Source organism: Nuphar pumila, chromosome 7 (genome assembly GCF_984573655.1).
Source record: "Nuphar pumila chromosome 7, dmNupPumi1.hap1.1, whole genome shotgun sequence".
Lineage (NCBI taxonomy): Eukaryota > Viridiplantae > Streptophyta > Magnoliopsida > Nymphaeales > Nymphaeaceae > Nuphar > Nuphar pumila.
In genome coordinates, this window is record NC_143255.1 from 106,539,367 (window position 1) to 106,611,455 (window position 72,089).

General features: G+C 37.3%; 1 protein-coding gene across 1 annotated transcript; it reads left to right on the forward strand.

Annotated features, from left to right (window-relative positions):
* Positions 1–24,253: 24,253 nt before the first annotated feature.
* LOC149832798 (Plasma-membrane choline transporter family protein) lies at positions 24,254–58,424 on the forward strand. The gene is made up of 3 exons (XM_090014717.1): positions 24,254–25,404; positions 57,497–57,842; positions 58,007–58,424. The coding sequence occupies exons 1-3, from the start codon at positions 24,383–24,385 to the stop codon at positions 58,265–58,267; spliced, it is 1,629 nt and encodes a 542-aa protein (XP_089870843.1). The 5' UTR covers positions 24,254–24,382; the 3' UTR covers positions 58,268–58,424.
* The last annotated feature ends 13,665 nt before the right edge of the window (positions 58,425–72,089 follow it).

The following is a 72,089-nucleotide window of genomic DNA, read 5'->3' on the forward strand; positions in this document are numbered from 1 at the left end:
CCTGAGCAGGATCCTAGAACCTAAAGACTTAGAGTGAAACCCAATGACCATTTATGCTCTCATCAAGCATCCATGGATGTCTCCTTATATATAGTAGATGAGTGGGGGTTACATGCATAGCACTCATGCTTATTGAATGTGCACTTTTCACATTCTCATAACAGCCCCCACTCTAATGACATTCCTTAGTGTGCTTGTGTCAAACCAAGACACATCCAGTTGGACCCAATCCAAAAGTCCAACAACCAATTCAAGTTAAAACGCAGATGATGATGATCATCATCATATTCTAAATCCATTTAGCTTGCCAGATCGACCTATATTTGATAAGTCACCATTGTTATGTATTGTATAAACAAGCAAGCTCGTATGGGTGACCCATGCCCAGAACCATGATGTATCCAATTCAAGTTAAACACAAAGATTAGATTATGATCTTATTCTAGATCCATTTAGCTTGCCAGATCAAGCTGCATTTGATAAGTTTTTTTTTTCTTTTGCTCCCATTTTAGGTGTTGCATCATTTCTATAGGGTTAGAGGTGTGGATGGATTGCATTCGGTCAGACCTCCGACCCAAATCTAACATACTTTGCTAAAACATCTTTAAATAAAAACTGACACTACAATGAATAAAGTCAATAGCGGCGACTCTTTAACGGTGTCAAAAAAAGTTGCCGCTATTGACTTAGCAGTAACGGTGACTTTAGATATCTCTGTGAATGCCTTTGCTGCACACAAATGTCGTCGCTAAAGATATGTCTATAACAATGCCTTTATATATCGTCATTATAGGTATGTTTATAATGGCAACATTATATGGCCATTAAATATGTCATCGTTATAAATACACCTGTAACGACGACTTTAGATATCACTGTTATAGGTTTGTTTATAATGGCAATATTATATGACCATTAATTATTATCGTTAAAAAACTTTTATGACAATATTTAACTAGCATATAATATTGCCACTATTGATATATAACGATGAGATAAAAAAGGTGGTCGTTATAGCCTTTCTCTACAACGGTGACATGTCTATCGTTCTTATAGCCTTTCTCTTTCTTTATAACAATAACATTTATGCCATCGTTATAGCCTAGTATTTTAAATGGGCCTAATAGACACTTTTTGTTTTTCCCTCTTCTTCTCTCTCTTTGTGATCTCTCTGCACTCTCGTCGGACCACCGCCTGCTGCCAGTGGAGTGCCTAGCTACTCCCTCCACCCTGCTCGTGTGACACCACCGTCACCGGAATGCCTGCTCCCTCCTCTCTTTGTGATGTCCCCCTGTTGGGCAGCCCTCCTTTCCTCCTCCGAATGCAAGTGCAAGGTATCTCTCTCCTTCCACCTTCTCTTCTCTTTCTTCTTCTTCTCTTTCTTCTTCTTTCTTGGGAATGAATTAGTAGGCATCCTTGATTTAATGTGTGTTATGGTATACACCCTATTTGACGTTTGCTAACAATGACTTCATTTAGCATTAAACAAAATAGGGTATGTTGTTGGCTCTGGCTGAATTAACGCGTACTGATTTTTTATTATGCTTAGCACATGATAAAATTGTAACTTATTTTAATGTTAACAAAATATATATTGTTGTTAGTGTGACGGTGTTATCGTGTTCCTTAGAGGGCATCGTATTTGATTGTTAAGTTTGTTCTTTGCCTTTTGATTTCTTTATTTGAAACCGACTGTTAAAAAGCATTAAAGCTATGTATTCTTTTCCTGTTTCGCGCATGATTGAGATCTGATTCACTTGATTCATTAGCTGCTGAGTAAATCTGGTTTTTAAGTGAACTTTTAACAGCTGATTAATTGTTTTAAATATGATATTTTGTTCGAACACACAAGGCGCAAATTTATGATTGAATCGTGTGATTCTAATTGAATCACACCCCATTGTGTGTCATATGCGGGACATCTGCCACGTGTTCGATGAAACATCCCAAAGAGGCCTTTTGGACTGGTTTCACCAGACTGTGCATGGGTTGAGTTATTTGCATTTTTGTTATTGATTTAGTCCCAAGAATAGCCTACTAAAGTCCCTTTTGAATAGTCATAAACTGCTAGAATCTGGTTGCGCGACACGTCTAAAGCTTTGATCTTTTAATAACAGTAATTTAAATTTAATTATCTTTATTTTCTTAAGTTGTTTCATTATCATTCTGTCACAAGAACACTCTTCTAGGAAGTCATCCTACACTTGCACTCTCAAAAATCAGATCCTGGCCCCAAGATTTGTTATTCATGTCTTGCACCCTTTTATGCTTCAAACGCTCTTAAAATCCCATAAAATCTTGCAAAATATTGTTCTTATTTGGCTTGGATCTTGATGCTCCAAAAAACTCAAAATGAGTGCTCAACACCAACACGAATTTAAAGCTTTCTAAGTATGCAGTGAGCTTCCTGTCCTTATTTTTCTTCTATTTTCTCATTAATTCTCTTAATTTTTTTAATTATTTTGATTTTCTAAATTCTTGTTTTATAGTACTTTACATCTTTTTGGGGTTTTATTATAGTTTTTGGTTACATAATCCAAGATCTTTTAAGTCTCTTTGAGAACTTTCATGAATTTATACTATATTTGTCTTGTAATTTTTGCTTGCTTTAGAAACTTTTAGATATTCTCTCATTTTCTTCAAATTCTTAGGATTTTGTGATTTTCTTTGCGATTTCTAAATATTTGGTTTCCAAAATTTGTAGGCTCACACTTTCTAAGTTTTTGGGCCTTCTTTAAGCCATTAAATTGGTATTCATCACATTCCTACTTTTGGGATTTTCAAGTTCCCTGTAGAATATGTTCAATAAAAGATATAGTAGTTGATGGCATGTCAATCATCATACTCTATTTGTGGTTGTTTTTGTTTTATTTTTAAATTCTTACTTTGTAAATGTTGACAGAAAGTCCTAATTGATTGGACTCATGGCTAGATCTAGAAATTGATATAAGTTCTATTAAACATTTACCTGTTGAAGAGTTGACAAAGTATCTAGGTTCACAAAGGAAGTGTAATGTAAGTGTCTTTGTGTTATTTTTTTTCTAGAAAACAAGTTCAAAAATATATATGATCCTTGTTTATATTTCATAATTGTGTGATATCTTAACTCCATGATCTTGTTATTATCGTTCATTTGATTTAATATTGTTCTTGTATGATAGTGAATATTTTTATATGATTCAACTTTTTATGGTGTAGTCTAAGTTAATACTGATTGCATGAAATTAACAAATGTCGACATATCATTCACGATGAGGAGATGTGCATTCTTCCTTCCCGTAGATTAGTTCACCACCCGCCAGCCAAGGTGAACACCTAGACGGGATCGACTTTAGATCATAGGTGGATGATATTTTAAGGGAGGAAGAAGAGACCTCCTACACACCACAGGCCACTGCAGCTCCAGAGTTATCCATGGCGGCCTCATATAAATATTAATCCAATATTTCTTTAGTATAATTAAAAATTTATTACTATCATTTTTATTAATATTTATTTTTTACAACAAATTAGCAACTGCATAATCTTCTCAACGCAAATATGGGAAGAACAAATGTATAGCCTACCAGAACCAAATCAAGCAACGAAAGGCTTCAGTAACTATCAAGCCTATTCAAAACAGATTTAAGTGGTACCACTAGGTTGAACCTTATGGGCCCTAATTTGGATTTGAATCCATGTTTTATTTGACCTTCATTCAAAACATAGATTGAATATGATCCATGCATGTTATAGATTTTTTTGTAATTGCTTGTTTCCATCAGTTTTTCAATACAAGATCCAGTATCACCATATAAAATCAGTTTCAAATTCAGGTTTACCCATAGTGACAAATATTCGTAATATTTCAAAAATATAACAGAGAAAGTAACCATATTTTGGTGACCATTTTAAATGGCCAAAATATCACACAATACTTTCAAAATATCATGATATTATCACATAAAAAAATATCATGATTTTGTTGTGATATTTAACGCAAATTAATAGGGAAAGACTGCAGCTTACAAATTTTTATAAATATGCATTTTTTTTGTTTATTTTATTTTACTGATATTTCACTAGAGAACAATGACACTGAAATTCTTCTATTTACATTTTTATAACTGATTCTACCTCATCTAGGGATGTCAATGGGTTCAGTTTTGTTTCAAGTACCGAATTTGACCTGAACCTAGATATACAGGTGTGGGTGTTTTAACGTTATGGATCGTGACAGAGTGGATGATAAGGATTATACCAAGGCGGAAAGATGAGTCGTGATCCCTTGAAACGTTCTCTCTCATGCACGCACAAGATAACGTCATGATGAAATGTAGCTGATATGAAGATTCTAATGACCACTATTTGAGGAAGGTATGAGAAGGATTACATCACATTGTCTTTATACTTGTTTTTTTTTTTCCTTGTAACTATTGTAAGGCTTGAAAAGCCTATATAATGCATGTAACTTGATACGTTGAAGACAAGTGAGAAACACTTAAAATTCTCTCTCAAAAAATTGTTATGTATCAGAGCATCAAATCTATACAGTATAATTAGTTCTTAATATCATGGTTTCTCCATCCAACCCTTCTCTGCTCGCTTACCCGTCCCCAACCACATTGAATGTTGACAAAGAATTTTGTCTCGATCAAACTGACCACACAAATTTCTTACGATGAAAAACTCAAATTCTCAGCCTGATCAAAAGTTTGATCAGGACCTCTTGGGGTTCATAACTAGAGAGACTCCTGCACCCCAACAGTATGTCGAGGAGACGTCGATGGATTCCAGCAACAAGACTGTTGAAAATCCAAAATTCAAAGCATGGAAGAAATCCAACAGCCTTCTTTGTGGGTGAATTACTGGTACCCTATTCGAAGACGTGCTTGGACTGGTTGTAGGTATTGAATCCGTGGCCCAAGTATGGTCGACGCTCAAAGAAGCATTCACATTGGACTCTCAAGAAAGAGAGTGCCATCTCTCTTTCAAAAGTTGCAGATGATTAGCAAAAGAAATTTGTCTGATCCATCTCTTTCAAAAGTGCTCGGACTGGAAGAAATATTATTCAATTCCATTGGACCAGTTCTCTTGTTTTGCTTAACATGGATCCTTTGAAGGTGTTTGGATTTGGGCTTAAGCTCAAATGATGCTTGGGATCCGAGTAATTGATTGTTTGTAGTCTCCATCATGCCCAAGGGTTGTGTAGAGGACGTAAACAGAAATCCTTCAAAGCCTTGGGGAATATCATGCATGCGTACGTGATGACTGCATGGGGCACGTCATGTAATGGGATGCCCAAGGAATAGACAAACTAGAATTGCTGACACCATTAGATTGAGGAAGACTTAAACAGATGTCAAGGATGTGCTACCAGTCTCAAATGAAGCCATGCTTGGATCAGAAACATTCTGGTGGCCCCAGGAATATGCGTTAGGCACCCATGGGACATGTGGTCGGGTGTTCTGGTGAGATTATGGACTCTGCAATGGATTAGGAGTGTCAACGGGTCGGGTTTGACTCGGACCTGACCCTTACCAAACCCTATATATAGGCTCTGGTAATAAATAAGAAGACCCCATTAGAATCCAGGTTGGACCCCAAGGGTCTGAGTAATACATAGATCCGGGTATGGTTTGTGAAATTTATACCAGACTTGAGCCCAACCTGAGTTCCGATTAAGATCCATAATTTTTCAATATAAAAATGATAACAAATATTATTTTACCGTATCTGGTTCATGTAATCCTTATATGTTTTGGGTATGGTTCCTCTTATGGTGAGTCACCCGAGTCCAGACCCAATACCATCATCTCAAATCTGGTTTGATTCGGGTTTCACCTGGGTACGAACCAATATGACCCATTGACACCGGATCCTGTATTGAAGGGTGATGATGATCAACCATATTGTTATCATCGCTTCGGCATCTTAATTTGTGAAACAACTTCATATCCTCATGTACTGCCAACATATCTATGTTAACATCTTGTTGCATGAAATCATATTCCAATATCTGAAATTGATTGTCAGTTGGGACCTCTGTTGGCGCTTTTTGTCTCCAAGCCTTCTTATTTATTGTTTTGTCCTTTTGAAGATCACATTGAGATATGTTGATCCTGTTTAGAGGCTTTCCTAAGACAGGCCTCATGTCAGTGGTATGTTGATCCACATACAAAACAATATGAAGGAGGGTTTGGCATCAAACCTCTATATGAGCTTAATTAAACAGGGATGGAAGGTCTTGCAAGAGGTTCCAGATCCCTGGGTTCGTTTAATTCAGAGAAAGTATCTCCAATATATATACTTCTATTTGGTTTTCAAAGACTGTCTCCAGAAGTTCTCATGGATGGAAGAGTCTATCTCATGGATTACATAGTGTGCGGGAAGGGATCAAATGGTGATTGGGAAATGGTCATCGATTCTCATTCTGGTTAGATCCTTGGGCTGGTCCTAGCCCACTGATCGAGCAATTAAATAGGTCGGTCTCTAAATCCTTGATTCAATTCCTTCAACCCTTGTGTGTTGTTGATGTCTTGTCCCATGACCCTGGACATCCCCAGAATGTATTTCAGTCTCTTATCAATGCCGAGTTCCAATCATCCTCCTTGCTGCTCCAAAAATGATATTCATGATTCCATCACCTTGGGTGATTCTCCTTCATGTTCAACCAGGATAGCTTGGCAGGTATGTCATTCTAAATTCTCCAAGCCTTCTCACTTGTCTTTCATTTGGTGCAAGGTCCACTTTCCTAGGGCCACCATCACCCTTTTTCTTATGGATGGCAGTGCACCTTAGGGAAACGGCCCCCGCCTCGCACCGTTTGGACCAGGGATGGAGGACATGAAACGGGGATGGAGGTTAAAATCAAAATCCATACGGGGATTTAAGCGGGGATGGACTTAGGCTTTCTCCTGCCCCGCCTCGTCCAGCCTTGCTCCATCCCCAATCCTTCTTGCAATTGACAATGAGAAAATGGGGCCTGTCCCGCCTCACCCAGTTTAGACCGGGGATGGAAGACATGAAATGGGGCTGGAGGCGAGAATGAAGGTTAAAATCAAAACCCGTGCAGGGATGGAGGGCAGGATTTTGAGACGGGGCAGGGGTAGAGACCTTGTCCCCCGCCCAAGTCCACGGCCATCCCTACTTTTTCTATCGGAAGGATGCCTCCTTTCCCAAGACCGAATGCAAAGACTGGGGTTCTATCTGGCCTCGCATTGTTGTTTTTGAGAAAATGCCGAAGAGACAGCGGTTCATCTCTTCCTTTCATGTCTGGCTGCACTCAAAGTGTGGAAACAGGTAAGCCAAGGTTTTGATCTGTGGTGCGTCCGTTCCCCATAGATCAATACTCTCTTCCCTGCAACGGTGGAGACGTTGCCGGCACCCATCAAAGCTCCTACATCGGGCCTGGATAGTAGCTTTTTAGATGGTTACTTTGGAACATCCGAAACAAAGCTCTCTTTGATAACTCTATCATCATGGCGGCCCAGATCCAAAAAGTGTGCTATTTGGCTATTCGACAACATGTTCTTCATATATGCAAGGATTCTAAACATCCGATAGTCATGCGATGGCGGAATAGAGGTCTTTGGAACCCTCCTCCCTTGAACTGGATCAAACTGGTCATATATCTAGCATATTCAAGAATCGGTGGCAGGTAGGGTATGTGATTCGTGATCATCACGCAGCGGGATGGTTACCAGATAATCGGGATGGATGAACATTGGACTCCAAGTTCTTGTAGAGGATACTGGACCCACATTAATTTAGTTGCAGTGTTAGCAACGGCCCAATACTTTGCTTTCATACTGGAGCAAGCCACAATGGGTAGCTTTTTGGAGCTCCAAGATAGTAAGTTGGGCTAAGATATATGGCATATCCCCCTGTGGACTTCCTATCATCCGGGCAACTAGCCCCAATCAACATCTGAATAGGCATAGAGAGAAAGATCACGAGAAGATCGAATAAGCAAGCCATAATCAATAGTCTTTTACATAAAAGAGGATACCCTTGACAACATTTCAATGATCCATACTTGGTCGAGTCATAAATTGGCAAACTTTATTGACTACATAAGATAAGTCTGGACGTGAGAGGGTGAGATATTGGAGAGCACTGACTATGATGCTCTTGTAGAGAGTCAGATCGTGAAAGGTAGGTCTAAGTCTAGTAGAGAGAGCAACAAAAGCATATAACAACGTAGAGCATGGTTTGGCACTCACCTGTAAAGGTCCACAATGTATTTGGGAAATTTATGTTTTATGAGTCCTTTTCACGTAAGTATCAAAACTACATTGGGTTAATACATTCCTATATAAAAACCCCCAACTATGTTGAGGCAAAGGAACATCTTGAATTGGTAGAAGCTATGAGAATAGAATTAGATGCCTTAGAAAAGACAAATACTTGGATTGTCCAAAATATTTCATCAGGAAACAAACATATAGGTTACCGATGGGTATATAATTAAGGTTAAAATCAAGAGTGATAGAACTCTTGAAAAGTACAAGACCAGATTAGTTATCAAAGGATATTCTTAAAAATATGAAATAAATTCTGAGAAAACCTTTGCAGCAATATGGCTACAGTTAGGACCTTAGTAGCCATTGTCTCTATGAAGAGATGATCTATATATCAAATGGATGTTAAGAATATATTTCTTAATAGAAACTTGGCTGAAAAAGTTCATATGGAAGCACCATCTAGTATAATTATTCATAAAATAAAGGTTTTTCGTTTAGATAAGGTCTTGTATGACCTTAAACAAGCACCAAAGGCTTCGTATGATAGGTTTAGTCAAGTTATGCTTGATGTTAGATTTCAATCTTGTTTGACTGACATAATTTTGTTTATTAAGATTTTTTATGCAGGTATTATTCTTCATCTCCTCTACATAGATGACATGATCATCACAGGAAGTGACAAATAAGGACTTGAACAAGTTAAAAAGCTTCTCAAAACACATTTTGAAATGACTGATTTGAGGTTTTTAAAATATTTTCTTAGTATAGAAGTTGTTTATTTCTCTATAGGCTATTTACTGACTCGGTCTAAATTTTCTCTTGATATTGTCGCCAGGTCAGGTATCTCAGATGATAAAAAGGTTGACACTCTCTAAGTTGTAAATATCAAAATGAAACTTGATGATGGACAACCACTTGACAATCCATCATCGTAGTGACAACTTATCGGGGCACTATATTATCTCTCAATTACAAGACTTGACATAGCGCATGCAGTCCACACAGCAAGCCAGTTTTAGCAGGCTCTCACCTCTATTTACATGGTAGCAGTTTTACGTATTATTATATATATTAAAACTTTTATTTTGAGGACTTTTCTTATCTGCTTCTTTATCATTAGATTTAACTATTTATATTGATGTTAACTGGAGAAGTGATCCAAATAACCGACCCTCAACCACTGGTTTTTGTGTATTTTTAGGTGACTCATTGATCTCGTAGAGAAGTAAGAAGCAACAAAAAATCTCTCTCTTCAACTGAAGTGAAATATCGAGTCATGGCTACAACCACTATGGAGGTGGACTGGCTAAGGAGATTGCTAGCTCACTACAAGAAAAATGTTAATTAGCGACGGAAATAATCCATCACAAATTTATGATGGATTAGATAGAGAAAACTAGTTGTCCCTAAAATTGGAATTAGTTGCAGAATTAGCAACGGAAAAATTTTGTCTCAACATCCATCGCAAATTAGCGATGGATTAGCGACGAAAAATTTTTGTCTTAAACTTTGTTGCAACTTCGCGACGGATGAGTGGCAGAATTTTTCTGTCGCTACTCCATAGCTAATTTGTGGCGGCGTTTGAGACAGAATGTTTCTGTCGCTAATTTTTTATATAAAATGGCTCACTAGGGTGCAAAATTCTCTCATCCCCCTACTCTCTCTCTCTCTCCCCTCTTTCGTCAATCGCCCCGCGCTGCTCGCCTTCTCCGCCCCCGCTCTTCTGTGACCCACCATCCGACAACTCCCTCCGAAGACCTCACCAGCCACCTCTCGTTCTCCTCCCTCGCTCGTTCCCCCTCTATCGCCCCTTTCCCTCGGGTGAGCCCTCTCTTCTGCTTGTCATATTCTGGACACCCAACACAGGCAACCCCCACTCTGCGTCCAACCCTCTCAGGTGATCTCTTCCCCCCTCTTTGTTGTCTTCTTCTTCATCTTTTTTCTTCTCCTTCTCTAATCGTTTGCGGCAGAGAGGAGGGGGTCGTTGCTGGGTCTGGATCAGGCAAGCCCACCCCGTCGCTTTCTCCCTCTTCTCGTTTGACAAGTGAGGGGCCTGGCCCCCTCCCTGTTTTCCCTCTCCTTTGGCACAGACCGGAGGGCATTAGCCCTCTGGCCTCCATTTCTCCCCCCCCCCCCCCCCCCCCCCTCATCATCGTTTGGCAGGGTCAGACTCGGGTTGGGCTTGGCCAGGTTGCTGAGTTCACCCCAACTCCGGGCCTCCTCGCTTGCTATGGGTCAGGCTCAGGCAAGCTTACCCCCTCGCTTTCTCCCTCTTCTTGTTTGATAGGGGAGGGGCTCAACCCCCTCTATGTTTTCCCTCTCTTTTGGCACCACCTCCCTTTCCCCCACCCCAGCTTCGGGCTCTTTCGCTTGCTCTGGTTTAGGCTCAGGCAAGCCCACCCCCCTCACTTTCTCCCTCTTCTTGTTTGAGAGGGGAGGGGCTCGGCCCCCTCCCTGTTTTCCCTCTTTTTGCATCGACTAGAGGGCATTGGCCCTCTGGCCTCCCTTTTCTTCCCCCCCCCCCCCCTCGTTTGGTAGGGTCAGGCTCAGGTTAAGCTCAGTTTGGTTGTCGAATCCATCCCAGCCCTTGGATTTGGTACATGTTTTAGAATGTTATTCATGTTGTATGATAGGAATCTAAATATTAGAAATTGCATTATATTGCCTATATAAATGTGCTTTGCTGGTGCGTAGTTGAGCTAATTGCGTGATGCTTAATGCTAAGCATCGCATGTGGCTTAAAATGTCATTTAAAAAGAAACAAAAAAATGCAAATGCAAAAGCATGCAATTCGGGTAAATACTCGTGGTGAGTAAGTGATGCAAGCGTATCACATGTTATTTACTTTCTTGGATGCAACATTTTTCTGCTCATACACTCACTTAGTTATGGATATCTAAGACTGTTTTGTTGGAGTTTGGAGATCATGTTGAGCATGATTTGAATGTATGGGAATAGCAGTGCTCTTATTTTTGTAGTTCGGATTTCGTGCTAGTAATGGTTGTAATTAGCAAGATATTGGACTGTGTTTGTTGCAAGTATATGTTTGACATTGTTGTGATATGGATGATTGAATGTATTGCAATGTGCATGAAGTTATTTTCGATTTGATTATGCATTCTATGTGAAATTGTATCATGAAAATATGCTTAAAATGAATGTATCGTGTTTATGAATATGATTTCATCTTTCTAAATATCCTTGTGATGTGTAAATATAATGTGATGGTGTTATACACAAAAATATTGAATTATCAATGCATGCATAATACTTCATAGAATTGCATTTTATATTAAACATGTTTGTGGTAGAGAGGGGAAGAAAATTTATACATTAACTGAAACAAAAAAATTTGCTCACCAACAATCACCAAACAAAAATTTCTAACAGATTTGTAAACCACAACAAAGTGGTAACCAACTCAACACAAGCAACAAGCAAAATAAAGACTTTATGACCTACAATATACAAATTATAGCAAACCAACAAGGAGAAATCAGTCATTTCATTCTCATTAACTTGGAAAAATGGAACCTACTTTGTAATTTTATCTGAATGTGTGGAAAACTATTTTTGCTTAACAATAGTTTTTTTGGAGGTGAATGACATCATATATATATATATGTATGTATGTATGTATATATGTATGTATGTATGTATGTATGTATGTATGTATGTATGTATATATATATATATGTGTGTGTGTGTGTGTGAGAGAGAGAGAGAGAGGATATATATATCAAATCATTATATCCAACATCAATGCATGATAAATTAGATGTTTTCTTCATCATAGCATTATTATGATTCTCTTTTAACTGGTTAAGATAATATTTGTAATATCATAGGATAAAATGGCTGCAAACCATGAATAGATGTACTGTACGATAGTTGATATTGAGGTGTCGCTTAAATATATGGATGGTATTGACAGTTTTATTGAATTTGCAACGGCAAGTGTCAATACAGTAGATCCCACCGGTCGGATCAGGTGCCCCTACACGATGTGTAAAAACAATCAATTTGTAGAACCTCATGGCGTTAGACATCACCTATACAAGAAGAGTTTTGTTAGTGGTTATCAGAATTGGATGCTTCATAGTGAAGAATTTTAGAACAATTTTGACGTACGGGTGAATGTGGTGCACGATAATTCATATGTGAATTTGATATTTGATGTTGCAGGACTAGAAATGGGTTCTGTTATGGGTCCTAGTGATGTACCAACTGGGATAGAGGAAGAAGCAACAAACGATGCAGGTAGTAAATTTTATGACTTACTTAGAGATGTTGATGAGCCACTGTTGAATGGTTGCAAGAATCACACTATCTTGTCTATATTTCTTCAACTACTGAATTTGAAGTCAGAGTATAATTTGAGTCAGTCATGTTTTAACCGTCTGTGCTCTATTGTGAAGAGTATGTTGCCCAAAGATGCGAAATTGCCATAAAATTTCTACTGTGCGAAGGTTATGGTCAACGCTCTAGGTATAGGGTATCAAAAAATAGATGCTTATCCAAATCACTGTATGTTGTATTTCAAAGATCAAGAAAATAGCAGATTATGTCCATCATATGGGCATCCTTGGTTCAAGCCAAAGACAAGGGGCAATGCTAGCACAAGGTTAAAAAAGTATCATACAAGTCACTCTGCTGCTTCCCTCTCACCCCTAGATTGCAATGACTGTATATGTCTTCAAGGACAGCTAAACACATGAGATGGCATGCAAATAAAGTTCGACATGATGAAGACAAGATCACACATCCTGTTGATGCAGAAGCTTGGAAGCACCTTGATCGTACTCATCAGACCTTCGCAATGAAAGTGAGAAATGTTAGGCTCGATTTATGTATAGATAGATTTAATCCATTTCAGGGTAGATCAACCCCATACTCGTGTTGGCCGGTATTTGTCACCCTATACAACCTTCCTCTAAGCTTGTGTATGAAGCGTCAAAATCTTTTCTTGTCTCTATTGATCCCTGGTTCGACGTCTCTGGGCAAAAATCTTGATGTATATTTAAAGTCATTGATTGATGAACTGAAAATATTGTGGGATGACGGTATTCTCATGTACGATACCCAAAAAAATAAAACTTCAATATGAAGGTTGTTGTTCTATGGATAATTAGTGACTTTCCTGCATATGGGTTGAAGAGCCATGATTGTCATGTCATCATGCAACGGTTGATTCTCCTAGCATTCCATGATATGTTAAACAAACCTATATAGGGGGTATTGTCCGAGTTGAGTTGATTTTTTAGAATATTATGTGCATCGAAAGTTTTAATAACTGTGGTAAAGAATTTTGAGGATTCTGTTGTCACTACTATTTGCCAGCTAGAGAAGATATTTCAGTCAATATTTTTTGACGTTATGGAACATGTGATCATACACTTGCCATATGAATTTAGGGTTGGTGGTCCTGTGCAATATTGGTGGATGTACACATTTGAAAGATATATATTTTTTTCTATTTTTCTCTCTAATGCTATTAAGAATTTATTGTATTATAAGATATATATTGCTGACAGATGCATGTTTGACCTCAAAAAAAAGGTTTAGAATAAAGCAAAAGTGGAGGGTTCAATTTGTGAGGCATACACTTTAGAAGAGATTTCAAATTTCTCATCTATGTACTTTGAGCCTCACATTCCAACACGTTACACTTGCCCACCTCGTAATGATGATGGAGAACAAGTTATTGTAACTAACAAACTATCGATATTTAAACCACTTGAGAATGCCTTTGGCAGTTGTCGGTCAAGACTCTTGGAAGATCGAGAGCACAACGCAACACAAATCTATATCCTTTTAATTGCTCAGAGATCGACCCCTACATCGAGTAAGTATACATAATATGTTACATTAAGTTCTATGCATACATGGTTCGGTAATATAATTATTTGTTAAGTGTAGATAATTTGATCTGGAGTTGCGAAGAGAACTTTCACATCTCATTGATTCAGAAGTACAAAAAGAACGTGAAAATAAGTTTGGGGCATATATGGTTGAAAGAGTTGGTAAGGACAATAACATGTATTCTTTCCGTGTAAACAATAATATGTTACTTAATTAGTCGTGTTTACAGTCACTGTTTATGCTTGTAGGTCTGCCATGGTGATGTTAATGACCAAGGAATATGTAATTTATAAAATTGTCTGACCAAAGTTATGCAATGTTACAACAGGTACATCGTAAATGGTTATCGATTCCATACAAAAGACTATGGTGTAAACAAGTCAATGATGAATAGTGGCGTGTGTCTCAAGGGTAGCAGTTAAGATAAAAATGAACTTGACTACTACGGTGTTATTGAAGAAATAATGGAATTGACTTATTTAGGCATAAATAACATGATAACTTTATTCAAGTGTCATTGGTTTGATTCTATAGCAACAAGAGTCGACAAAGCCTCAGCATTGTGGAGGTGAATCATAAATCAAGGTTTGGAACATATGAACCATTCATATTTGCATCACAAGCTTAACAAGTTTACTATACTTCATATCTGAATACAAGAAAGTCAGATAGAAATGAATGGTGAGCGGTTTGCAAGGTGAAGTCTAAACTATATCCCGAGTATGATTAGTTATAGGAAGGCAAGATTGTTGAAGAGGGTGATTACTATCAATCAAATGATATATATGACTTTTCTTATAGTCACGATGTCACACATGGTCTACATATCACATCTCTATTGTCCGATGGCACACGTATGAAAGAATATGATCCAAATGATATACCAAGTGGATGGCCGACCAATGAAGAAGAAGACTAAGAGGAGAAGGAGGAGGAAGAAGAAGAAGAATATGAAAGTCAAACAAGTGATGAGGAGGCATACTAGAGCTAGTGAAATATATCTTGTAATACATACCGTAACACTTTCTCATATGCATCATCTATTTTAACATTATATCTTGCATATCATGTTATATTTCATGCATACTTAGCATGTACATGCACAGTTCATGCATAGTTATAAAATAAATTCATGTAGGACCTTTAAATCTTTACATTTCATGCATATGTCATGTCCATGCTAAGATCAAGAGTTATGTAACTGATCCAAATAACATTTTTATTTGTTAGAATATAATTCATGGAGGTTACAGTGGTCGAGCACCCAGTGGTCGAGGACCAAGTGGAGGTCGTGAGGCAACATTAGGTAGATGTATTTGTGTTATATTTAAATATAGGCATTCATTATGTTTTTGCTTATATGTTGATATAAAAATTGTTACTTGTTAATCGTCTTTATAGGTTCCCAGCTCAGTGATAGCCAGTCTCAGCCTTCATCTTCACATAATACTTCGATAGGTATATCATTTAAATAATTGTATACTTGATTAGTTTAAATATACATTATGTAAATTTCTAACTCATTATTCTATAGATGATGTTTCGCCTGCACATGACCCACCTACACCAACTACTCATATACATCACGAGACAACGTCGGATGCTGGGTCTTCTCAATCTGACACACGATGACTCATTCAAATAGTATATATCGATAGTCGACCGTAAGTATTTCATTGTCACTTATTCAATACTTATCTTATAAATAGTGTATATCGATAGTCGATTGTTAATGTGTACCAATTCATATGCAGTGCTAGATTCGAGCCACAAGAAGTGATTCAATCAATCAGGAAGTCACTAGTTCAACATCTTTCAAGATCGATCACTCAATGAAAAGAGTACCTGAAGGAGGTGTTGGATAGATTATGCTCTTCATTCATGGTATATAATCATTTACCATAGCTAAGAGTACTCGAAGGAGGTGGTTCTAGGACTTTTGGAGCCACCAGAAGAAAATGGTAACTCATCATTATATATATTGTCAAATTTATAAGTATTTATGCATACTTTTTAATTAATTTTTTTATCATTTAACCTTGCAGAAAGCCAAAAAAGGAGGCCCTATGCCTTACAAGGATGTGTTTGTTAAAACACATAAACGTAAGAGCATGAGAGAGTTTGTATCAAAGAAGGCGAGAGTGACAACAATATGTATTTATTGTATTAATAAACATTGTAATATATAAGTTATCATGAATTACATTATCATAAACATTGTAATTCTTAATTATTAATTCATACTATAATAATTACTTTGTAGGAGTCATACGAGCAACAGATGGTAGAGCGATATAGTGATGACTCCACTCTGCATCCGCCTTTTGATCCTACAGCATGTGTGACTGCAACCGGTGAACCCAAAAAAGGTCGTGTGTTCAGGTTTGGGAGTAATATGAACACAACATCAGTCATTGTCTGCTATAGTCAGGGCTCTTAGAGTTCTCCTGCCAGCATCAACTCTCAGCGTTCGATTGACCCTGCTATTTCTTGAGATGGTGTCTGTCAGATTCTTCAGGGCATAATGCGTGACATTTTACATGAAGTCATTTCCAACCTTGTTCATAATGAGCTATACAACTTTTTTCGGGACAGGAGAACTTCGTATGCCTTCAACATGAATTCTGATGCCCGTCAGGTACGTATAACGTTTATTTCAATACATATCTATAGTTTTATGTCATTAGTTTCATGTCGTTAAATTTCAATACGTATATGCATGATTGAATATATATATATGCATGATTGAATATATATATATATATGCATGATTGAATCACTATAACATTTTATTGATAGCATTAGAACACATGTATGCATGATTGAATCACTATAAAAAAAATTGACAACCTTAGAACACATATATGCATGATTAAATCACTATGATTTTTTTTTACAACCTTAGACCACATATATGTATGATTAAATCACTATAAATTTTATTTGACAACCTTAGAACACATATATGCATGATTGAATCACTACAAAAAGTTTTTGACAGCATTAGAACATATATATGAATGATTGAATCACTATAAAAAAAATTGATAACCTTAGAACACATATATGCATGATTGAATCACTATGAAATTTTTTTGACAACCTCAGACCACATATATGTATGATTGAATCACTATAAATCTTATTTGATAACTTTAGAACACATATATGCATGATTGAATCACTATAAATTTTTTTGACACCTTTAGAACACATATATGCATGATTGAATCGTTATACAATTTTTATGACAGCCTTAGAACACATATATGCATGATTGAATCACTATGAATTTTTTTTGACAACCTTAGAACACATATATGCATGATTGAATCACTATGAATTTTTTTTTACAACCTTAGACCACATATATATATATATATACGATTGAATCACTATAAATTTTATTTGACAACCTTAGAACATATATATGCATGATTGAATCACTATAAATTTTTTTGACACCTTTAAAACACATATATGCACGATTGAATCACTATATAATTTTTATGACAGTCTTAGAACATGTATATGCATGATTGAAACACTATGAATTTTATTTGACAACCTTAGAACACATATATGCATGATTGAATCACTATGAATTTTTTTTGACAACCTTAGAACACATATATGCATGATTGAATCACTATAAATTTTTTTGACACCTTTTGAACACATATGCATGATTGAATCACTATAAAAATTTTATGACACCCTTAGAACACATATATGCATGATTGAATCACTATGATTTTTTTTTACAACCTTAGAACACATATATGCATGATTGAATCACTATGTAATTTTTTTGACAACCTTACAACACATATATGCATGATCGAATCACTATGAAATTTATTTGATAGCCTTAAAAAATATATATGCATGCTTGAATCACTATAAAAAAAATTTGACAACCTTAGAGCACATATTTGCATGATTGAATCACTATGAATTTTTTTTGTTTGCCTTAAAACAAATATATAAATAATTGAATCAGTATAAAATTTTTTGACAGACTTAGAACACATATATGCATGATTGAATAACTATAATTTTTTTTTGACAACCTTGGAATACATATATACATGATTGAATCACTATGAATTTTTTTTTACTGTCTTATAACACATATATGCATGATTAAATCACTATGAAAGTTTTTTGACAACCTTAGAACATATATAAGCATGATTTCATCACTATAAATTTTTTTTGACAACCATTGCTAGTCTATGTGTCATTCAGCCATGTTACTTTGATTGCCTTAGATTAGGTGCATTGCATATAATTTATTTCATTATATTTTGTTTATCAATACTAACATTTTGGTTCTCTTGTAGGATGCTGAAGATGATCAGCGTAGAGGAGCTGATGGAGGCATAGATAGAGGGGCAGGTCAAGACAATGAAGAGGATGATTCTTCGAATCTTGGTGAGGATTAGCTTCATGTGATGAATTTGTTTCACGTACTTGTTGTTTCAAATGAAACTCTTTGTATATGTTCACGTGTAACTAATTAGAACTTGAGAAGGATTATATTGGGTTGTTAAATTTGTTTCACTTATAACTTGTGTTAAATTTGTTTCACCTACTTTGTATATGTATTTTTTATGTGTACTTTGTTTTTTATACACAGGTTATATAAATTGTATAACGAGAGATTTTTTCTGGATATTTATATTTCAAATAAAATTGTTATTATTTTTTTTGTGTGTGATGGATATTATCCATCGCTAATATTCAGCGATGGATTTTTTAAAGAAATTTAGTCGCAAAATGACGACAGTATTTGGCGATAAATAATATCTGTCACCAATTTAGTGACGGATTAGGGAGAGATATTTATCTGTCTCAAAAATTGAATCAGTCGATGTTTTGCGATGGAATGTAATCCATCACTAAATAGGCGACGGATATTAGAAACGGATACGTATTCGTCGTTAAATTTTAATGATGGATTAGCAACATATATGTATATGTCGCAAAACCAAATCAGTACTTATTTAGCGACGGATCATGACATTCGTTAATCCATCGCGAATTAGAGACGAAAGTATCGACAAATCAGTTCTGTCACTAATTAGCAACCCAAAAATTATGACGAATGCTATCCATCGCTAAATCATCGCCAATCTGTCTTAGTTCAGCAATGGATTAACATCGGATAGCGTCCATCGCTAATCCGCAGAATTCTTGTAATGGCTGACATGGACGTTCAAATTAAAGGAGCATCACGACTGTGTTGTGACAACAAGAGTTTCATCTACATTGACCTTCCACGAATGAACCAAATACATTGAGATGAACTATCACTATGTATGAGATGAATATCTACATGGCACTATCGATCTTCCTTATGTTACTTTAGAATATCAATTAGTGGATTTCTTCACCAAACCTCTTGTTGCTCCTAGATTTTACTTTTTCTTGGACAAACTTTCAGTTATCCAACCGTAAGTTTGAGAGAGAGTATTATATATATATATATAAAAGTTAGTAACTAGTTAGTTTAGTTATGATTATTTTTAGTTTTTTGTTTCAAATAGGACTAGTCAACAACTGCTGACTAGTTAACATCATAGAGTCGATGGACCCCCAACAACTCTCTCTTGAGTCTCATCCCTTATGTATAAATATGGGGCAAAACCTAAATAAATTTGATCATTAAGAGACTAATCCAATATGAATCCAATGATCACAATTATTGATCTAAAGAACATATAAAATCAAAGATCTATTAGATTCTTATATCAATAAAGAGAAATCTGACTAGAGATACCTCATATGCTAATGTGTCAGCACTCTTTGTGCATGAGACATGAGGAGAGGTTTCAGTTAGCTTATTAATGGAGCCTTCCCACTCTCCAAGACACAAATCTCCATCTCTTTCCGGATGAAATGGCTCATATACCGTTTTAGAATAAGAACCAAAGAAGAAGAGAGAGAAGGGAGGCAAGATGGGGAAACTCAATTCAATTCTACAAAGAATGTTACAACCCTTATAAAGGGGCAACCTCACTTACTAACCACACTTTAAGAATAAGACATAAAAGACCATAAGACTTTTTTACTTTTACATCATATACAAAAATACCCTTTATAAATAAATAAATAAATATACAAGAGGGGCAGCATGGGTACTACCGTACTAGTAATGCATTGTACACTTCTTAACACTTTTCATATGTCCATAACCCTTGCTTATAGTTTTGATAAATTAGTTATTATAAGTAATTGAATTTAGTGTTCTATAGTTGTTTTGAATGTTTAAAACTTAACCTTCTCCTAAATTAGGTATTAGAAAGTAAATCTCCTTAGCCAAATTAGAGACTACTGCTTTCATATATTCTAAAATGACTAACTTTTTTTTTATAAATCACAAAGGTTTATTATCATTAAATATGTCTTAACCTCCTCCTTTTAAACTAAATTTTATAGATTGTTTAGGAAGGGCAGAAGGATTAGCCCCCAAAGGCTATAAGTATAGCCATTGGGAGCTCCCAAAGACTATATGGGGCTCCCTTGGCCCCTTTTGAGATGTATATAAAAAGGAACATCTTATCCCTATTTTGGCTAATGTTTTTTTCTAAGCATTCTACATCAATAAAAGATTATTATTTTTATGTTTTTGTGTTATTTTGTATGTATTTTTTAGTGTCTTTTATGCTCTTATGCTCTTATGCAAGGTTGTAAGTATTGTATTATAACCCATATCAGTCGGGCTCAACATAAGATGTGTATTGTATTGTATCATAAAAAATCATAAATTTTAGAAAAAAATAAAAAATAGCAAAAACTCTAAAAAATCATCACACAAAATAATGATAAAATGCAATCATAAAATTATATATAAAACATTTATGTCTCTATGAGCTACATAAGACATCATCAACCATCAACTATCTCACAACAATGCAAAATATTAATATTTTACAATTAAGAACATGTCACAAGATTTAACTTAACTCACATCCTTGAGTGAAAAAAATGGTAAAAATACACTTTTACTTGATGAAATCATAAAAGCTCCCTCCCTTGTGTACACATCAACCCCCAAATCACTCTAAGGGCTCCTAGGGTGCGTGGATACCTCTCTAATGGCCTCTATACAAATGAGGGAGTCGGCCTTCAAGAGGTGTTTGAAATCCCAAAACATGAAATTATTTTTTGGCACTTTTTAAAGTGCGTCAACACTGTATAGTATAATATGGTATGATACATGCCTGTATCGTATAATATGCACAATATACACTATAAATGTGTATCTTATTAATTTTCTAAAAAGTAACAATATGTATCGTACGATACACTATGATATAAACAACATTGAGGAAAAGCTTTCAAGAGGGCTACACAAGTTTCATAAAGCCCAAAAATAGGCTGGGGTGCCTAATGGGTGGGTCACACCTTCACAAATAGGAGAGGTATCCCCCAGGTGGGTCCCACTTGGTTCTTTAATGCCGAACATGTGGTGCCCCAAGCATGGGTCCCATAAGCTTTATTAAATGGAGCTTGAATCTGGATCTACAGATAATGGACTTACATTAAGTGCTTGGACCTCTAAGCTTCAACCATCAATGTGTGTGAGGAAAAACTATATGAAGGAATTCCAGGATTTGAGGAGATCATGAGGATCTCTCAAGATAATCAGTTTTCTCTATATCTATGATATATTTGTTAGTGATGTGTATAACAGCAGACGCCCATTGTGAAGGAGATTAGGTAAGTTGCTTCTTTGACTGCTTTTGTCTTCTGGGTTCTTTGATTCTTGCTGCACTCGTATTCAGGATAGCTTTTGGTATTTAGATCATTTTAGTGTGGATCAGTATATCCATAGCTCTAACACCACTTACTAACCAGGAGTGTCCTTTTCAACAACCTTCCATACAAATGGTTTCATAATGGTTTGCATATCCTGCTCACATAAAACAGAAATGTGGAAAAGGCCATCTCTACCGGAGTGAAATTTGGCCATAATTTGTAAAGGTGGTCATAGATAAACAGCAACTCCATCCGATTATGGATGTCACCACCTACCAGCCAACAGAGTGCATGAAAGAGGCTTCAACATCTCTTTATTTGGAGAACCATAACCAATACCCACTGTGTCCAATGGTTCCAACTGAAGGCCTGCGTTGGATATGAATTGATTCATCAACCAATCCATATCTGAAAATGACCGTTTTTCAGTCCTTGCTTCTAATAGTAACTGTCGTTATTTTCCATTCATGGTAAGGTGTTCAGGAGTACGGTTTTCCATCCTTTGTTCACTGATGGGAACTCGCCTTTATGCTGCATTTCCAAAAATCAACCCACACGGGTTGTTTGGGTGACCAAAACCATGTTAAAATCACAAAATTGATGAAAAAAAAAACAGAAAAAAGAAAAAAATAAAACCAGCCATTTTCTGGTGACCCATCGACTAGACAAAGGCAGAGATGGTGCCGCCCTTCTCAAGGAGCACCGGGCGGCATCATCCCGGCCATTTTTCGGTCGGTGGGTGCCTGGAAAATGACCATAATATCACTAAAAATAATTAAAAATAAAAAAAGAAGCCGACCAACCACAGGTTAGAAAATGACCGAGCCGGTGCCACACTTCCTCAACGACACCGGAAAATGGCTGAATCACCATCATAAACAAAATAAATAAAGAACTCACCATTTTTCGGCCAGTGGTGGCCAGAAAATGACCGGCATCATTCAAAATATATATAAAAAAAAAACAAAAAATCCGGCCATTTTTGGGCCGGACCAGTACTGCCCCTGGCGGGCGGTACCAACCCAACCATTTTCCGGTTGGTATCTCACCGGAAAATTGCCTGCCAAAGTTGAGATGGGAAGGGGTAAGAGGAAGACGTTGAGGAGGAGGAAATTGAGCCCTTTTTCGGGGGAGGGGGATCAGTTTTTCCACGTAACCAGGTTTTAGCAAAACCTGGTTTTAGTGTCACCCAAACGATGCCAAAACCTAGTTTATGCCCAAAAACCAAATTTGCGTTTTGAGCATCATCCGAATTGTACCTAAAAAGGTGAAAAGATCAGATGCAATATGATTGCACAAATATTTGTGCATTATGCACCTGATCACCCTCCGTATTGAGGATAGGGCCTGTCAGTTGTAAGGCCCAAGGTCTGATGGAGGGCAATTAGGTGCTTAATGCACAAATTTTGTGCCTTGCACCGGATCAGGACTCCCTAAAAACCTAACTTGATTTGGATGATTTTAATATAGGCGTACTCCTACAAACTCATGTGAGAATTGGTGGTTCCCTCTCAACTCCACTAGAACAAAATTTTTACAAAAATGTATATATATATATATCAACATTTTTATAACACGAGCTTCACTATCAAAGGCAATTCTCATGTCAAAGAAGTTCATGTACATATCAATAAAAAGCAAGCCTTTCATTTTATTTGTTTCTCATAAAACTTAAAACGCTACAAGAAAATGTATAATTTCATGCTTATTAAAGCGATCTTCTAAGTTTTTAAGAAGTATTCGGCAACTAATTCTTTTCAACAAAGCTCACGGGGAGCTCCATTGAGCGACTTGTAAACATCACCAAATTAGAGTTCGGAACCCTCAGGTGGGCTTACCTTGATGCAAGCAGTGTAACAAATATCGAGAGATTTATGAATAACTCATGAAAATATCATGAGAAATTACTGGAAAGTTTTAAATGGTAATTTCTCATGATATTTTAATAAAAATATAAATATTGCATTTTAAACAAGATATTTATGTTGTTATCAACCATTAATCTAAAAGTCATGTATTTTTATTTTTAAATATTTTATATTTGTATTTATTTTAAAATTTTATTTTTTATTTCCGATATTTTACCAAGAAATGTGAGTTTTTTTCAAAAAAAATCATATTTTCACTAGTTTTTTGCTGCCGATATTTTGGAGTTTTTAACTTTTGTCACTATACTTGCAAGATGGAAGCTGGAAGTACTCTCTAGCGAGCAAGAAGATATAAAATATTAAAAAATTTACACCAATGAGCTGGCGAGTATGGTAGTTTTTTTTATTATAAAAAAACAAAAAAAATAAGTTTTTTTATAGGCAAAAACAAGAACCATAGTTATCCCTTCACAAGAGAGAGAGAGAGAGACGTTCCATCGTCCTTTAGCAGGTCAGACCAACAACCCGTCATCGTCACTCTTACCAAGTGTCAAGTGTCAACGAGCACACCCCCAAACTCACCCAACTCTTCTACTCCACCTCCCCTCTTCTCTCTCTCCTCCCAATTTTCCTCCTCCTCCTCCTCCTCTACCGCTAGCTATGGCTACTGGCGCGGACGATCCATCCCAGCTCCTTCTCCACAAGACACCTCCATTGGCATCACAATCCACACCGCACACAGAAGATCAGATCCATTCTTCATCCAACGACTGCCCACCTATCGTCTTCAACTACGGGCCGAGGTACTTCCGCGACCTCCCCTTCCTCTTCATCTTCTTCGTCTTCGTCCTCTGCACCTTCGCTTTCGGCATTTTCTGCATTGCTCACCACAATTCCAACTATGGTAACGTCGGATCCTTCGTTTTCGACAAGAATACGTCTTCTTGTGTCGCCTCGTCGGCCCTTCTTGATGGAAGAGGATCATGGTCGTGGCTGAATGCTACCAACATGGAGGCCAGGCCGTTCGTGAAGGATTTGGTGTGGACCCTCGTGATCACCTTGGTGTTGAGCGTGCCATTCCTCTTCGTTCTCCTTTGGTTGCTGAAGAATTACGCGAAGCAGATCGTTTACGCCTCGCTTCCGCTCTTCGTGCTGATCCCCGTGGTCTTCGACGTCTTCTGGTTCGTCGCCTGCACAGTCAGCGAGAGTTGTAGGGAGTCGTTCCCGCTGGCTTACCGGCTCCTCTTGCTCCTGTTCATTTTCTTGGTGATTGGGGTAATCGTGTGGATAATTGTCGCGAATTGGCACAGAATCGAGCTGACTGTGAGGATCGTGGGGACTTCTGCGCGTGCTCTGCAGAACAACCTGGGGCTTCTCGTGGTTCTGCCGAGCTTGACGGTCGCCCTGCTCGTTTACTTCACGCCCATAGTCGTGTTTCTGGTTTTCTCTCGGTTTAATGGCAAGATTGAGCCTCGATTGAGTGGTAGCTCCGATGAGTACTCGTGCGTCTGGAAGCAGGATCGGTGGGTGCCTGCGTATTTTGCATTGGCCATCCTTACCATGCTGTGGTCTACGACGGTGATGATCGAAGCTCAGGTGTATATAATTAGCGGGACTGTTGCACAATGGTACTTCGCCAAGGATCGTTCAATGATGCGCCGTAGGATAAGGAGTTCATTCAGGTGTGGTTCAGTGATTCCCTGTTCTATGCAAACTCTCTCTGTTTCTTTCTTCTTTTCCTTTCCTGGGTGTTATTAGGATGTGTGGGTATTCAATTTCCAATTTCCCATTATGAATCACGCATGCTATCTTCTGCATCAGATTTTTAACTTCCAATTGCAAAATTAGACTCTTTTTCTATTTTTGGTTTCTCTACCTGGTTTGCAGGAATGTGATTATGTGGTTTTCCTTGACTTTTCAGCTCTCTTGATTCCAAAACATGGAAATGTTGAATCTGACCCTTCATATGGACTGGTTGCTTTTCCTTGTGTATAGAAAAGTTTTATTTTCTCGTTTGGTGATTAGTTGCATGAGGTGGGTAGAAATAGGTTTTCGACTTTGGCGTGGATGGATGCTTTTCAGCTGATAAGTGGGGACAACCACATGCAGTACTGTTAGAAGAAAGCATGCGAAATTCTTTGGTATGGCCCTTTGGGAAGGTCTCATGTTATGCGTGCCCGTAGACATGGTTGTTATGGTTTCTAGCCACTGCTAATCAAGACATAAGCAAACCATGCATCGGATATCGTATGTTGATATAGTTTCCATCAGCAGTGTTGTTGCCATGGTGGATCTGTTGCAATTGGATGCCATGAGCATAACTATTATGACACGTTCGCTTGGCCCAGAATGATTCTCATTTGTCCCACTCCTCACATGAAAGCAAACGTGAGAAGATGGAGCAGTGACATTTGGAATCATATTTGGGGCAATTTTACTCACATCTCATGTGATTCCAAATCACATTGTCCACCCTGTGATTTGGAATCATATGATTTCGAATCACATGAGATTGAATCACAAGTGATTTCAGATCACATGAGATGCAAGCAAACAGGTCCTTAATGTTTTAGAGGTGCTACTGTCCTATAAGGTTTGACTAGCCATACTCTTCTTCGGGTTTTTTTAGTTGGGCAATTCGTCATTTTCTAGCCATTCTAATTCTTAATTGCCTTAGTTGGGGTGCCAGTACACCCCAAAGGAGGATGATTGGATTCTTGAAAGGAAAGAAATCCCCAAGGCAAGATTTATTATGTTTCAGAAGGCCCACCTTTCAATCCCTTTTTGGAGAACAGTCAATGAGGGGTTGTCTATGTGCTAGTAGTCAAATGTCTGCTCTTGCTTTTGGGACACGTAGTTTGTGACTCCCATGGTGAGGATTTCTTCTAGTATCCTGCTTGTAACTTGTATGCTTGTCAAGGCATACCTGTGGTATTGCCCGAGACAGTCCCATTATTCCTTCATCAATGTTATCCAACACCTAGAAAAATGCATTTGTTATGTACATCAAGCTGAAATAAAATAAGATGTGCACAATCACAATGCCAACAATGGGCTATACAAGTGCACAACCACAATATGGTCTCTAATGGACCGAATACAATCTCATAAAAGAGATATAAAAACACAAACTTCACAAGAACACAATGTAAAAATGAATGTTCTTTATATTCTCAACAAATATGCTTAAAAGCATACATAAGCATCTTACAAGGAGCTCTATTTATAGAGCTCTATATGCAGCCAAAAAGGAGGAAAAGGGAGTAACTCCAACAGTCAGAAATATGACCATTGGGAGCATTCCAATGATTAGTTGGATTGCTTCCCAACAGTCCAAAACTGATTACATTTGAAAATAAAAATGAAATAAAAAAATTAAAGGACAATACAGTCCCTATTGGACTGTATTTATTACATCATTAAAATAACCAAAATACCCTTGATATACGTATATTGTATAAATATACATATATCAAGTATATATATATGTGTATATATATATATATATGTGTGTATATATATATATATATATATATATTGGTTGTCATAGAATCGTAGGCGCTAGGCGGAGCTTAGGCGGTGAGCCCTTAAAAAGTCCTAGGCAGACTAGGCGGTACTCTAAATAAAAAAATTAAAAAAAAACATACAAAATATGTAAACAAAGTAACAAACTACTAAAATTAATAAAAAACATATATACAACCTAAAATCAATCAACAATAAGCAATAGACAAATAATAATATGTCGTCGAACACTGTAAAGCAATTATATTACATAACCTGCTCAAACAAATTAAGAATAAATTAACAATTGAATAAACAAACCATACAACTAACAATATAAACAAACAATATTCAAAAAATAAAATCATGTATACAAAAAAATTAACATGTCAACAACAATAGACATAATACAAGCAATAGGCAAATAAGAAGAAGAAATGAATAATTAAATAAACAAACCATGATGCAACTGATAACCTACTCAACAAAATTAAGAATAAATGAGCAATTGAATAACCAAACCATACAACTAACAATGTGAATAAAGTTGTAACCTGCTCAATGCAATTGATAACTTTCTCAACCGGCTCAATGCAAATAAATAAGAAACCATGCATTCAGATATTCAACAAGTCTACACACACATAAGTTCATAACTAACTTAATTATATGTGTATTCAAGTCCATCATAGTCAAAGAAGTAAAGAACCCCAATAAGTTTATAATAAGTTTACAATCACAAATTGAATTTAATTCTTAGATGATTAATTTGAAAGTCCATCATCATCTAAATCATATTCATCGATATATTGATCTTCTTCTTCAGTTTTATCTGCAGAGCTAGCTTCTTTCTCTTCTTACACCCTCACCACCTTTCTTTTGTGAAACATTTTCATTCTTAGGTCTTTAGTAGCACACATTTTTTTCCCCGCCCTATGCCTCGGTATTCCAGATGCCTTATCAACAAGATTCCATGTAAGTGATGTGTCATCTTTGAAGACTGCCTCATCTTCACTTGGTCATAAATCCTTGTCATCGACTTCTCTTAAGACGATGGGATTGAGATCTTCTTTATTCATTCACACCTCATACCTTCGCTTCAATCTTAGATTATATTGCATAAAAACCAAATTGTTTAACTTTTTGTGCAAAAGTCAATTTCTTTTCTTAGTATGAATCTATAAAAAAATATACAAAGTTAAATATATATAAACTGACAAATATTATTTAGTAATTAGTAGTAAGTAATATTTTATCGCTTCAAAAGTACTCTAGTTACGTTCACAACTGGATGCACTGCATGAGGCCTAAGACTCGAACAACAAAGGTTTGAAGCTGGGGACAACCAATGGAAAAAGAAATCCATCAATCTACTAAAAAAAATCAAATTAGATGTAATTAAAGTATATACAACAACAACAACAACTACGCCTTCATCCCAAAACAATTGGGGTCAGCGATATGAACCAAAAAAGAAATTCATTTTGGGTCTTCCACATGAATCCTTTTCCTCCAATCATTTCTATCCAACGCCATGTCCTCGGTGAGGTTCAAAGCATTCATATCCTTTCCTATCATCTCCATCCAAGTCTTCCTAGGCCTACCCCTACCTCTTTTAACTAATATATTTTCCCATTTCTCCAACCTTCTAACTGGAGCATCATTAGGCCTTCGCCGAATATGTCCAAACCACCGTAAACGATTCTCTCGCATCTTATTCTCAATGGGTGCAACACCTACCTTCTTACGTATCTCTTCGTTCCGAATCTTATCTTTTATTGTATTTCCACACATCCATCTAAGCATCCGCATCTCAGCTACACTCATTTTTTGAATATGATGTCTCTTGGCAGCCCAACATTCCGTACCATATAGTAAAGCGGGTCTAATAGTCGTCCTATAAAACTTTCCCTTCAACCGCAATGGCATTCTACGATCGCACAGCACTCCAGTAGCACTTTTCCATTTCATCCACCCAACCTTTATCCTATGATTTACATCTCCATCAATTTCTCCATACTTTTGAATGATGGATCCCAAATATTTGAAATAATCATTCACCGGTATATCTTGCTCACCAAGCTTCACTACACTCCCATCACTACTTCGTTGCTTACTAAACCGACATTCCATATATTCAGTCTTACTCATACTCAACTTAAAACCTCTAGCTTCCAATGTCTGTCTCCATAATTCTAACTTAGCATTAACCCCAGCTCTAGACTCATCAATCAAAACAATATCATCAGCAAACAACATACACCACGGTACATTTTCTTGAATTGATCTCGTAAGCTCATCCATCACTATCGCAAATAGGAAAGGGCTTAAAGCAGATCCTTGATGTAACCCAACCGTTATCGGAAAATTGGTTGTCACCCCTCCACAAGTGCGGACATTGGTTACTACTCCTTCATACATATCTTTAATTATACTAATGTACTTGAGAGAAACACCTTTCTTCATCATTGTCCACCAGAGAACGTCCCTAGGTACTCTATCGTATGCCTTCTCTAAATCAATAAAAACCATATGCAAATCTTTGTTCCTCTCTCTATATCTTTCAATAAGTTGTCTAAGAAGATGTATAGCTTCCATAGTTGATCTTCCAGGCATAAAACCAAATTGATTCTCCGATATCATGACAACCTTCCTCAACCTAGACTCAATCACCCTCTCCCAAAGTTTCATAGTATGACTCATGAGTTTTATACCACGATAGTTTGTGCAATCTTGTATATCACCCTTATTCTTATATAAAGGCACCAAAGTACTCTTCCTCCACTCATTAGGCATCTTATTTGTTCGCCAAATCAAGTTAAAAAGATTTGTCAACCATTCTAAACCTTTCTCTTCCAAGCATTTCCAAGCCTCGATAGGTATACCATCTGGGCCAACTGCCCTTCTTGATTTCATTTTCTTCAAAGCCTCTGCAATTTCTTTCTTTTGAATCTTGCGCATGAAGTCACGATTTATCTCATGAAAAGGAATGGAGAAGTCTCCAAGATCTTGAGCATGACTATCATTAAATAGCTTATCAAAATAATCTTTCCATCTCTCCTTAATCTCCTCATCTTTGACTAAAACCCTTTGCGTTTCATCTTTGATAGGCTATATAAGTAGATGTAATTATAAGTTATAAAAATAATGTAAAGCAAGTTATATGAATTTTAATCATCTTACCTGACGCTTGCACTTTCCTCTTCTTGTTTACTAACTCCATCCCAAAATACTCACTAGCAGCTTTATATCTTATGAGTTGGTCTACTAGTACATCTCAATCCGCTTCGCTTCGAACAAGACGGTCGATGCAATCATATAAGTCATTTTTTATCTCCGCATTGGACTCGATATTTTCGTACTCATAATATATGGATGGGTTCAAATATAAGCCTGTTGCATGCATAGGTTTGTGCAATTGATATCTCTATCTTTTATCGATTATCTCCCAAACTGAGTCATATCTTTATTCATCATCATGCAAATTTATTTATTAAGTAAAATAATTTAAAATAATCATTATAAAAGCTGAGTTAAAATTTAAAATAAAATTTACAATCGGTAGAATACAAAAAAATTAACTTATACCTTGATTTATTCCTTTGCACGGTCTATTTTCTCATAGATGTAACCCATAGCAAGCTTTTCATTGCTATCAACTAATTGAAGCACGTCAATCAAAAGGATCATTGTTTTCATAGCACGACTCACTCCCTTCTAAAATTTTGAACTCAAAATCATGCTTTCACATCTTTTACCAATTGATGTTTTTGAGAAATTACTTTTTGCCCAATCTCTAATAAACATGGACCTTAGGCCTTTTTTGCAATTATATATGCTTTTTAGAGTAAAAAATCTAGTTGCAAATCTCATCACTGCAGGCCTATGTAAGTCCCTTTGTGTGTATGCTTGTATGTTTGTATATAATACTACTAATTGCCTTGCTTTTCAAAAAAATGTTCTTAACTCTTTCAATTCTCCTATATCTTCTAATATCCGATATATACAATGTGAAGCACAAGAAGTCCAAAATAAATGTTTTCTCTTATGCATCAACAACTTACTCGCTTTGACGTAGTGGGAGGCATTATCGGTAACAACTTGAACCACATTATCTTTCCCAACTTCTTCAACAATATCATTTAACAATGCAAAAAGTAAATTTGCATCTTTTACTTCATTTGATGCATCAACCGATTTCAAAAATATTGTTTCCAAAGAAAAATTAACCAAAAAATTAATGAGTGTATGTACTTTTGTATCAGTCCATCCATCTGACATTATATTGCATCCATATTTGGACGAATGCATTTTGTATTGGTCCAAGAACTCCTCTGTTTTCTTCATTTCTTTATTCAAAAGTGGCTCTCGCAGCTTTTGATATGATGGAGACTTCTTCCTTGGTCCAAATTATATAGTTTCAATCCTACTGTAAAATGAAGGCAACTTCGCCGTATTAAAAGGTATTTCATCGTCCTAAAATCACCTACTAATATACTCACACACTGTTTTCCTTTCTTCCTTTTTGAAGTGATTCTCTAACGTAGTTTGTTTGTTTGCTTGCCTTTCTTTCTCTGTTGGATTACTTTGAAAGTACATATTTATAGGCCCTTTTGCCTGAGGTGGTCTCAAGCCGAATGTACTACTCGGTTGTCCCTCCATCTGCAAAACTGCAGCATGTCCGTCGCTAGAATTGGAAGCTGAGAACATGCTTTCACTTCTTTCATATATATTAAATGTCTCTTTCTTATTTTTTTCATCTCTTCTTCTTCGATTCCTCCATGTACTTAGAAATTACTTGCTTCATTTCTACTGTTGTTTTATCACAAGCCTTCACATTTCTTCTAATCCCAAGTAGATGATGCTTTATTCTGTATATGCTTCCTTTATAAGTTATTTCATATTTGAGGCATGTCTCAAAATTCGGATCTTGTTTATCCTTAATATAAGCCCACTCCCATGCTAGATCACCTGATTTCCGCTTGAAGTTCTGCATATTTTTCAAATTTGGAAATGTCGAACTTGGAGTGGACCCGCTAGCACTTTCTAAAGAAGCCCCTTCCATTGTTGTTCTAAAAAATGATAATGATCTAAAAAAACCATGTAAATTCCTTAAATTAAAAGGAGTAAGTAACAAATAACACAATCTCATATATTAATATATATCATATATGTGAAAAACAAATACATAAACTATACAATATATGCATACACTTATAATATGTTAATATATCAACTGTACATAAATCATAAACAGTTAAACACTAAACAGTCAACAAAAAATATAACTCAAAAAAACAGTCGAATAGAGCACACACTAAACGTAAATGCAAATAATATCTTTTTTTATAAACAGTAAACTCTAAATTTATAAGCAACATCAGAATCAAAATAAGACAACAGTAAATTCATAAGCAGCATCAGAATCAAAATAAGACAACAAAAATTTAATATATATCATATATGTGAAAAACAAACACATACACTATACAAGATATATTATATATGCATAAATACATACACTTATAATATGTTAATATATACAAAATTAACATCATTTTTATAAACAGTAAACAGGAAAATAGAGCACACACTAAACAGTAAACGCTAATAATATCATTTTTTATAAACAGTAAATGCAAATAAGAGGCACTTTCTAAGCAATACAGCATTATGATGAATCGATGATGCTAAAAATGCAAAAGTTCACACAGCATTATGATGATGCTAAATATAAACAGTAAACACAGACACAAAACAAACCCAATCTTAATCAGTCCCAAAACTATGACAAGCACTCACATGACATTGAGATAGCATGAATTACAAGCCAAAATAATTCAGCATCAACAAATAAGCCAAATCACCCAAGAAATCAACTAAAATAATTCAGCATGACGAGAGATAGAGAGACTGATTTTCGAAAGCCAATGAGAGAGCTGAGAGACATAATGAGAGAGAGAGAGAGACCGAGTGAGCGTGAGAGAGAGAGAGAGATGAGAGACAGACCGAGTGAGAGTGAGAGAGAGTACTTGTACTGTAGAGGAGAGAGAAACGAACAACTGCTGCTCCACCTTCTTCTTCCCTAGTGAGAGAGAGGAGACACAAGAGAGGGGTTAAAAAGGGGGGAAAGTGACCTTTTCCCCTTTTATATGTTGATTTAAGTCAACGAAGAAAAAAACCAAAAAGCGGACCAGCCTTGATTTAAGCCTAGACGATCTCAGTCTAGGTGGTAATATAGGGCCCCACCGCCCAAACCTGGTCTCTCCGGTGGTGGGGCTGCGCCCTATGTCACATAGGTGCGGGTGCGCATGCAGATACGGGTGCGGATGTGACGATGCGGCACTTTAAAAACAACTTGGGTGCGGGGAATATATATATATATATTAACAGTTTTAAGTTAACACTACAACAACAACAACAACTACGCCTTCATCCCAAAACAATTGGGGTCGGCGATATGAACCAAAAAAGAAAATCATTCTGGGTCTTCCACATGAATCCTTCTCCTCCAATCATTATCAATTCATCATGCATAAATTTATGCAATAAATCAAATTAACAATCTACAATTGCGATTTCTCATTAATAAAAAATAACACCACACTGGTGCATATATATATATATATATATATATATATATATATATATATATATATATATATATATATATATATATATATATAACTAAACTTGGTTAGGGTTATCTGAATCTACTTTGGACATAAATGGACCTTAGTGTGATTGACTTCACCTAACACAAAGGAAGTCGTGTCCAAGTGTCGCACCCGCACACCCTGTTAGAAGAGTCTGTGTTACATGGGTTATGCCTATGCACCTAGGCATTGCCTTTGACAACTTGTTAAAATCTTCTCTAGAACCTGCGTTGAGAGAAAGAGAAAAGAATAGAGGAAGGGGAGTTGCGGCTGTCACGATTTCAATCAATGAAATCGTGACCTAAACAATGTATTAATATGTGAGTGTACATTATGGGTCCAGGTCTGGTATAATATCCAGATCCGGAATGAAATAAAGTTATACAAACTGTACATTAAAAAAAGAAACAAGGAACTCGGGTCTGATGTGATAATCAGACCCTAAACACATTTTTTCACCCCCCCCCCTCAAGTTGATCATGGTTTTGAACCATGAACAACTTGCCTTTAAGCGTCCAAAAGCGATCTTTTGTCAAGCCCTTTGTAAAAATGTCTGCAACTTGTCTTTCAGTATTGACAAACTCAGGCTCAATTTTTTTTTTCAACTTTTTGTCTTACAAAATGTTGGTCGATCTCAGTATGCTTAGCGCGACTGTGATATACTGGATTGAATGACATATTGAGAGCACTTTGATTGTCACACAGCAAGGTAGACAGAGAGATCGTTTCTCCCACTTCGGTTAGTAAATGCCTGACCCAGGTGACTTCGGCAGTAGCGGCAGCCATGGATCTATACTCAGCTTCAGTGCTTGATCTAGCAACAGCCTTTTGCTTTCTACTACTCCAAGAGACTAAATTTCTTTCAATAAAGACACAATATCCTGACGTAGACCTTCGTTCATCAGGATCTCTTGCCCAGTTTGCATCACAATATACAGTAAGTTCATGCACGTCCTTGCCAGACGACTGTGGAGAATATATCAACCCATCTCCAATGGTCCCTTTCAGATATCTGAGTATCCTCTTAACCGCCTCCATATGTCTGGTACGTGGTGCATGCATAAATTGAGACACTTGATTAACTGAATAAACAATATCAGGTCGAGTAAATGTGAGATACTGCAACATCCCTATTAGGCTGCGGTACCTGGTGGAATCCTCGCACAGGTCTCCATCTTGAGTACTTAATTTTTGGTGGAGCACACTTGGAGTGGCTAAAGGTTTGCAGTCTTTCATACTTTCCCTGCTAAGAACATCTATCGTATACTTGTGCTGAGTGAGAGTCAAGCCATGAGCCTGGCTATCGACTTCTACACCAAGGAAATAGTGCAAGGCCCCGAGATCTTTCATCTTGAACCTTTGACCTAATAGGTTTTTCACTTCCTTGATGTGACCTTCAGAGTTTCCTGTGATAACTATATCATCAACATAAATTAATAATAGAGTGATCACATTCTGACTTCTAAAAATGAATAATGAGTGATCCAATAGATAGCGTGAAAACCCATGCTTTTAAATCTCAAGAGAGAAGTCAAACCAAGAACGAGAGGCTTGTTTTAGGCCATAGATAGCTCTTTTTAGCCTGCACACATGTGTTTTGCAATTTTGCTCTTGATATCTAGGGGGTTGTTCCATGTAGACTTCCTCCTTCAAATCCCCATGCAAAAATGCATTCTTTACATCAAGTTGACTCAACTTTCATTCATGTTCAACGGCCAAGGAAAGAATAATTTGAATTGTTCTCATTCTCACTATTGGGCTGAAGGTTTCATTATAGTCTTGCCCTGCTTCTTTAGTAAACCCTTTTGCCACCAGTCTTGCCTTGTATCGTTTAATGGTTCCATCTGGTTTATACTTTATTTTGTAGACCCATTTTCATCCAACAACATTTTTGTCAGGTGGTCTGGGAACGATTTCCCAGGTTTCACATTCATGTAAGGCTTGCATTTCATCATTCATGGCTTCTACCCATTTGGTAGAAGTGGTTGCCTGATAGTACATGATAGGTTCATCTTCTTTATTCAGGGCAATTAAGAAGAGTTGAAAATCCAAAGAGAAATTGTTATAGCTAACCCACCTATCAATAGGGTGTCGTACGCGATTGGATCTTCTGACCTCAAGAGTATGAGAGGAAGTAGGTGCAGCTGCTAAGATGTGATTTGAAAGATCTTGCGTTGTCGTTCTCTGTCTAGTATAGCAAATGCCCTTGTATCTGCCCGGTATGGATGGTATTTCTTTCCCATTCTGTGATCCCGATGTGCTAATAGTCTCAGAGGTTTCTTCTTCCTGTTGTCCACAATCTGAAGAACCGACTTCATTGGAACTAGCAAAAAGTTCGGAATTCAGCCAAGGACAATAAACTTCGGTGATGGTAGGGGACATATTCGTTGTGCCAGCTTTGTGATCAAAATTTATTCATCAAAGATAACATTTCTTGAGATTCTGATACGCCTGTTGGCGGGATCATAATACCTATATCCTTTTTAGTCGTCTGCATATCCCACAAATCTACACTTCTGAGCCTTGTCCTGAAACTTGTTTCTCAGGGACTGATCAATGTGCACATAACAAATACATCCGAAGGCACGCAAATCATAATAACTAGGATGAGCTCCAAAAAGATAGTAATAAGGAGACTTGTTTTCCAGGACAACCATGGGCAGTCTATTTATCACATGTACGGCAGAATGAAAGGATTATGTCCACATATTGGTGGGAAGGTTACTGTCATAGAGCATACTCATAGCACTTTCAACGATATGCCTATGTTTTCGCTCAGCAATCCCATTTTGTTGAGGGGTGTGTGGACAGAACACCCTTTTCCTATCCCATTATTTTGAAGAAAAGAAATAAAGTCACTAGATGAGAACTCCCCACCTCCATCACATTGGAAGAATTGGATTGACTCAGAGAATTGATTTTTTACTAAGGAAAGAAAATTTTGAAGCAAAAGAAAAACTTCCGACTTATTTTTTATGAAATATATCCAGGTGTATCAAGAATAGCTATCAACAAAGATTCGGTAGTATATGCTTCCAGATCCAGAGGTAACTAGGGCAGGTCCCCATACATCAGAACATATTACCTCAAAAGGTTTTGAAACTCTCTTATTAATAGAATGAAAAGGCAATACATGACTTTTGCATAAAAGACAACTGGAACACTTCTGATTTTTCTCATCCACATTGAGACTTTCTTTTGGAATGAGATTATTAGAAACAAGTTTCTCAATAAAATGACTCCCATAATGTCCTAATCGACTATGCCATAAGAAAGGCTTATTACATTCAGAAATACTAAAAACATTTACAGAAGAGGAGAAACACGGCTCTACTGAAGACTTTGAATCCAAGTGAGCAGGGCAGACGGAATGACATAGAGCTTCTTCAAAAACATACATATTGCCTTGTCTCTTTCCTTCAGCGAATGTTTCTCTCGTGCGAAGGTCCTTGACCTGCACAAAGAAGGGAATGAATTCGACTGAAGCATAATTATCATCAACAAGTTTAGAAATAGAGACAATATTTTTCTTAATGTTGGGAGCACGTAGGACATCAGAAAGTTCAAGAGTAGAATGTGACATGGAAATGACAATTTTTCCAATATGTGAAATAGGATGGTGGGATCCATCTCCAGTGATAATTTTACTTTTGCCAAAATAAGGAATAAGATTAGAAAGTTTACCTGCATCACCAGTCACGTGAGTTGTTGCCCTTGAGTCAACGAACCAAGTGCCTTGATCATTCTGCTTTAATTTCAATTCTGACAAGGCGGATATCAACAGATCTTTAATCTCTCCACTGTTACTAATACTGGTAGACTTTCTTTTGGGTTCTGCCTGTGGAGCCTTTCTTTTATTTTCTGGATTGTGCCAACAATTCGCTTTGATATGCCCCCTTTTGTTACAAAGGAAGCAAGTGGGGATGGATCTTTGTCCCTAAGCATGAATCAACATATTTGGAGTGGGGAGCAATCCACGTCCTACGTGTCCACTTCGCCCTTGTCCTCCTCGTCCTCGACCGTAAGTCACCCCTGTGGCAAAAACTTTTTGGGAATTTGTATGAACATAAGTTTCTTTAGAAAAATCTTTCAGAGCCATTTCATACTGAATTAATTTAGCTTGTAACTCATCAAAGGTAGGAAGGGCAGGCAGACACAATAGTGAAGTGACAATCATATTTTAGTCGGATCCCAATCCACTCAGAGTTTGTTGCACCATATCACTATCACTCACCGCACATCCTATAACTGCAAGTTGGTCTGTGATGGTCTTCATCTTGTTTAGATATTCCATGATGGTCATGGAATCTTTTCTCAGCAACTGAATTTTTCTCTTGAGAAAAGCCATCCTCGCCTGTGAAACTTGTGAATATGTCTAAACCAATCTCTCCCAAAGTTGCAGGGTTGTACAATTGTCGGGCATTGCAATAAGGACCTCTTGAGACAAGGTAGAAGTGATGTATGCAACCACTGACTGATCTTTCCTTTCCTAGTTGAGGTACTCTACATTTTTTACATACACAATTGAACTTGTCCCTTTGTCATCTTTTTCTTTTCTCGTAACAAATTCTAGCGGGACTGGAGTGGTTCCATCCAGGTGACCTAAGAGACCTTGGCTCCTTATAAAAGGGATGATTTGTCTCTTCCAAATCAAGAAGTTTGAGGTGGTTAACTTTTCAGAAACAAGTTGATTGAGAAAACTCGAAGAAAGATTCGATGGAGAAAAATGAAGATCCATGAAGAAAGGAATTTTAACAGGGGTATTCACGAAGTGCTTAGTCTACTGCCAGAGAGATTTGTTGATCGCCTCTTTTTTTTTTGGCTGAGTAACCTTCAAAGATTGGCGACCAGAGGCTGTCAGAAAAAAAAACAGATCTAAGTTTTCCCTTCCACCTTTTTATAAGGTTTGATATTTAAGCAATGGGATTTCTCACATGAATAGAGTTTTTTTTTTCGGCTACTGTATTTTCAATGTGAATACCACCTGTGGCAGCGAGAGAGGACACTTAAAAAAAATGGGAATTGAATCAAATAATAAAAAAAAATGTCACACAGTAGGTCTGGACAACAAAGGAAATTTAATATGTCAGATCTGACGTAACTTCACGGTTAGATCTGGATATCCAGACCAAGTGAAAAAAAAAAGAGATATGCAGGGGAAAATGCGCAGAGGACACAGATTTGGTGCACCAGATCTGAAGAAAAAACAGATGAAGAAGAGATTGGGTTGTGGATCAACCTTAGCGTTTCACGTGAAACAGGAGGTTCATGTGAAATGAGTTTTCCCTCTCTTTTTTGATGCACAGGATTTTCGTGAACCAAGATTCACGTGAACTCCTCACACGTGAACTTAGGGATTCACGTGAGGCGTGAATCCACCAAAAGGGAACTAGAGATGGAGATGGAGGAAGAAGAAAACTGAAGAAGAGAAGAAGATAAGAGATGAAGGAATCCTCAAACCTTTGATCTGTCACGCCTTTTGGAAGCCTCTTCAACCCCTAGATGGATCTTGGCTCTGATACCATGTTAAAATCTTGTCTAGAACTTGCGTTGAGAGAAAGAGAAAAGAATAGAGGAAGGGGAGTTGCGGCTGTCACGATTTCAATCAATGAAATTGTGACCTAAACAATGTATTAATATGTGAGTGTACAGTATGGGTCCAGGTCAGGTATAATATCCAGATCCGGAATGAAATAAAGTTATACAAACTGTACATTAAAAAAAGGAACAAGGAACTCGGGTCTGTGAACTCGGGTCTGATGTGATAATCAGACCCTAAACACACTTTTTTCACAACTAAGATATATATATATATATATTTTAAGACTTCACCTCAAACTTACGATGAGATCACCAAAAGTTTGTTAAGGAGAAACAAAAATCGTGGTAGAGGAAGAGCTTTGATAAATAAGTCCGCAATCTGAAACTCGAATTGAACATATGGTAAAGTAATTGTCTCTTTTAAGTATCTTTCTCGAACATAATGACAATCAATCTCGATATGCTTTGTTCTTTCATGAAATGTGTGATTGTTAGCTATATATATGGCACTTTTGTTATTGCAACATAACTTTGAAGGTTCTGAAACATCAACACCCATATCTGAAAGTAAGGATTTCATCCACACGACCTCGGTTGTTGTTGTAGTCATCCTATATTCAGCTTTTGTAGAAGATAAAGACACTTTCTGCTATTTTTTGCATCTCTTAGAAATGAAAGAATCATATATAAACACACACAAAACCTCTGGTTCAGTGTTGGTTATTGAGATCTCCTCTCCAATCAAAATCAGTACAAGTAATGAGATTTAAAGATGATGAAGAGGACAAGAATAACCCTTTAGATAGTCTTCTTGATGTATCAAATTATTCTTAACACGACACTCAAGTGAACTGATGTAGGCGTATGCTGAAACTGACTTGCAGTATGTAGTGCATGCCCAATATCTGGTCTAGTAATAGATAAGTACATTAGTGATCTAACATAACCTTGTTAAAAATCAATTTAAAATGAATATTAAGATCTTCTGCTCCAACTCGGGGGAGAGTTTCTTTCAAATGATTTTCAATCATATCTAAAAACCCATTGTATTTTGCACCAAAAATCTTGTCCGAAGACCCTCTAGCAAAATGAAATTTTCGAAAAAAAACATCATCATATTAGTAAAACTACTAGGACTCTAGTTATTTCAAAATAAGTTCCAAATAAGTTTTGGGTCGAAGCCGCCCTCATCGTGGTTTACTTAATAAATATAATGCCTTCTCAAATTTTAGAAAACAAATCTCCAATTGAAAAACTCTTTAAGATTTCACCAGATTTAAAAAGATTAAGGGTTTGGATGTAAATGTTTTGTGCTTCTTGAAAAATACAACTAACTCTCTCCTGAAACCATTGAATATGTTTTCCTTGGTTATGCCAAAAATAAAAAAGGTTATCGATGCTATGATTCTAAAAATGATAAATTTTATATATCTAAAAATATAACATTCATTGAAAAAGAAAAAGGATTTGATCTTGAAAAACCTAAGGAAGAATCCGAGTATGCCTTCTTGTTTGACTTATTGCCCAAGTCTAACATTGAAAATGATGATGAAAATAGTGATAATGTTGAGTCAAATGATGAACCAAGTGAACAAAGAGAACCAACTCATAACCGTATACAATACTTTAGACGAGATAATTGGGAGTATTCATGTATTTTTTGAGAAGTATAGCCAACTAATGTAGAAAAATCTAGTGTTAGAAGATCTGAACGAATATCTAAACCAACAAATAGGTTTGTCTCCTATGAATCCTTCTCCTCAAACTATAGGGCATGTCTTCTAGCAATCCACACGTATCATGAACCATCCAATTTTGGATTTAAATCTTGTTATACTGACATTGCTTTTTTTGTAAGAGCTACAAGTATTTCGCTTATCATTTTGCTCTTATATGTTGATGATATGATTATCACTAAGAATTATCATAAGAAAATTGAATAAATTAAAATTATGCTTAAGAAAGCTTTTGATATGACTGACCTTGGTTTTTTGATATATTTTTTAGGTATAGAAATAGCATATTCGTGAAGAGGATATATTTTATCTCAAATAAAGTTTGTAGTTGATATTATTAAAAAACTTTGAATTTGAGTCTAAGGAAGTAGATCCAAGTGTGTCTACTAAAATCATCTATGAATGTAACATAGTATGAATAAACCACCTTTTGATATAACGGGAGCATGACCCCATACATCCGAATGCACTAATTCAAAATTTTCATTAGTCAAGGAAGTTATAGATCCAAAAGGTATCATTTGCATTTTTTCAAGTATACAATCTTCACATACAAATTCTTTTTCCTTACGAAATTTTTCAAAAAATAGAAAAGGGGATTGTTTGGATATACTTGGATGTCTTAATCTTTTATGCCAAATATCCAAATTAATTTGTTGGATATAGTTACAAAAAGAATCTTTAGGTAGACATAAAGAATTCATATAGTAAAGGTCTCCTCTTTTATGGCCTTGCTCAATCAGCTTCCCTAACTGGAGATCCTGTACCCAACAAGCCTTAGACGAGAAGAATACTTTACACCCATAATTAGGAATTTAAGAAACCGAAAAAAAGTTTAAATCAAGTTTTAAAATAACCCTAGCATTTAGAACAAAGAAATTTTTTGAATCATTATTAAGATTTCCTATACTTTTAACATTTAAAAAAGTATCATCGGCGGTTGACATACATGAAAAATATGAATTATTGCAATAGGATAGTAGGGACTCATTATGAGTCATATGAAAAGAAGCTCCCAAATCCAAAATCCAAGAAGACTTACCCAGAGGAGAAGAAGAGACAGTGACACCGGATGTAGAGGGGGTGGCTTTTAGTATTTGTGCAACGACTTTTGCAATTTAGGCAATTGTTAAATCATTGAAGTTGCTCCCTTTCTTTGATTCTTGAGGCTCTTCACTTACCGCTGCCAGCTTTTTGAGTTTTGGACAATTCGGTCTTATGTGTCTTGGTTTTTTACAATAATGACAAGTAATTTTACTTCCCTTGTATCCTCTCCCGTTATGTCCTTCTCCATCATCTCCTCCTCCTTTGAATTTTTTCTCAAAGTGAGGAGGTTTATAAGTTTTTACAAAACTTCCGAGTCTTGATACGGCAAGCACTTCATCACTAGGCTTGTGCATTCCAAGTCTAGTTTTTTCTTTGACATATTTGAGCAAGTGCCTCACTTATAGACAGAGCCAAAGTCCTATGAAGTAAAGAGTACCTAACTTGCTCAAATTTCAGTCGAAGACCATATAAGAAAGAAAAAAAATTCTTTTTCCACTTGTTTTCTCATCTTAATTGCCGAATCTTCTCATTTTGGTTCCAATATAGCCAATTCATCCCAAATATGGGATAAGAGACCATAAAAATCTCTTACATTCTTATCCCTTTGTTTGGTACTACGTACCTTGTCTTGGAGATAGTATAGCCATATACTTTTGAATGAATGTGTTCTTTAAGAAGATCCATGCATCACAAGCTTTTTTGAACTTGATGATATTAGTGGCAATCTTAAACTCTATAGTATTCATTAACCATAAGAGTATTTGAGCATTGTTAGTCTCTCAATCCTCTATTTTGTCTTGATATTCATGCAAAGCCTTCTCCTTTTCTTTTTCGGAGAGAGCTTTGATTCGATCTCCTTCTCTTCTTCAGAGAGAGCTTGATTCGATCTTCTTTTCTTCTCGTTAGCTTTAGTTGGGATTCATTAATGGTTCCACTAACAAAATCCTAAAGCTTTTTTCCCTTGATATGGTTTTCATTGCGGGTAGCCCACATCAAATAGTTGCTTTCATTGAGCTTGTAGGAGATGACAGAAGCGGATTCTCTTTCACCCACGTTGAAGAAATTGGCTTGTCATTGAAGAACAAAGCTTGAAGACCACCACCACAATGAGAACTCACTCAAGATGATTTTCAACACTGATACCATGAAATAAAACAAGATGTGCACAATCACAATGCCAACAAAAGGATACACAAGTGCACAACCACAATATGGTCTCTATATGAACTAAATACAATCTCATAAAAGAGAGATAAAAACACAAACTTCACAAGAACACAATGTAAAAATGGATGTTGTTTATATTCTCATTAAATATGCTTAAAAGCATACATAAGCATCTTACAAGGAGTATCTGCAGCCAAAAAGGAGGAAAAGGGAGGCTGTCCAACCGTCGTTGAACTGCCTCCAACGGTAAGAAATATGACCTTTGGGAGCAGTCCAACAACTAGTTGGACTGCTTTCCAACGGTCCAAAACTGATTACATTTAAAAATAAAAAAACTAAAGGACAATAGTGTTAAAATGTAAACTGTAATATATATATATATATATATATATATATATATGTATATATATATATATTATTTAATATTATTATATTTTCTTTTTCTATTTTTCTTTATTTTCTTTTTTAGCATCTAGTTCAATAGAAACTAGATATTTGATCCAGTCAAGTTCCTGTTGGAACTTGACTGTGCAAATAGATGTTGGACTGTAGTCCAACAACTATAATAAATGCTGGTCCAACAGCTATAATAATAAATGTTGTTGGACTGTAGTCCAACAACTATATTAAGAGACGTTGGACTTCCAACGTCTCTTTTGGAGAGCTCAAAATGAGCTCTCCTCTCTCTTTCACTTTTTTGTATATATAGGGGTGAACCCCTTCAATGTAAATTATTATGCTTCTTAAGCATTTTGTTCATGAATAAAGTATTATTTATTTTTCAAGTGTTCTTCCTTTTATACCCTTTCAAGGGTCATGCTTGTAGTGTCTCCAATGGACACTTGTTTGTGAGTTATTCATGCATTTGTTGAAGACCACCATTTCATTACATGGTATCAGAGCTACGAAATCCTTAGATCTTGAAGTGCTTCCGCCTCGATTTCCGTGCCACATTTACAAAAGGTGTTTCATCACCTTGTTCTTGGCTCAAGAAGATTTGTTTGAAGAAAGGCGAACTTGTGCTACAAAAAATTTTGGTTTTGTATCCTCTCTTATTCCTTTGTCTACTCTTTTTATTTTCTTTTTATTTTTCTCTCTCTCTCCTCCTATTTATTCATCTCTTACCCTTGTAAAAGATGGATGACAATGATAAGATCACCATCATTCCTATGAAGCTAAATGATACTAACTATGTAATGTGGGCTTCGATTATGAAGCACCACATTTGGGGAAAAGGTTTATGGGGTATAGTGGATGGTTCCGATTTGGAACCTAAACTATCTCTTACCAAGAAAGAGGGTGATAAAGAGGTTCCTCTAACGGAAGAAGAGAAGAGTAAGGCGTTAGCCACTTATGAAAAGAAATGGAAAGAATGGAGGATAGGGCATGCAAAAATTATGTCATGGCTCATCAATAGCATAGACATTAAAAAATGCTCTAGTCTAGCTAAGTTTGAGCATGCCGATAAGGCTTCGGAATACCTCAAAAACATGTATTCCCTTAAAGATATTGCACATGTATGCAATTTATAAGACAAAGTTCGGACAATGACTCAAAAAGATAAAACTATTCGAGAATATTATAATGAGTTGTCCGAACTTTGGAAAGAGTTGGCTCTTCTTGAGCCCAAATGCCATTGTGCCGAAGATATCGTGCTTCGCCAAAAGCAACTCGATATGAAACATTTCTATCAATTTGTGAATGGTCTAAGGCCGAAGTTTGAATCCACCAAATCGGCCCTTTTACATCGTGGAAAAATTCCTTCTATTGTTGACACTATAGAAGAGCTCACTATGGAGGAAAATAGACTTAGAAAAAGTACTTCAAAAGTTGATGATGACTCCGTTTTAGCTGTATCTACACCGGGGAATCATACTCGTACTTACAAGACGCCTCATTTTGGAAGGCAAAACGGCGACTTTGATAAAAGAAAAGTTATTTGTCATCATTGTCATGAACCGGGGCACTATAGGCCTCAATGTTCAAAGTTAAAAAGAAGAGAAGAAAAAAGAGTTGCATCTGTTGAATCCGAGTCAAAAGATCAAGATGCACCTGTGTCTATGGCTCAACTGATGGAAATCCTTCAACCTCTTCTCAAAGGGGTATCCTCCTCAACCGAAGCCTCAACTGGAGCGGCAGTTGCATCTTTCTCCGGTCCAGGTAACTTTCCTTGGCTTTTAGATTCTGGTGCTTCTTTTCATATGACCTCAAATGTTAATAGTCTATCCGAATGTCTTAAAAATAACTCAAGTGTGTCAAAGGTTTTTACAGCCGATGGCACATCTCTTGAAGTAAAAGGAATAGGATGTTTTGAAAATCTTCAAAAATCCAAAAGATTTTGTATCTCAGAAGTTAGATATATCCCTAAACTTAATTTGAATCTCTTATCTATCTCGCAAATATCTGATTATGGATGTAATATCTCCTTCTCTTCTCATGGTTGTTGGGTACAGGATCGCTAGTCAGGGAAACTGATTGGGGAAGGCCATAGAGAAGGAGGACTTTATTGCATGGACTTTTTGGAATTACCCAAGAATGCATTTTGTTATAATATTCAGAAATTAGAATTGGATTTATGGCACAAAAGGCTTGGCCATCCTTATATGTCTAAAATTCAATATTTTCCAAGTTTGGAAAAATTTTGTAATTCTGAAAATTTTTCTTGTAAAGACTGCATTCTTGGCAAAATGAAAAGGTTACCATTTCTTAATTGAACTTTTGTTTCCTCACGACCACTTGAGTTAATACATTCGGATGTTTGGGGCCCCGCACTAGTTATTTTCAAAGGTGGTTATACATATTATGTCATTTTTGTTGATGTCTTTTCTAGACATACTTGGATTTATTTTCTTAAACATAAATCTGATGTCTTTGCTAACTTCCAAATATTTCATAAAGTGGTTAAAAATAAGTTTCAAAATGATATTTTTGTTTTTCGCACTGATTCAGGGGGAGAATTTATGTCCAACGAATTCAAAGACTATCTCAATTTACATGGTATTACACATCAAAGATCATGTCCACACACTCCACAGCAGAATGGCCTAGCTGAATGCAAACATCGGCACATTATGGAAACTACTAGGACATTGCTAATTGCAAATCAAGTTCCAAAAAGTTTTTGGGCTGAAGCGGTTCTAACTGCACCTACCTCATTAATAGGATGACATCTTCTTCGTTAAAGAATACAACTCCAATAGAAAAGCTTGTTAATTTAACTCCAGATTATTCTAGATCAAGAGTCTTTGGATGCAAATGTTTTGTTTTCACCAACAGAAATGACAAACTCTCTCCTCCCTCGTGCAATCCCATGTGCCTTTTTAGGATATGTTGATAATAAAAAAGGCTACAGGTGTTTCGATTTTCAAAATGACAAATTATATGTGTCAAGAAATGTATCTTTTTTGGAAAAAGAAAGCTTCTTTGAATTTGAAAAATCCAAGGATGTCACTGAATACTCGTTTTTAATTGATTCAACTTCAAAATCCAATGAATGTGATGTTGGATGTGACCTTGACAATGATCAAAGTCCTATTGTTGTTGAAAATGATGATAATGAAGAGCAAATCCATAGGGATGTTAGTCTACAATATTCAAGACGTAGAGAGCAAAATCTTCTATGTGCATTACAAAAATACTCTGAAGTCTCACCTAGAAGAACGTCTAGAATCTCTAAACCTCCAGAAAAAATTGTGTCTTATGAATCTTTTTCACCCACGTATAGGGCCGTCATTACATTAATACAATCATATGTTGAACCATCATCCTATTCTCAAGCCAAAAATCATATAGAATGGATAGAAGCCATGAAAATAGAATTGGATGCACTAGAAAAGGCCAATACTTGGACGATCCAAGATATCCCTCCGGGTAAGAAACCTACAGGTTGTAGGTGGGTATACAAAGTCAAAACCAAAAGTGATGGGACCCTGGAAAGATATAAGGCCCGTTTAGTAGCAAAAGGATATGCTCAAGAGTATGGCATCGATTATGAAGAAACATTTGCTCCTGTGGCCCGTATGACCACTGTTAGAACTTTAATAGCCTTGGTCTCCATTAGAACATGGCCTATCTTTCAATTAGATGTCAAAAATGCTTTTCTGAATGAGAATCTCGTTGAAGAAGTATACATGGAAGCCCCACCTGGTATTAGTATCCCTAAGGGTAAAACTCTTCATCTAGAAAAAACTCTTTATGGTCTTAAACAGGCTCCAAAAGCCTGGTATGACCGATTTAGTCATGTTATGCTTGATATTGGTTTTCAACCTTGTTTAACTGACACTGCTTTATTTGTTAAGAAATATGATGCAGGCATCATTATTATTCTTCTCTATGTGGACGATATGATCATCACCGGAGGCGACAAACAGGGAGTTGCAAATATCAAATCTCTTCTTAAAACTCACTTTGAAATGACTGACTTAGGTTTATTAAGATATTTTTTAGGCATTGAAGTTGCTTATTCCCTTCGGGGGTATTTGATATCTCAATCTAAATTTGCTCTTGATATCGTTTCCAGGTCTGGAATTACAGATGATAAGAAAGTAGACACTCCAGAAGTTGTCAATGTTAAAATGAAAATTGATGATGGAGAACTTCTTGATGATCCTACTCCTTATAGACAGCTTGTTGGAACTCTTTCTTATCTTTCCATTATTAGGTCAGATATAACTCATGCGGTTCATGCAGCCAGTCAGTTTCAGCATGCTCCCACCTCCGTGCACATGGGAGCAATTTTGCATATTATTAGATACTTAAAATCCTCTCTTTCACGAGGACTCTTCTTGTCTGCTTCATCTTCATTAAATTTAATTGCATATACTGATGCTGACTGGGGAGGTGATCCCAATAATAGACACTCAACTACTGGTTTTTGTGTGTTCCTAGGTGAAACCTTAATTTCGTGGAGGTGCAAGAAGCAGCAAAAAGTCTCTTTTTCCTCCACCGAAGCTGAATACAGAGTCATGGCAACCACCACTATGGAGGTTGTTTGGCTCAAACGATTGTTAGCGGATATGGGAGCTAAAGCAACGCAAGCTTCAAAGATGTGTTGTGACAACAAAAGTGCGATCTACATTGCAAGCAATGAGACATTCCATGAGCGCACTAAACACATTGAGATGGACTGTCACTATGTCAGAGAGGAATACTTACATGGAACCATTGATCTGCCATATGTTACATCAGAATATCAATTAGCAGACTTCTTCACCAAGCCTCTCGCTGCTCCCAGATTTCACTTTCTCTTAGACAAACTTTCGCTCATTGTACCGTAAGTTTGAGGGGGAGTGTTAAAATGTAAACTGTAATATATATATATATATATATATATATTATTTAATATTATTATATTTTCTTTTATTATTTTCTTTTTCTATTTTTCTTTATTTTCTTTTTTAGCATCTAGTTCAATAGAAACTAGATATTTGATCCAGTCAAGTTCATGTTGGAACTTGACTATGCAAATAGCTTTTGGACTGTAGTCCAACAGCTATATTAAGAGACGTTGGACTTCCAACGTCTCTTTTGGAGAGCTCAAAATGAGCTCTCCTCTCTCTTCCACTTTTTTGTATATATAGGGGTGAACCCCTTCAATGTAAATTATTATGCTTCTTAAGCATTTTGTTCATGAATAAAGTATTATTTATTTTTCAAGTGTTCTTCCTTTTATACCCTTTCAAGGGTCATGCTTGTAGTGTCTCCAATAGACACTTGTTTGTGAGTTATTCATGCATTTGTTGAAGACCACCATTTCATTACAAATACAGTCCCTATTGGACTATATTTATTACAACATATAAAATGACCAAAATACCCTTGATATATATATATATATATATATATATATATATATATTAACACACGCATGTGTGGCTCTTTTGGTTGATGTCAACAAAAAATTGTTTTAGTTTACTAGCCAGGACTTATCATATGTAACTCAGCTTATGATGCCATAAACATTGTAATTGTCTACACTGGGTTCCAATTTTATATTAATTGAATTGTTGTGCTCGTCGTTGCAATGGATGTTTGTTTTACTAACCACCATTGATGTAATAGGGCTTCCATCACAAAGGAAATGTCATTCCAAAGGGCAACTCTCCTCTTGCTCACCCGTTCTCGTCATGATTTATTTATTGTTCATTCTACAGAGTTGGATCATATTAGTAAGAGATTGTTATTTTCCCATGTGTTGCTTCAAGCAAACTTGAAAGTGTGCTTATAACAGAAGAATCTCTAGTTTCTATCACTAGAAAGGGGTTTCATAAAGAATCTATTGTTTACGTTAAAAATGGTTCTTTCAAGTTTGGAGTTTTTTTTTTAGTTAATCTTTCATTTTGTAAGTCCTCTATCTAAAGACCTTGGTTGTAGAGTCACAATCTTCTCTAACCACCACTGATAGTTTAAGAATTAAAACAAAGGAAGTTCAGCTATTGGAGGTAGCAGGACTATATGCTCTTATAAACCTAAAGCTATAAAACTTCTTTGGTCTGTAGCATTTTACATTAGGGAATCTTTCTTTGTTCATAGTACCCATCACACATATTTCTCCATGCTGTCATTAGATCATGGAATTAAGGAAACCTTAGACATGATGTGCATCAAAGAGCTAACCATAACAGTGTGTTTCCTTTTCCTCCCCAAAAGTAGTGTTTCTTTTATAATTGTCTATTCTGCTGTTTAGGGCCTGACTCTCATGTATTCTCTATTTGAATTCAAATATTTTGTTTTGTTTGTTGATTATTCTCACTTCGCATTTGTTGAAGTCCAAGTACAGGTTGAGCTCCAAATTTCCTCTTTATTGTTAGTGGGTTCAAACTCAATTTAATGTGTCTATGAAGAAATTATGGTCATGGAGAATAGTATTCTTTTTACCAATTGTATAATTATATTTACATTGATGGAATTAAGCAACATACTCCATGGTTTAATATCTCAGCAAAATAGTTGCAAAGCAAAAAAAATCGTATTCTTTTGGAAGCTACCAGTTTTGCTTTGAACATGAATTTTCCCAATAGTTTTGATTTGATACCAGTCTTACCAGTACCAATCTAATTAATAGGATGTCATTTATAGTTTCTGGAAGCAAGTCTCCTCTCCAAGTCTTCAGTGGAACTACTCACATGCTTCTCTTTTCACCTAAAATCTTTTGATATGTTATTATGTTCAAGATGTCAGGCCTAATACAGACCAAGGCTGTCTCTTTTTATGCTATGCTCCATATAAAAAAGTTTAGAAGCATTTGACCCAATTTCTAGTAGGCATGTTTTTAATGGATGTTTAATTCTTTGAAATTGTCCCATAATTCTCTTCAAGAACTCTAAGTTTCCCTAGTTAAGGGGTATTAGAATGTAAATTTCCATGATATTCTTTCCATGGTTTACATCTTTGATATTTCCCTTAAATATTTTTTCCCTTTTTTCTTTTTAATTTCAGTGGTGAAAATATCATTAATGTATTGCTTGGTAGTAATAGTTATAATTCTAGCGGCCAAGGAATCAGTGATTAAAAGAAGTAAAGACTGAAAAGGAGTCATCATATTTATGCAGGACCAGCAACCCACACCGTTTTGTATATTGGATCGGATCCAGATCCAATCAGCATGTAATGTAAAATTAACGTGTTATTAAGGGGTACTTCTGTACCCTAGTAATGTATGTTTTACATATTAATAGAATGAGATGTGTAGCCACGATTGACTAACACACCTTCTATGAAATTTCTCTCTCTCTCTCTCTCTCTCTCTCTCTCTCTCTCTCGTGACAGGCAAATACAGAGATCGAGTACCCCCTTTCTTTTATGGTATCAGAGCAGCGTGACGAGTGGGAGTGAAGAACTGCTATATCCTCGGCTTCACGGTGACAGATCTCGATCTCGGCCTTACGACGACTGTTGTTTCTTCCTTCTTGAATCATGATCATGGATCCTCTGTTGTTCCGTGGGTTCTGAGAATATTTCACGGTGACCTCTTATCCTCTGCTGTACCCTCTGCTGTTTCGTGGGTTCTGAAAATCTTTCACGGTGACCTCTTATCCACTGCTATATCCTCTGCTGTTTCGTGGGTTCTGAAAATTTTTCACGGTGACCTCTTATCCTCTGTTGTACCCTTTGCTGTTTCCTGGGTTCTGAAAATCTTTCACGATGACCTCTTACCCACTACTATATCCTCTGTTGTTTCGTGGGTTCTGAAAATTTTTCACGGTGACAAACGACTGTTGTTTCGTGGGTTCTGAGAATATTTCACGGTGACAGACGACCTCTTTTCTTCTGCTGATTCAATACATCTCTGTTGTTTAGTGTGTTTTTCCTTGGCTCGATTACTGTGATTCAATACATTATTCCATTTTTTTTTATTCTCTGTTAGCCGAGGAGTGCCCTGTTAGCCGAGTCCTCTATTTTGTTTCTCATATTAGCCGAGTCATCTACTTTACCTCTCATACCTAAGTGTCAGTTCAGTTTTTTTTTAATGGATTTTACTCATGCGCAGTCATGCCTGTCCTCAAGATTTCTCGGTCAACTAGTCTCTGAAAAACTGAATAACTCAAATTTTTTAACCTGGAAAAGACAGATCATCCCATTTATAAAGAGTCAGGACCTCTCCAGTCATCTGGATGGATCGGTTCTTCCGCCTCCAGAATACCTTTCACAAGAAAAAGCGGACGATAAAGGAGAACAGTCTATTGTTCTTCACAGGAACCCAGAATATGTTACTTGGATGAAGAGAGATCAATCGCTAGTGGCATACATTACTTCAACCCTCTCACAGGAAGTTCTTGTTGCCCTTCCTGATGATTGTTCGGCCAAGGAGCTGTGAGATAAGTTAGTTCAAACATATTCACAAATTTCTGAGGCAAGAATTATGTTTCTTAAGCGAGAGTTTCAAATGATGAAGAAAGATTCCATGTCTATTATGGAATACCTGAACAAAATGAAAGGCATCACAGATCAGCTGGTTGTTGTTGGATGTCTTTTCAATGAAAAAGATAAGGTGCAACAAACCTTGAGCGGATTGGGGGCAGAATACCATGTCATGACAACAACCCTACTGTGTTTACCAGAACTCCCAAAGTTTGAAGATCTTCGTGTGAAATTATTGCAATATGAAATGACTCTGAAAGGATCTTCTGAAGATTCTCATGGACATTCAGGAATCCAAGATGTACTAGCTACGGGAATGAGTTATGGTCGAGGACGAGGAAGTTTTTTTCGAGGAAAGGGCGGCCAAGGGAGAAATGCCTATGGAGGTCGTGGTATACTTCCAACACCGAATGTGCAAGGACAGAGACCCATCCCTACCTGTTTTTTATGCAACAAGAAAGGGCACATTAAAGCAAATTGTTGGTTTAATCCTCAAAACAAAGGGAAAGCCCCACAAGCAGAGGTTAGGAAGGATGGAGAAGTTAAGGAATTGTTGCTGGCAGCCTTAGCAGGATTGAACATGAAGCAAAATGACAAAGGCATTTGGTATGTCGACTCCAGAGCAGCTACTCATGTCACAGGTGATGCAAGTAAACTCTTGACTCTTACACCTTATGTTGGTAAAAATAGCATAATCACAGGAGATGGATCTCATCACTCAATCTCACATATTGGAAATGTCATTATATCCATGTCAAAGTCCTCTCTTAAACTTCCAAGTGTCATTCATGCACCTAACAGTCAAAAGAACATTGTTTATGTCTCAAAACTCGTTGATGATGCTCATGCTTCAGTTGAATTTACTCCTTCTGTTTATGTCAAGGATCTTCGCACGAGGAAGACATTCGCTGAAGGAAAACGATGCGGCAACATGTACATCTTCCAAGAAGATCTTCCCTCCTCCATTCATTCCAACTATTCATCCTTGAAGCCTCACCAACGTCAATTTTTTAATCCTGATTTTATATTTACTATTTCTGAGAATAATAAGCCAAGACTTTGGCATAGTCGTCTTAGCCATTGTGGTCGCCATTTTATTGAAAAACTTGTCTTGAATAATCTCATTCCCAAGTCCAGTCTAAGTTCAGAAGTCGTTGATACAAAGTGTTCTAGTTGTCATCTATGTAAGAGTCATATTTTACCATTCGTTTCCATTAATAAAAGAGCTTCAAGGCCATTTGAGGTCATTTGTTCTGATGTCTGGGGTCCTGCCCCAATTACTTCTCTTCCTGGCAGTAAATACTATCTTATTTTCATTGATAGTTACTCGCGCTATACTTGGATATTTTTTATGAAGCACAAATCAGAAGTCTTTGGATTGTTCCAGAGATTTCATTCTTTTGTTCACAACCACTTCTCTGCCAACATTCTCAATTTCCAGTGTGATGGAGGAGGTGAATTCTCCTCGAGTGACTTTGTTAGTTACCTTCAACATAACGGGATAAAGAAAAGAGTGTCTTGCTCGCATACACCTCAACAAAATGGGATTGCCGAAAGGAAGCATCGACATAATGTTGAGACTGCAATGAGCATGATGCACGGGAGCAATCTCCCTGTATCATTATGGACTGAGGCTTTTCACTCCACAGTTCATGTAATAAATCGACTGCTCATGAATATCTTAGAGAATAAGTCACCATATTTTTTTCTATTTGGCACACAACCTGATTATCATGAATTACGTGTGTTTGGGTCTGTTTGTTATGTTCACAATGACAGCTCACAAAGGCACAAGTTCTAGGATAAAGCCTTAAAATGCAGGTTTATAGGATATGCAGAAGATTACAAAGGGTACAGATGCTATGATCCCTTGAGCAAGCGTGTCAAAATATCAAGGAATGTAGTTTTCGATGAAATGAATTTTGATGATCAGACTGCTAATTCAACCATTCACACTGATAACTCAAGCCCCAGCATTGAGGTATACTACCCATGGTTAAATTCAGAACTCTTTTCCAATGGTAAAGTAGATTGTTCGATAAATTGCTGTCAGAAGGAAACACATGAGGAATCAACCAATGAAACTCAAACGGAAGAGATTGTTGCACATGACTTGGAACCAACAAGATATAAGGGTATTGTGTACACCCGGCGAGAGAAAGAACCCCCATTCATTTCTTGTACAAGTACGAACCCATCTGGTCCCGCTTCACAGATGATGGATATCAGAAGATCATCACGGATTCGACATCCGCTTGACAGGTGGGTAAGCTATAAAAAAATTTCATTGGATTTTCAGTTGTTTTTGTCAGCCATAAGTAAAGAGGATGAGCCCCTCATGTTCTATCAAGTTGCGGGCTCTAGAAGATGGGTAGAAGCAATGAATGAAGAAATGGAGGCATTACATGAATGTGGGACATGGGAGATTATACCTAGACCACTAAACAGAAATGTTGTTGGGTCAAAATGGGTGTACAAGATAAAATATAAGCCAGATGGGAGCATCGAAAGGTACAAGGCTAGACTCGTAGCCAAGGGATTCACACAAGAGGAAGGACAAGACTTCGATGAAACTTTCAGTCCTGTAGTTAAAATGGGGACCATTCGCATTGTGTTGAGTCTAGCCATTCAACATGGATGGGAACTGAGTCAGCTGGATGTTAAAAATGCATTTCTACACGGGGATTTAAAGGAGGAGGTATACATGGAACAACCCACTGGATATGCAGAATAAGATGCCAAAAAATATGTGTGCAAGTTAAAGAGAGCGCTCTATGGTTTGAAACAAGCTTCTCGTTCCTGGTTCGACAGTTTTTCGCTAGAGATACAAAGGCATGGCTTTTCTCGGTCCCTTCTAGATCACTCATTATTTATTCACAATGAACACGGTGTCACTACTCTTCTACTAATATATGTAGATGACATCATCATCACAGGGAACTGTAAAAGTCACATTGAGCGGGTGAAGAAGTTATTAAATCAGCGATTTAAGATGAAAGATTTGAGAGAACTACAATATTTTCTTGGAGTAGAAGTTGATAAAAGAAATGATACCCTCACCCTTACTCAACACAAATACACATTGGACATTCTCAGCAGAGCGGGCATGACAGATTATAAGCCGTTGACAACTCCAAGTGTCATCCATCAGAAACTGAGTTCAAAGGAAGGGGATATATATGAAGATCCCACCAAGTATCGCAGCTTAGTTGGCATGTTGCAATACCTGACTTTTACTAGACCTGATATAGTATACTCAGTTAACCAGGTATCTCAGTTTATGCATGAACCTCGTATGTCACACATAAAAGCAGTCAAACATATACTTCGTTACCTGAAGGGCACAGTTGGTGATGGACTGGTATACAAGAAAAGAGAATTAGATCCATGCGGAGGCCATGAGGTCGTTGTTTATGCTGACGCTGATTGGGCGGGTGATCCAGATGAACGACGATCAGTATCCGGTTATTGCAGCTTTATTGGTCCAAACTTAGTATCCTGGAGCAGTAGAAAACAAAAGGCGGTTGCTAGGTCAAGCACTGAGGCTGAATACAGATCGATGGCTGCTGCCACGGCTGAGGCTACGTGGATAAGACATCTCCTGACAGAAATGGGAGAACCGATTGTTCGGTCACTGCTATTGTGTGATAATCAAAGTGCCATACACATGTCTTTCAATCCCATCCACCACAGTCGAGCAAAACATATTGAAATAGATCAACACTTTATTCGGAAAAAGGTTGAAGATAAAGAGATTGAACCCATGTATGTGCCGACTGAAGAACAAGTTGCTGACATTCTTACCAAAGGGTTGACAAATGACAGATTTTGGTTTCTGAAAGACAAGTTGTTCATGGTTCAGGACCATGCACAACTTGAGGGAGGCTGAAAAGGAGTCATCATATTTATGCAGGACCCGCAACCCTACCCGTTTTGTATATTGGATCGAATCCAGATCCAATCAGCGTGTAATGTAAAATTAACGTGTTATTAAGGGGTACTTTTGTACCCTAGTAATGTATGTTTTACATATTAATAGAATGAGATGCGTAGCCACGATTGACTATCACACCTTCTCTCTCTCTCTCTCTCTCTCTCTCTCTCTCTCTCTCTCTCTCTCTCTCTCGTGACAGGCAAATACAGAGATCGAGTACCCCCTTTCTTTCAAAGACATGTTAGACAGGAGGAAAATGTATTTTCTTTAGACTTCTTACTAACTCAACGGAAATGGCATTAGAGACTGGTCATTTTCATTATCTTCTGGACACAAAAATTTTGAAGTCATAAAAAGGAATCTTCATTTGACAAAGAAAATTTTTTAAATGATTTTTCAAAGAATAGAATTTTATTAAAAAACTTTGTATTTTCTTATTGATTGCTCCCTGGCCACCCACGCAGTCTCACCCTTCACCTGGGCACAGACCAGATCCTAGGCTGCTTACCTCACCTAAGCAAGAACCCAGACACGCTCCTAGCTACGTAGAATCAAGGGACTGCTAGTGATCATCCTGTTGCCACAGAAGCGAAAAAACCTCTAGAAACTACTGAAATAACCAGCTGACAGGAGCTGGAATAGCTTGTATATGACACGGCCATAACTGGAATGTGTATGCCTTGTATAAGGGTGTTACAGTCATTTACTATTGCATGTTGTCTTTAGCCTGTATGTGTTAACTAAAAATTTGTCATGGATGATGAGATAAGGAACTCATGTCCCAGTTTATTCATAGGCTGTTATTTGATTAATGTTCCTATGTCTGACTGCAATTTATTCTCAATGCGGTTGCTCTACCTATGGTGGGTAACAGGGCCTTGGGTTTCAGCTATATAAGTAATTGGAAATTGTAATTTTGAAATTTATGCATTCCAAATATTACTGGAAATTAAATTTAGATGGAGATCGTGTGACTCTCCATGGAGGCAAAGATGTGTTCACACCTGATTCGTCTGTGTGAATGGCCATTGTTTGAGAAGCAAGCAAACCCTGTTGATTGTCACTAGCGTAATGCATTGTTCCCTTTTTGCTCCCTCAGTCACGCTGGAAACGTTCATTGCCTTATGAACATTTTGGGTTTCTCTTACATCAGTACATATGTATTTGTTCTTTTTTTCCCTTCCCCTATCAATGATGTTGTGAACTTGTTTTTAAGAAAAAAATTAGCATCAATCATCATATTCTGGTATCAGTGGATGAGCAAAACGGTTAGAGGCACTTTCCTCATCTTAATTCATGCTTGATGTGGTTGTTGGCTTGATTGCTGCAGGAATGCATTTGGTCCATCCTTTGGCACAGTGTGCTTTTCAGGCTTATTGATTGCTGTAGTCCGTGTTGTGCGAGCTGTTGTTGATAGTGCAAGACGAGAAGATGCATCTGGAATAGTGAATCTTGTTCTCCAGTGTTGTGTCAGATTCCTACTCTTAGCCATTGACTTTCTCAACAAGTTCACAATAAACTTTGTAGCGATAACTGGTGAAGGCTATTGTTCTGCCTCTAAGATGACATATGAACTCCTTAGACGCAATCTTCTCTCTGCTGTCTTTGTTGAAACGGTCTCTACACGTATTCTGTTGGGAATTATATTTGTTATATCAGCAATCTACGCGATCGTGGTAAGTCATGCTTGCCTGCATACTCTCATTGTACTTTGGTACTCTAACAATGCTTAGCATCAAATTCTGCCATGTATTCGCTGGCCTATTCGTTGCTAGGTTTCTCTATGATAACAAAGGTTTGCTATCTGATTTTTCTGATAAGCTTTTTCATTTTGAAATAGGTCTGTGCAATATTGAGGGCTGTGAGTAACCTTGGATCAGATGTATACTTTGTCGCCGCTCTTGCGTGGTTGCTTCTCTTCATGGTCTTTTCCTTCTTTGTCCATATCCTGGATAATGTCATTGATGCCATATATATCTGCTTTTCCATAGACAGAGACAAAGGAGAGGTCTGTAAACAGGAGGTGCATGAAGTGTATACTCTACTTCCCCTCAGTAAGAGCGATAGGCTTTCCCTTTCCGCCAGAAGTTCTTTGGTTTAATATGTTAAATGAGTTTCTTGTAGTCCACTCAATGTAAATGAGGACCATTTCGGCGTGCAGCTGTAGAGTACTACTAACATGCTGTCAGGCGCATGTTGGAAACTTAGAATTTCTTTGTGCCATGAGTTTTTCTGTGAAGCAATGATGGTCTAATAAATTGGTCATCTGGTGTCAAATTTCCTAACGTTGTACTGAATCCATTCTTTGTGTAGTATGGTGGACCATGGTACGAGTTCAGTTGCTTTCATTATATTGTGAAGCTGGACACATCTGATCTCGACACCTTCATATAAGCTTCATTAGTGAAGCGAAAAGTGTGTTATTCTTCTCTAGTTTAGTGAATCAAGCTTTACAATGTTTTCTTTTGTTTTTTTTATCAAAGTATTGTGCCATTAAGGCTCTCTTTGGGAGCCTTGCATAGAGTTGGAAACACCATTTCCCTGTGTTGCCAAAGTGTGGTGTTGAGGATGGAGTTGCCAAAACCATCCACTTGCAAATGGTGTTGAAATGTCGCGTTTGATGCTGCCAACTCCATTCCCAATGCAGTGTTTGGCAGTATCACTGCCCCCAAACTGCAGAGAGCACTGAGGGAAACTGCAAAACACCTCCCGTTCAAGACTCCCAAACAGAGCCTAAAAGTAGGTTTAAGTCATTTACTTGTGGCGACCATTCTGGAAGTTTGCACCACCAGATGCACATTAGCAAGCCTAGCCATCTTGTCATTGCATTTTAGAAAACCTTCTCATGAAACGCTTTCTGCATTTTTGATACTTCGATACGATTCAAATCTCTTGCAGATAACTCAAAATTTACATTAACTTAAAGAGTTTTGGAGTTGGAGAAATGGAAGGCGTCCAGATCCTGTAAATGCCAAATAGATTATAAAGATGGGTGTTCAGTTTTTGAACCACTGTTGAGTCAATTGATTCAACCCAAACTCCCAGACTTGAAAGCATTGGCCACAAGACAGAGATTTAAAACAAAATCACCAGAACTTATATAAAAAAAACCACCTTCAGAATCAGAGAGACCTAACCGCTCTGGCTCTGCGCACATCCAAAAAAAGAAGATGGTTTTCAATGTCAAGAGAAAATTCAGCGTACAAAATTAAAAGTATAGCGTAATGATCACTATCATCCATGAGAATTAGACATACTTGATTACTTGGGGACCGGTATGGGGAAAAAGTTGTCTGCACCGCCTTGATTGAATACCCTCATCTTATTGGCATCACTCCAATTTCTGGACCTTGTGCAAATCTGACAGGCGTCGGTGCTGCACCCACCAAAACATTGTTCGAAATAAAAGATTACAAAATGTGATACCAACGCGCGTTTCAGATGAGAGTTTACCAGATTTAGATGCACCTGTTGGAAACGATCATATTCATTGTCATTTTTTTATAGGCAACGCGTGAAATTAAAACACAAGACCTTTTAATTATAATGGTTGAGACGTAAATCATTCAGCTATCTCATTCAACCTTGAATTACCAGGCAGATTAACGATGATGTCTCAGTTTATTCTATTTGAAATTTATAAACCATAAGTGTCCAAATATGTCGTTAAAGGCAGGGGCTTTCATGTACAATAATAAAAGAAACACTCCCAACATGTCAATCTGTGTTGGAAATCTCATTCTCGAGTGCTCACGAAAGCCCTCCTCATTTGGTAAGGATGACTTATATGACTTATGAGCGTCACCAAGTCGAAAGCAAATCGAGTTCAAAACCCATGAGACATTTTTTTTTTAAAGGCAAGCTGGGGTTAGGTAGACCACACCAGTTACACAACATACCATTGGGTTTTGAACTTGCGACGTCCCAACACATGGTTACGTGCACCCCAATGGGCAGAGAGGATTTCAAAAGTTTTATGAATGTGAAACCCTGCCAATGTGTAATCAATGATGAGTTTTTTTAATTAGCCTAAACCACACACACAAAAAGTCTCGATCTCGAGAAAACCTCTCTCACGATAAGGTTTTTGTTTATAAACAAATTCAAAAAAATATGAAATATGTAAAACCAAAAATAAAAAACGTAAAACATGTATCAGCATTTGAAAATATCACAGATTCATGATAATTTTAAAATATCGCCCATATTTGTTAGTTGTCACATTGTTCCCAACTCCCAACTAATACATAGTTCAAGAAACCAAATATTTTTTTCTAAAACAGGGGCAAGGATTTCTTAGCCCAGCTGTTTACCACAAACCCCACCTAATACTCTCCCAACCTGCAACATGGTTTTGTTAGCTTTTGAAAGTGTTTATAGGTCAAGAAGTGGTACATTTTCGAATAAATGCGTCATTACTTAACACGTGGCATGCAGACAATTGGAGGACTTGATTTCAAAGCGATATGCTTGTGAAGGTCGGATTTTCCTGCACAGTGTGATGGTCACCCTTTCTCCCTCCATCACATGCTCGAATCTTTCCTCGCATGGAGTCTGGAACATGACCAGTGAGACCTTTTTGACCCTAACGCCACTAAGGACTTAGGTGGTCGGTTTCTTTCTTCATTTGCAGCACCACCCAGCATTGATTGCACTGCAGCAGTAACCTTAAAAGTCTTTCAATTCACTCACAGCAGGCATTAATTGGCTTGCCCATATAGCTTAATGGTCCCATTAGCCAAAAACCAGTAAGTGGAGAGCACCATCATCAGGTGGGGGCCTGAACACTCTCTGATTCTGTAGTTGGTGGTTCTGTAAACCAACAAAAATTGAAATTCTTGGGCACCCACAAAGGATTTCTCAATGTAGCAGCAGCAGCAGGTTGATTTGGGGAGGTCACTAGCATATACTCCTACATGGTCTATTGCAACGGTCACCACCATCCTGGTTGCACTTGGGTTCTTAGCCCAACGGCTGATTCATATTTTTGGCAATGTGTGTAAAGAAAGAAAGTCTTACGATATCTCAAGAGTGATTCTCTTGATTTTAAGAGATCTATCTATTACTGTCATTGTTAATATTGGAGTTTCCTTTTTTTGTAATTTTCCTTTTCTGTGTATTCTTTCTTCTTCCAATCCCACGATGTGTGGGATTTGCCTGCTCTGTAAAATGTATGTATTTTGTTCAATATTCAATATTAAGGTGAGACTTGCTCAAGCTTTTGTGCGTCCATTCTTGTGCTCCATTTCACATGGTATCAGAGCACAGATTTCAGAAGCAAGCTTTCGTTGTTATTCATCTTCTGGACTGCCAGCTGAATGTCAGCCGATCGACGAGCTTTTCAGGCGTTCACCGTAGGCTGCATCAAGGCTGAGTTTTTTCAGGCGTTCACTGTAGGCTGCATCGAGGCTGACATCCCTTGTTCGAGCCACCGTCAACTACTTGATCGTCTCTCATTTGGTTGCAGACGCAAAACTCTCTGTTCTCTGGTCTCTTTGTGGATTCGATTTCTAAAGCACGTCTGACTTCAATCTATTTGCAGTGGAACTGATAATAGTTCTCCTTTTTTTTTTATTGCTGTAATCCAGCTTGCCTTTCTTTTGACTGAATTTGGTGGCATAACAGTGGTCATCACATTCGATCTCTGTGTGTTTGGCAGTTGTGAATCTCGATTCACAGTCAACAGCGTTCATTACAATTACTGTTATCAGTTCTGCAGATTAAAGGTTGAACACTTTTGGAATCAAGTAATTGTGTCCTGTCATCTCTGTCATCATGAGTGATGATATTCAGTCCTTGGCAAGCTCCCAATCTTCGATTCACAATGATGATATGGCACAATGTTGATATGGCAAGCCCATATTATTCGCATCACTCCGACAACCCAGGTATAATTCTGGTCACTCAAGTTCTTGATGGAGAAAACTATGCAACATGGAGCAGGGCTATGACAATGGCCCTCAGCGCCAAGAATAAACTCGGATTTATTGACGATACCATTACTAAACCTGATTCTTCTTCATCTGAGTTACCTCTATGGATCCGATGTAATCATATGATTCTGTCGTGGATATTGAACTCTCTTTCAAAAAAATTAGCTAACAGCGTGATATATACTACCACGGTGAAAGATGTCTGGGATGACCTCAAAGAAAGATATACTCAAAGTGTTGCACCAAGAGTATATCAAATTCAGTATGCTATATCAAGACTCCAACAAGAATCAATGTCGATAGTAGACTATTTCACTAAACTCAAATCTCTGTGGGATAAACTTTCAGCATACTCCCCATTGCCATATTGCACGTGTGGTGCTATGAAAGAAATCAATGACCAACAACAAAGAGGAAAAGTCATTCAGTTCCTTATAGGACTAAATGACTCTTACAATGCTATTAGAGGACAAACTCTCCTTTTAGAGCCTCTTCCTTCGGTAACAAAAACCTACTCGCTTGTGATACAAGAAGAGAAGCAGAGAGAAACTCGTATTTCTCTTAGTGGGATTGAGAAAACAACATTCATCGCTCAACAAATTTTTTCTAGACCAAACTTCAGAAACAATCGACCTATCTGTAGTCATTGTAATAAAGTAGGTCATATCAAGGAGCGATGCTATTTCCTGCACAGTTTTCCACCTGGACCTAAAGCCAAAGCTTCCAATAACAGATCTTCGCCAATAAGCAATGCTGCAGCCCAACAAAAGATAGGTCAGTTGTCTACTTTGAAACATAATGAAATATCAACTTCAGCCATGGAAAAGACATCTGGAGGTAATTCCAGTATACAGTCCAATGTTGCTCATTCACTCACAATGAAGGAATACAATTGGCTGATGAATCTTGTCAAACATCAGCCATCTTCGGTCAATTTTGCAGGTATGTCGTGTTCCTCTTATGCTTGCAACTGGATCATAGATTCTGGTGCAAGTGAACACATGGTAGCTTTACCTAATATGTTGTCTTAGTCTTGTCTTACATCTGAAGTTTTACCAGTCCATCTTCCTATAGGAAAAGTGGCTCAAGTCTCTCATATTGGATCTATTAACATTACACCTAACTTATACTTGCAAAATGTTTTGTGTGTTCTCTCTTTTTGCTTCAATCTCCTTTTTTTCAATAAAATCACAAGAGCATTAAATTGTTCAATCACATTCTTTCCTGATTCTTGTCTTATTCAAGACCTTGCTTTCAGGATGACGATTGGAATGGGTGAGGAAAAAGATGGGCTCTACCACTTAAAAGTTCCAACAAGTATACCAGCAAGCTTGACCTCCATCAAAATCTCCACTTTTGACTTATGGCACCAATGTCTCGGCCATCCATCTCATAAGCATATGAAATTACTTCATGATTATAGAATTAATTTTTCTATGAAAGAACATTGTACTTGTGAAGTTTATCCTCGTGCCAAACAAACTAGACTCGTGTTTCCTTTAAGTGAAATATCATCAATTAAAGTTTTTGAACTTATTCATTGTGATTTGTGGGGATTCTATTCTCAAGCATCGCTTACATGGAGCATATTATTTTCTAACCATTGTAGATGACTTCTCTCGAGGCACTTGGGTTTTTTTAATGTGGCATAAATTTGAAATAAAGTCTCTTCTACAAAAAAAATTAAGATGGTAGAAATTCAATTTAAGACGAAAATCTTAAAATATTGGATTGATAATGGGTCAGAATTTTTCTCCATTGAAATGCAAAATTTTTTTACTGAAAGAGGAGTCATTCATCAATATAGTTGTGTAGAAACATCACAACAAAATAGTGTTGTTGAGAGAAAACATCGCCATCTTCTTGAAGTTGCAAGAGCTTTCATGTTTCAAGCTAACCTCCTTTTAAAATTTTGAGGAGAATGTGTTCTTACTGCTGCTTACATAATTAATCAAACTCCTACACAGAAACTTGATGGACAAACTCCTTATGAGAGACTTTTTAATAAAAAACCTTCTTATACTCATTTACGAGTTTTTGGAAGCTTGTGCTTTGCTACTAATTACACTCATCATAAAACCAAGTTCGATTCTAGAACAAGAAAATGCATAATGATTGGCTATGCTTATGCTCAAAAGGCTTATAAGCTGTTTGATTTAGAAAAACATGAGGTCTTTACTAGTAGAGATGTAATCTTTCATGAAGAATTTTCCTTTTCATAATCATGAAGAAAAATCCATAGATCTAGTTTTACCTTTACCTATCCCAGACCTCCCTCAAATTTCATCAGTAAATCCATCTGAACCTACTACACTTGAGACCATTATTGAACCTCATTCGCTTACTCATGAATCCTTGCGTCGATCCACCCATGAACGACACCCATCGGTACGCTTGAAGGTTTTTTATTGGTCGGCTGCTGGATCCTCATCAAATTCAATCGCTTCCAAGCAAGGTATTCGGTTCCCTTTGGCTAATTTTGTTTCCTTTGACAACTTTTCAATGTCACATAAAGCTTTCTTAGTTGTCATTTCACATAATCATGAACCCATTACCTATAGTCAAGCCATCCAAAATTCGTGTTGGCAAAAGGCTATGTCAGCTGAACTTCGTGCTCTTGAAGAAAACAGCACTTGGACTGTCACAAATTTACCTCTAGGTGTCAAACCTATTGGCAGTAATTGGGTGTTTAAAATCAAATACAAAGCAGACGGTACAATAGAACGGTATAAGGCACGACTGGTTGCCAAAGGTTATGCTCAACAAGAGGGTCTTGACTATCATGAAACGCTTACACTAGTGGCAAAGCTTTCTATTGTTCAATGTCTTCTATCTATTGCTGCTATTAAAAATTGGTGCTTATATCAAATGGATGTGCATAACGCCTTCTTACATGAAGATCTTCATGAGGATGTCTATATGAGTATTCCTGAGGGCTATTTGAGACAGGGGAGAATTTAGTGTGCAAATTGAATAAATCTCTCTATGGCCTCAAACAAGCCCCACGAAATTAGTTCGAGAAGTTTTTTGCTGCCTTACTTAAGTTTGGTTTTCTTCAATCCAAAGCCGACTACTCTCTGTTTATATACCCGAAACATGATAGATTTGTTGCACTCCTGGTCTATGTTGATGATCTAGTGTTGGCTGGTAACAATGAGGATGAAATTAATCGGGTTAAAGCATATCTACACAAACAATTTCACATGAAGGACTTAGGTCCTCTTAAATATTTCTTGGGCATTAAAGTCTCTAGATCCAAATCTGGTATATGCATCTCACAAAGAAAATACACTCTTGAAATTCTTGATGAAGCAGGACTAAGTGATGCAAAACCAGCTGAATTTCCAATAGAACAAAATCATCAAATGAGATCATCGGATGGAGAAATTCTAAAAGATCCATCGCAAAATTGTCGTCTTGTGAGGAGGTTAATTTACCTAACCATCTCACAATCTAACATTATGTTTTCAGCACATGTTTTAAGTCGATTTATGCACTCACCAAGAAAGCCTCACATGGGAGTAGCCTTAAGAATAGTTAGATATCTTAAAAGAAGTCCCGAACAAGGCTTGTTTTTTAAAGCTTCTTCCTCATGCCATTTTTTGGTCTATTGTGATTCAGACTGGGCAGTATGTCCTGATACTAGACGGTCAGTAACTGAGTATTGTGTTCTTCTTAGAGAAAATCTAATTTCATGGAAAACAAAAAAGCAGAATATTGTGTCTCGTTCTTCAGCTGAAGCCGAGTATAGGACGATGGCAAATGCAGTATGTGAATTAATTTGGTTGCGGTATCTCCTTGATGATCTTAAGATCTCATTCTTTTCACCTGTGACTCTTTTCTGTGATAATCAGGCAGCGTTACACATAGCTTCTAATCTGGTATACCATGAACGAACAAAGCATATAGATATAGATTGCCATCTTGTTCGAGAACAGATAATGAAGGGAGTAGTTCGAACAAAATATGTGAATACAATTTTTTAGTTGGCTGATTTGTTTACTAAAGCTCTAGAAAAAGATTGGTTTCAGTTACTTGTCTCCAAATTGGGCATTTTAGACATGTATGCTCCAGTTTGGCGAGGAGTGTAAAGAAAGAAAGTCGGTTATGATATCTCAAGAATGATTCTCTTGATTTTAATAGATCTATCTATTACTTTCATTGTTAATATTGGAGTTTCCTTTCTGTGTAATTTTCCTTTTTTGTGTATTCTTTCTTCTTCCAATCCCACGACATGTGGGATTTGCCTGCTTTGTAAAATATATATATTTTGTTCAATATTCAATATTAAGGTGAGACTTGCTCAAGCTTTTGTGCGTCCATTCTTGTGCTCCATTTCACAATGTGAGAGTAGCAAAAAACCACCCATCTCCTTTTCTTGTTTTATGCTTCTTCCCTTTTGTATCTGAAGTTTCTTCTGGTCTTTTATTGCGACGACGGTTGTTCAAAACCAAATGGAGGGCCATTCTAGAAGCGCCAGAGAAGATTAAGGAAGGTGAATCGTGGTGTTCTTTTCATGAATTTTATGGGTTTTGTCTTATTTGAGATGCCCACAAAAGTTTTAACCAGACTTTTTGCTCTTGTAGGTTTTGTGTAGCAGAGTTGATGTTATTTGGGCTTATTTCTTTGCTTTTGGGCCAGTGGGCAAAGTGGGTCTCTGAAATATGTGTGAAATCTTTAGTCTTCAGTAGTCGATTCTATATGTGTTCGGTTGATTATTATGAAAAGAGTGAGTGCACTGGGAAACACTTGCTAATGGACACCAGTTTGCGTTCTTCGAACCATTCTTTTTATGAATCATGGAGGAGGGAGAGGGAACTCGTTCAACTAGCTACCTGTCCTGTGGTAGTTGTTCTTTGAACAATTCTCAACACTTCTCTTGCTTTGGTTTTTTTTCTTCTGTAAACTGAACACTAGTGAACTAGTTTCTTTTTGTTATCTCCTTCAGAGCCACCTTGAAGAAGAGGATGTGTAAACTATTAGAACAAATGGTTACCAAAAATAAAATTTAGGAAAATCGAGATCTCAAGCTTAGAAGCATATCGTTGTCTTTACAACTTCAGTCGCCCTACTTTGGGATTTTCTAAGATGTGAAAAGGATTTGTTTATGAATGAGTTCCCAGAATACAATTAGGCTTTAACTTCAAGAATATCACTGCTTCGCAATATCAAGTGACATCTTCCACACCTGAACTTAGCAAGCCAAAATGAAAGTAAAAGAATATAAATAGAGAGCTTGAGAATGAAAAAATCTAATTGTAGAGAGTAAAAGAATATAAATAGAGAGTAAAAGAATATAAACAAACAGAAAGCCAATACTTTTTTTTTATGATAAATGAAATTAAAGGTCATAAATCCAATGGTTTGAAAATTGAATAAAAATGATCTTGAACAGTCACCCACCTTTGATCAATGGTTAAGTACCCCTAAAACCGTTCAACAGTCACAACGCCTATAAACATTATATAAATGCATTTTGAAAGTCTTTAAAACGGTCAAACCATTCAAGAAAACAAAAAGTCAAAGATGATTTAGTCAAAGGTTAAGGTTAAAATGGACCTCGAGTGCCTTACACACATCCGCATCGCTACGAGCATACAATGTGCGCCATCAAAATGCCACATTGCACCTCAAACACCCTTGCACACACACACGTGCATGTGCGCGAATGCGGCGCAACGTGCAACAACGTCTGCAAGCTACTCCCTAATACACAAGATTTACCAATGTAAAAAACAGAGAATAAAGACTATTTAAACCATCAGATAAATCTCTCCTTCTTAGATACGATACTAAATATTTTCAATGTACTTTTGATGGGAAGCAATAAAACACAAAAACTTTACAAAATACAGTATATTTTGAAACTTTTTCTAACATAAACACCCTAATTTATTGTGATATTGGTACCATTGTCTTACATTGATACATTTATATCTTAGTTTTGATGCTTTTCTGTCTCCACTGCTTGATTACTTTATTCTGCCTCACTAGCATTTGGATATGACATTATGATGTTTGTTTTATGGTGCAGGGTCATGAACCATTTGTTTTGTATGAAAGCCTTGTCTAGTTACATCATTTTTTGTTTGTTCTTGTCATGACCCATGTCATATACTGTGGCATATTCATTACTCTGGCCATGATAAAGGTCAATTTTATGCTCCCTATCCCCCTTTTTTGTTAACAGGGTAGGGTGTCGCCCCTCCCTGGTTCTCCTTTTTACAAAGGAGGGGCGACGCCTCTCCCTGGTTCCCTGTCTCCCTGTTTCGGCAGAGGAGGGTGATGCCCTTTCCTGACCTCTCTTCTCTTCCAGCTTGCTCTCTCTGTTAGGGTTGGGGCCAGGCTCGGCAGGATTGTTGAGCCCACCCCACCCCTCTCTCGGTTTGAATTGGGGTCAGGCTTGGCCAGGTAGCCGAGCCCACCCCACTCCCCATGTTGTCAGGTCGACGGGCAGGAGAGTGTCCCCTGCTCCTTCCTCTTTCTCTGTCAGGTCGGCGGGCAGGGGTGCAGCCCCTGCCCCCTCCCTCTTTCTCTTGGGTCGGCGGGCAGGGCGTAGTCCTTGTCCCCTTCTCTTTTCTATTGTCGGGCAGGAGCGCAATCCTGCCATCCCTTCTTTTCAGGTTCGGCCCCACACGTATCAAACACTTCATTTTAATAAAGAAATGTTTTTGTGTTATTTACGCAATATGACAAATTTTTTAGCGCACCCATCGGTGCAATAGACTCTACGTATTCACCAAGGCACGAGCTACTGATCACCTACGCTTGAAAATGTCAGTATAGCTAACAATCTCTGATGTAGAGAAAAGTTACACAAAGGACAATAGAAGGACTAATCTGAGAATAAATATTTAAACTTTAATATATATATGTATATGTGTGTGTGTGTGTGTGTTTAACTCAAGGACACAATTTTGCAATCCCTGTCTTTTCTTTTATATCATTTACTTTGCCAACGCGCTTTAGTGTACAAGCAGAGCCGTACCTGTGTTTTATGGGGCCTGAGGCGGAAGGAAAAAATGGGCCCCTATTAATAGTAGGAGTTCGGGGGCAGCGCCTCCGAATTTTTTTTAAAGAATCAAAATAATAATAAAATTTGCATTCACATTAAACAAATATAATATTTCAAATATTTATATTATATTAAATAAAAATAGGGGAGCTTGGGCCTTAAAAATGGGCCCCTAAATTTTTTTTTGCGCCCAGGGGCCCTGAGGCCCAAGCCTCATTGGCCTCTTTACAGGTCTGGCTCTGTGTATAGGTTGTTGCTTACGCATTTAATTCAAGGATGCAGTTTTGTGATCATTGTCCTTTCCTTTATGTCATGTACTGTAAACTTGTTTTCCCTTTTCAATTTTTTCGCTTTGCACAATCTTACAAAAAAAAAGTTTTGTCTAAAAATCTATGATTCGCAGATTGGTATTTTTTGGGTGTTATGTCGACATTAGGTAAAAATACCCTGACTTATACTTTAAGCATTGAATTCTATAAAACTTTGTGAACGAAATTATTTTAAGGAGGGTAGGATGTAAAACCTAGTTTTTCAAAAAAAAAAAATCGAACCCGGGTTTGATCCGGATCCAGACCCGAGTCTCTCCCCCTTCCCATACTTATAAATAAGCATGCGGGGAAGGGTTTCTCTTGTGCAAAAGAGGAAACCCCTCCCCCCACTCTCTTCTCTCTCCCTGACAACCTTTCGTTCCTCGCCCCCCCCCCCCCAAACCAACCAACCAACCAACTTCCTCTCCCCGTCTCTTTTTCCCTATTTTCTCCATCTCCCTCTGCTTCCTTGGTTCACAGGGAGGAGCACCACCCCCTCTTTGTTCTCTTTGAGGTCGGGGGAGGGGTGCAACCCCATCCCCCTGCACTTTGAGTTGTGGGAGGGGTGTTGTCCCCCACTGTGCTCCCTATTTTGCTAGGGAGGGGCGCCCCCCTCCCTGGTTCTCCTTTTTACAGAGGAGGGGTGATGCCCCTCCCTGCCCCTCTTTTTTGTTAATAGGGTAGGGCAGTCACCCCTCTCTGGTTCTCCTTTTTACAGAGGAGGGGTGACGCCCCTCCCTGGTTCCCTGTCTTCCTATTTCGGCAGGGGAGGGTAAGGCCCTTCCCTGCCCTCTCTTCTCTCCTTGTTCACTGTCTCTGTTAGGGTTGGGACCATGCTCGGCCTGAATTCCGAGCCCACCCCACCCCTCTCTTAGTTTGAGTTGGGGTCGGGCTCGACCAAGTAGCTGAGCCCACCCCACTCCCTGTGTTGTCAGGTCAGCGGGCAGGGGCATGCCCCCTACCCCTTCCTCTTTCTCTGTCAGGTCGGCGGGCGGGGGCGTGGCCCCTGACCCCTCCCTCTTTCTGTCAGGTCGACGGGCAGAGTGCAGTCCCTGTCCCCTTCTCTTTTCTGCTGTCAGGCATAGGCGCAACCCTGCTCTCCCTTCTTTTTTGGTTCAGCTCTGCACATGTCAAACACTTCATTTTAATAAAGAAATGTTTTAGTGTCATTTACGCAATATGATGAATCTTTTAGCGCACCCCATCGGTGCAACAGACTCTACGTGTGCATTGAGGTATGAGCCATTGATCTCCTACGCCCGAAAACGTTAGCATAGTTGATAATTTCTGAGGTAGGAAAAAATTACACAAAGGACAATTGAAGAACTAATCTGAGAATAAACATTTAAACTTTCATTAATATATATTAATATATATTAATATATATATATGCATTTTTAACTCAAGAACGCAGTTTTATGATACTTGTCCTTTCCTTTATATCATTTACTTTATCGCTGCGCTTTAGTACATAGGCTGATGCTTACGCATTTAATTCAAGGACTCAATTTTGCAATCCTTGTCTTTTCCTTTATGTCATTTACTTTGTCGTTGCGCTTTAGTGCATAGGCTACTACTTACGCATTTAATTCAAGGGTGCAGTTTTGAGATCCTTGTCATCTTTCCTTTATGTCATTTACTTTGCCGCTGCACTATCACGTGCACAAGCTTTTGCTTACGCATTTAATTAGTTGAGGTACGGTTTCATACCTTGTGTACTGCATACACACTTTTTAGCTTGATGTGCAGTTTTGCACATCCAGTCTTGCTTTATACATTACTGTCACGTTGTAATATACACAAGCTTGCATTGTAATATATGTATTATTCTTACATAAATGCAACATTATCCTACATGTTTCTCACTTGCTCTTTTTCGAAGGAGATGGGTTTGCATATGAGCGCTAAAGTTTTTTAGAAAAGAGGATTCCTTGCGAGAATCTAGCTTTCTAAATGCGTAGTTTTGCAAAGCAAAGTCTGCACGCTTATAGATTGAGAAATTGCAACTAAGTCGGCGCATTTGGGAGAAATGTTTTACAACTTCGGTTTGAGATTTCGATATGACTCGAATAACCTCAGTTGGGGGCATGAGTATGTGCTTGGGTAAGGTTCTGCTGAGAAACCTATACCCCATTTATCGCAAACAATATTGCGCAATATGCTGATATTGGGATAAATGGATGAGAGATCCATGACGATCTCATATCGTGTAAATTGCACATGGATATACAAGGATTTTCAAAGATTAGATCATGTCAAACTATATAATATAGTTATATCATTTTTTTTACAAAACAATGGAGTTGTGATTTCTTTTAAGAAACCAATACACTTCTCATCGTAGCCGTACTTTTAGACATGCATGATATGTTAGTACTATGATGATTGGATGAGAGGTTTATGGTAACCTCGAAGCATACGAACGACACATTGTTGAAATCACATAATGGTGATGATCGCTTTCACAGGCAAGATGCTCGAGCTGGTTTGAAAGACTAGAGCATGTAGAATATGTCGTCAGATAAACAAACCCGACACATCCATTTCTTCTTGTTTCCATCAAGGGAGAGGATTGATAGATTGTTGACAACCACCCCTCATGCAAGTGACTCAGTGTCTACAGTCATCGAAGTTAGAAGACAGGACTACTAAAGATTATCCTAGGTG

What these genes read in the sequence shown, in the direction of transcription:
- LOC149832798 (XM_090014717.1), top strand. Translation starts at nt 24,383, where the DNA reads ATGGCTACTGGCGCGGACGATCCATCCCAGCTCCTTCTCCACAAGACA. An exon ending in AGGATAAGGAGTTCATTCAG is followed by an intron (nt 25,405 to 57,496) that starts GTGTGGTTCAGT and finishes TGATTGCTGCAG; the next exon opens with GAATGCATTTGGTCCATCCT. An exon ending in CAGCAATCTACGCGATCGTG is followed by an intron (nt 57,843 to 58,006) that starts GTAAGTCATGCT and finishes ATTTTGAAATAG; the next exon opens with GTCTGTGCAATATTGAGGGC.